General features: G+C 44.7%; 6 protein-coding genes across 7 annotated transcripts; 4 read left to right on the top strand and 2 right to left on the bottom strand.

The window, feature by feature from the left end:
• The first annotated feature begins 5,494 nt into the window (after window positions 1-5,494).
• LOC113407881 (olfactory receptor 5W2-like) lies at window positions 5,495-6,439 on the top strand. Its single transcript, XM_026658623.1, has one exon. The coding sequence runs from the start codon at window positions 5,501-5,503 to the stop codon at window positions 6,437-6,439; it is 939 nt and encodes a 312-aa protein (XP_026514408.1). The 5' UTR covers window positions 5,495-5,500.
• Window positions 6,440-14,030: 7,591 nt separating this feature from the next.
• LOC112125499 (olfactory receptor 8U9-like) lies at window positions 14,031-15,718 on the top strand. Its single transcript, XM_024223901.1, has 2 exons — window positions 14,031-14,046; window positions 14,775-15,718. The coding sequence occupies exons 1-2, from the start codon at window positions 14,031-14,033 to the stop codon at window positions 15,716-15,718; spliced, it is 960 nt and encodes a 319-aa protein (XP_024079669.1).
• A 10,215-nt stretch (window positions 15,719-25,933) lies between these two features.
• On the top strand, window positions 25,934-26,884 carry LOC112125503 (olfactory receptor 5W2-like). The gene has a single exon (XM_024223907.1). The coding sequence runs from the start codon at window positions 25,937-25,939 to the stop codon at window positions 26,882-26,884; it is 948 nt and encodes a 315-aa protein (XP_024079675.1). The 5' UTR covers window positions 25,934-25,936.
• A 6,411-nt stretch (window positions 26,885-33,295) lies between these two features.
• Window positions 33,296-38,897, top strand: LOC112125501 (olfactory receptor 1019-like). 2 transcript variants are annotated; one of them, XM_024223903.1, is made up of 2 exons: window positions 33,296-33,311; window positions 37,954-38,897. In XM_024223903.1, the coding sequence occupies exons 1-2, from the start codon at window positions 33,296-33,298 to the stop codon at window positions 38,895-38,897; spliced, it is 960 nt and encodes a 319-aa protein (XP_024079671.1). The 2 variants fall into 2 exon arrangements, with proteins under 2 accessions (XP_024079671.1, XP_024079672.1); XM_024223904.1 differs by lacking the exon at window positions 33,296-33,311 and adding an exon at window positions 37,215-37,230.
• Window positions 38,898-45,430: 6,533 nt separating this feature from the next.
• LOC112125498 (olfactory receptor 5F1-like) lies at window positions 45,431-46,405 on the bottom strand. The gene has a single exon (XM_024223900.1). It carries the CDS (start codon window positions 46,400-46,402, stop codon window positions 45,431-45,433), a length of 972 nt encoding a protein of 323 aa, XP_024079668.1. The 5' UTR covers window positions 46,403-46,405.
• Window positions 46,406-55,940: 9,535 nt separating this feature from the next.
• Window positions 55,941-56,879, bottom strand: LOC112123438 (olfactory receptor-like protein OLF1). Its single transcript, XM_024222055.2, has one exon. It carries the CDS (start codon window positions 56,877-56,879, stop codon window positions 55,941-55,943), a length of 939 nt encoding a protein of 312 aa, XP_024077823.2.
• Window positions 56,880-71,573: the final 14,694 nt, after the last annotated feature.

The following is a 71,573-nucleotide window of genomic DNA, read 5'->3' as shown; positions in this document are numbered from 1 at the left end:
GAAGCTCAGGCCCAAAACAAAAATCACCTTGGCAATAACACATATAAACCCCCAACTGAGAGAACCCCATTTATCTCACTATTTTGTCAGCTCGTCTATGCCAGCGGTGAAGTCCAGGATCTTCACTCGTTGGGTAATTGGAACCCGCAGAGGAGGAGCACTGGAGAGTCCCTTGATGTCTCAGGGTGGAAGAAGCGACCAAAACCCTCTGGTGATGTTGCACCCAGGAAGAGGAGCAGGTAAGATGGAACGTCTTCGTCCCTTGCTCTTCACGTCAGGAACGGTGGTGCCCTTCAACGATGCACTGGTGCTGCGAAGGCCTCAACTGCGCACGCACGGTCACTGGGATGGACTGCGAAACTTGTCAGTGAGTTCAGTCCCTTTATGCCTTTAGTGGTGGGAGAATATGGTACAGTCCCAGCAAAGGCGGGAAACAGTCTGAGGTAAAATTGCCCTTGGAGTTGCCAGTGGCGGGAAAAACCAGTTGGATTCAGTTATGACTGGGCCATGATAACATAACCTGGGGACCCAGCTGTGGAGGGGACCCAGCAGGAGTTAACATGGATTAGAATCTTGTTTACGTCTGGTCTGGTCTCTGTGAAGTTTGGATCTACCTCCACATCCCAGACAGTTCATGAAAAAGGCCTTCAAAGGGGACCTAGGACAGGGGACAAATTTAGCAGACCCAGTGCTCCTGACAAGTGATTTGTTTGGTGAGAGGCATTGGCAACCATTAAGGCCAGACCTTTGCTATCTGGTATAGTTTTGGCTCTTCAAAGTACTCCCATTGACTCATAAGTAGCAAGCAGCACTAGGTTTGGTGGAGGTGCTAGGTGTTTTGTAGGATAAAGACCTTATTTGCAAGCTCTTTGAAATAGGGATCTCTCTGCAAACTCCAAAGCCATGTGTTAATGTCCTGCAGGGCGTGTAAAAACGTAATGAGTCAGTCTACTCCGAATTTTTAACTTGGTGACACACACAATGAGAAACCAGGAGAACTTTGTCTGTTTCTACAGGGCTCTTTTGCGCTTGCACTGCGTGGGCCCTAAACACTCATTTAAAATACCCATCACCAACCACTTGATGTTTTATTTCCCTTTGAATTTTCAGTGTTGTCACTTGTTTCTGTGGCCAGGTCTACACTACCGCGGTAGTTCGACAGCTGGCAATCGAACTTCCGGGTTCGATTTATCACGTCTGGTCTGGACGCGATAAGTCGAACCAGGAAGTGCTCGCCGTCGACTGCGGTACTCCACCTCAGCGAGAGGAGTACCGCAGAGTCGACGGGGGAGCCTGCCTGCCGCGTGTGGACCGCGTCTGAACCGCGGTAAATTCGAACTAAGGTATGTCGACTTCAGCTACGTTATTCACGTAGCTGAAGTTGCGTACCTTAGATCGAATTGGGGTGTTAGTGTAGACCAGGCCTGTGTGGCTTTGTTTTGCTGTCTGTGACGCTTTATTACTTATTTTTACTGTTCTGTGTGTGTGAAGTATTAATCAAATTAAGAGTTGACATTCCTGAGAAATTGTATAATCCCGAGTGAATGCCTTTTACTCTCCTTTCCAGTATCAGAAACTATTGTATTAATATTTGTGGTGAGAGCATTTCTAGTTGACTCATAGATATATTTAGCATCTTAAAGCTGAGCTCTGTGTGCAGATAATATGCATGCACAGGGGATGGTTTTGTGAACGGCAGAAGTCCGTAGCATGCTAGTGTTTTGGCAGATGCTTCGTTTTTTTGAGAGCAGTTTCCCCTGAAGATATTGTGGTCTATGGTAGGAGTAGGTTTTTTAATTGGGCCTCTGGTGTATATTTGTATGCTTTCACTTAATGACCATAATGACTTTGATTTATTTATATACTTGTTTTCAGTACACCACATTTTGCTGTGTTTACTAGCTTGAGTTGTTAGAAAGGATGATAAAATACATGTACTCCAAGGGCAGTGTTAATTTTCTCTTTTTTTTTTATTTCATATTACATAAGCATCTTCAGAGGTGCACCTTGTTAATTATCGCTTGTTTTAATATTCTTTCTTCTTCTTCCATACTCATGAACTTTTAAAAATATATATGATATCTAGGTTTAGTATGCACAATAAATTACCTCGATATTGGTGCTGCACATAATAACATTCTGTCTGCACATGGATGAAAAAAATTAGAGGGAACATTGGTCATTTCTAGCTTTACAGAGAAACACCAAATTAACAATGGAGGGCACATGGCTGTGGTCTCCTCCTGAGCTCCTCTGATCATCATGTGGTCTCCATCAAGCACAATGCGTGAACCTATCCTTCCTACTTTGGGGAGTAACCTAGCAAGGGAAGGACATAGGATACCATAGTGATTGGCATCCGATAGACAGATAGATAGATAGATAGATAGATCGATAGATAGATGATCTGTAGTACTCTTACATGTCTTATAGCTTTTACATTTCACCTATTGGGGTCAGGTCAATGAGGTGATTCTGAAACAATTAGTACGTTTCAGCTGTATCTAACTTTCTGATTCCAGACTTGTTGATATGGCTGGTTGGAAATTTTTCTTGAGAAGTTTTTTTGATGGGAAATTGGATTTTCAATTCAACTATTTTTTCCCTGAAATTATCGTTTTCCTGGAAATTATAAGATTTCCGTCAAAAAGGCCAAACATCATGCCTCCCTAAACCATGGCTGTGGGACTCTGGTGACCATCATGCATCATGGGGGATGTATTCCAGCCTGGGAGCCTGGTCCATGGAAGAGATTGGTGGTGTGTGGTATCTGATGTACCCCCGTGGTATTTCCAAGCTGAAATGTTAAGTTTTCAGTCAAAAGCTTTCAGTCTCCACAAACAAATCCCCTTTGTGGATCATCTCTAAGCAGCACCAGGCTTGCTCTGAAAGCAGGAGAATGAAATCTTCCCCAACCTCATACTCTGTAAATTGCATCATTTAATAACACAGTAGAAAAGAGTGGGCCGAATTAATCCCCAGGGCATGAGTTACACCAACGGTGGCTTTTCTTCACTGAGCACATTAATTAGGTGTTGTGTCTCTCTGAGCTCAGGTATTCCCAGTTGCTTCAGGGATCATGTCCCATAAATCACAAATCTCACTGTCAAACTTCCTGAATGCTCCAAACTGGCAGACTCTGACGATGAGGAAACGCCAACACATCTCTCTCTCTCTCTCTTCTCAGCAGGTACATGCGATTGCCCAGTATCTGAGTCACACACACATACAGACATCATGGTGATCAGTGTCTGTTACAGCTGTCCCCCTGCTGCATTCGTTTTTCCCCTCTCCTTTCTGTTTGTGCTGAGTGGCCGCCCCCCCCGCCCCCCCGGCCATGGAACTGACCAAAGTCACAGCCTGGCCCTGCTCATGGACAAGGCTTGTGCAGACTGACTGGAGCCATTGCTCTGCTCAGGGAGGGGGGGGGCTTTTCGCTCCTTTGTCTAGCTTCTTTGTTCGGACCCGGCTCGGTGCAGGGTGCTCTGCCCAGGTATGCAAGACCTAAGGTGGCCACATAGCTGAGCATATGAGTCATACCTGTGACTCAGAACTTGCCCAGACATGTCCTGTGCCTACCTGCAGTTTTTCCCTGCCTTCTCTCCTCCCCTGAATTAAGGGGAACCAATCAGAGTTACTGGCGGGAAACTGCCTGAGTTTGCCCTTAAAACCAGACGTTTTCTGATCAGACCCCCGGAGAAGGTCCTTGCTTTGCCACCTGGTCTGATCAGCTAGGGGTCTTTGGGGGGGCCCTCTCCCTGCTCTCGTTTGTTTTTGAGCGTACCCCTGTTTTTAAACTCCCCTCCCATGAACAACGAATTTGTGCCTGGAGATCTCCTGATTTTTGTAAGCGAATCGAGTCCTCTCTGCGTCCTCTGATGCTGAAACTGCTGTTCCTGCTGCTGCTTTGGGGATTGGTAAGGAAAAACCTCTTGCACACACCCCTTGTTCTAGCTGCTGGCTTTCTTTCCCCAGCAGGCAGACCCAAGCTAACTCCTTGGTCTGTATCTGTAATCTGCTTCTAGCTCCGCAGCGCCTTTGCTACTAGAAATAAGCCTGCTTGTAGCCACCACTAGTTAAGCCCCCCCCCTTGGAGCTGTATCCTGGGCGCACACCACTCTGCCCTCTGGAACTACCCCTAGTATAAGGTGCACCCATTAGGTTAGGTTTAGCCTGTAGTCTAGATAAATTGTAATTTCATTTTGCATAGCTGTGGTTAAGTTAGATTTAGAAAATTGCTTACATTGTACTCTGTAAGTTAGGCTTAAAGAATTGTTGCATTGTGTTTTGTTACTTGCTAATTTGTGTAGTCTTGGTTAAGTTACATCATAGATAAGATTTTGCTGTGTTCTGTGTAATTGTCTCTCTGCTGTTTAAACTTGCAGCCTGTCTGCTCTCTGTGTGTGTCTCTCTCTTTCTCTTAATCCCTTCCCCCACGTGCTCACCCCGCTCCTACTGCTGCCAAACCTCAATTGTATTACTGAAGTCTAGCATAAACCCCCATTGGTTACCCTTTTTCTCTCTAACACCCCTCACATTTTACATTTACACCACTGTGACACATTTTTACCTAGAGTTGTTGGTTATTTAACACATTTTACCCATACTGTTAGTTGGTTATATGCTTCTGTGACACACCCTTTACATAGAAATTGTTAGCTACCTGTTACATTTCTACTTCAGTGTTAATTGGTTACCAACTGTATTGTACCCCACTGTATTGTACCCCACTATTGAAACCCCTTATCCTATTTACTAAAAGAAACCCCTCCCCAATTGTCTACCTTAACAAACCCCGTACCCCTCACTATTGAATTTTCCCTGTTTTTGCATTTCCTTAATAAAGTTTATTTTGCACCCCACCAGTGCAGTAGTTGTCCCCCAAGATCCCCTACCTGCTGGCAGGGTCAATCAGCAGGTATTGAATTCAAGACCTCCAGCACTAAAAGCCTCAGCCCCAACTCCTACCCCTTCAGCTAAAGGAGCGACCTCCTTGCTTGGAAAAAATAGGCAATTACATAGTCACTGAAGCCAGTGCTTTCCATTATGTCTCTGGGTTTTCATACAGGCTAAAGCAAATGCCAAAAAGCTTAATTAGCACAGTAAGCAACTTTACCCCAACCCGACACTCCTTTACTCTCACCCCTTCTTTAGCTAACAAATAATCTCTTCAGACTGAGATGGTTTTTACCCTGATTCTCTTACAGCAGAGTCACAAGTCACTTGCTGCTCAGATAAGTGAACAGGAGTGTTCCTCTGTGGGGCGTGATTAACCTGTGTGTCACTGTATTTATGCAGTGTGTATTTTATCGAACAACTGAAATGACCAGCTGTGAACATCTGGCTCTGTGGACTAAGCCCTTGCCTGAGCGGGTACTGATGTCCATTGAGAAACTGACCTCCATTTATCTTCACTTATTTAATTACAGAGAAGAGACAGGTTTTCCGCACCATCCACCTGCCCACATCTCTGTAGCTGCCTGATCGCTGTTCAGAGGAGATGGAAAAGGGAAATCACTCAGAGGCGACTGAGTTCATTCTCTCAGGACTGACAGATCGTGTGGAGCTGCAGGTCCCCCTGTTTCTGGTGTTCCTACTGATTTATGGTATCACCCTGGTGGGGAATGGGGGAATGATCTTGTTAATCACGATTGATCCCCGACTCCACACCCCCATGTACTTTTTCCTCAGTAATTTGTCTTTCTGTGACCTTTGCTATTCCTCGATAGTTTCCCCTAAGATGCTGCTGAATTTCTTAGCCGAGAGGAAAAGCATTTCTTACACTGCCTGTGCTGTGCAACTGTATCTCACTGTCGTTTTTGCAGATGTTGAGTGCTTCTTGCTGGCTGTGATGGCGTATGATCGTTATGTGGCCATCTGTAACCCGCTGCTCTATACAGTCACCATGTCCAGGCAGCTTTGTAAACAGCTGGTGGCTGGGGTGTACGCTGTGGGGGTGGTGGATTCAATGATATATACATGTTTTACATTTCGGCTGTCATTCTGCAGCTCCAACATCATCAATCATTTCTTCTGTGACATCCCCCCACTGTTGGCGCTCTCCTGCTCTGACACCCGCATCAATGAGATTGTGATGTTTACTTTAGTGTGCTGCATTATAATCAGCAGCCTTGTGACTGTCCTCCTCTCCTATGTCTATATCACCTCCACCATCCTGCAGATCCGCTCCGCCGAGGGGCGGCGCAAAGCCTTCTCCACCTGCACTTTCCACTTGACTTCAGTGGTCCTTCTTTTTGGCACCCTCCTCTTCATGTATTTACGTCCCACCTCCAGCTATTCCATGGACACGGACAAAGTGGCCTCAGTGTTTTACACGCTGGTGATCCCCATGTTGAACCCCCTCATCTACAGCCTGAGGAACACGGAGGTGAAAGATGCCCTGAGGAAAGCAATGAATAAACTCCTAACCAATTCTTGAATGTGTTCAACTCAGTACTGGTTTAGTGATGGGGAGTGGAAACAGGTGAATTCAATTCCCATCCCATTGCAATGTAATTTCTCAGAGCCCATGGTCGTATTGTTCATTATTGTATTGTTATTATTATTAATTTGTTTGTATTGTTACGAGGTCTGCAGGCCCCAACTGAGAGCAGTGGACAAATCATGGGAAGAATCGCAGGTCCAGAAAGAGAGAATGATTTTATAAGCTGGTGGCTAGGGGCATCCCCACCTAGAGGGTGAGATTCTCAACTTCACATCTCTGTTCCAATGGCTATTTAATTAGTTATCCACAGTAGAACAACTTTTAAAGGAGTGATTGAGAGAAATCCAGACTGGAATAGCACATCATTCAGGGGCATATCCCTGTGTGACAGGTTTGGTCTCAGAGACCCCTAATGGGACTGTCACCTGATGTGCTGAAATTACCTCTGATCCTGTTTTCCCTGCCAGCCTGGGCCTCCAGAACCCTGCCTTGTTGAGCCAGACATGCTAGCCTGCCGCAACACAATGAAAGGGTCTGGGCCACGGCCTGAAAGCTGCAGATCTAGACTGAAACCAGCTCACCAGGATACCTGTCTCCAGCACGCTGACACCCAGCTCCCAATGGGATCTATATCCCCAAATAAATCCATTTTACTCGGTATAAAGCTTATACAGGGTAAAATGATAAATGTAAAATGCCCTCTATATCACTGCAAGAGAGATATGCACAAATGTTTGCCCCCTCCTCCCCCCAGGGAACAATTACTTACACTGAGTGTATAAATAAACAAAAATGATTTTATTAAGTGTAAAAAGTCGGATTTAAGTGGTTTTAAGTAGTAACAGACACAACAAAGTAAGTCACAAAGCAAAATAAAACAAAACACCCTAGGCTAAGCTTAATACACTCAGAAATCAGTTACAAATGTTATCTTCTCAATTCAGTTGTTACTTCAGGTAAAATCCTTCTCAGGTCCGATGCCTTTTCTGACCTGGGTCCAGCCTGTTCTCACCCACCTCTTTGCTTACAGTCCTTCTGGAAAAGTACCAGCTTCAAGATGGATTTCAGTATCAGCTGACATTGTTACATGTCACCGAAAGACGCCAGTGTGACGTTGCACCCCATAAGTCTTTATGGAAATGTGCTTATGAATGTAAATATGACATGACTGGAATATGTTTTATGCTACTATGCCATGTAATGTATCTATGCAAAGGCTATGATCTACTGAATACATTCCTCCTATTTGTATGCATGTATCATTTTTGTATTCAAAGTTATGTATATTGGTTATGTACTTGTTTAATTTTAAATAGCCTCCGTGAAGCAGTTGGTAGCTACCTGAGAAAAGACTATTCTCAGTAAGTGGCCCGTCAAGAAACACTTAAGCCAACAATGAACTTGGAGACACCAATCCACATCTTAGCTTTCCCAGGAATGTGGCTTGGCTGGTGAGGAACTGAGTCACGCATGGCCATATGACTTGCCCATGTGACTCCAAAACTCCATCTTGGAGCTGGGATTCTACACAGGGGGAGAGAGGGGTGTCCACCCACAAGAGAAACTCTATTTAAACCCTTGGGAAACCCTCCATTTTGTCTTCAGCTGGTTCACGAGATATCCTTTGGGGGTGGAGCGGCTACCTGAAAGAAACTAGTAAAAAGGACAGTAACTACAGGGGGTGTGAGTGATTGCTGGATCCAGACGAGAAGGAGACTAGTCTGTAAAAGGGACAAAGCTATTAGGAGTATTTGTAACACTTTGTGAATAGTATCAGGTCAATCCAAACGGTATTGTTTTTGACAATAAATTATTAGTCCAGAAGAAATTCACCCATTCCTAGACACCTTTAAATAATTTCCCAGCATTGGAACACAAAGCGACATTTGGAGAGGTGACCAACAAATAAAGTGGAATACATTCACCTCAGTTTTGTATCATATTGAAAAGACATCACAGGAGAGACAGCGATACAGACCAGCTGATGCTCTGGCCCTCTGTGTTCCATTTCCATGAGGAAAGGCACGACAACAACATTAATTGCATGTCCTGTGCACACCTGTTGTCCTGGGAGCAAAAATGCTCCAGGGATCAAATCCCAAAGTCATCAAAGCCAAATTTAACCTCTGCTGCCCAAGGAAGCAGCTACAGAGTTTTTAAGGGTGACATTGGTGTGGTTAGCAAACAGGGAAAAATTCGTCTCTAAGTCTGATTTTAGGGTTCTGAGCAGGTACTGCTTCCGTCCTTCTCAACTCATCGTAAGTGAAGGGAGGAAAAACAAAGAGGGACCACCAAGTCATGGGCAAACAAGTCAGTTTCAGAGCACTTCAGCCTTTAATCGAAAAGACAGTGAGCCATTCATGGGAGGGGAAGGAAGGAATTATCCTGAGAGGAGAAATTTCAACTTTTCTGAACATGTTTACCTATCAAAAGAAGGAAAGAGCTTTACCAAGGGAGGGAGAAGAGTGACTGGAAAAGGAGAGAGAAATAGCTTTAATAGGAATGGGGAAAACTCTCCCATCGTTTCAGGGAATGTCTATACTAACGCCATTACATTGACTCAGCTATGGCGTGCAGCAGCACCATAGTGTAGATGCTTTCCACATTGATGGAAGGGTTTTCCCTTCGATGTAGTTAATCCAAGTCTCCGAGAGGCAGTAGCTCGGTCAATGGAAGAATTACACTGAGGGTCAGCACAAGCTAACTGTCTCGCACAGGGTGTGAAAAGTCCCCCCTCCCTCTGTTGATCTAATTTTTAAGCATAAACGAGGCCTCAGAGAAGTTGTCAACCAAAAAGGCCAGTTGGGAAATCCAGTCCTATCTCCCTGCCAGGGCAGCAGAATCCCCTTCGGTTCTTTTTGTTCAGGCTAGTTGGAAATATTCCAGCTGTCCCAGCTTCCCAGTAGAGATTATTCTGCATTCTGACTGAGCTCAGTGTCTGGCTGTGTCTGTGTAGTGGGCACTCTGTGTGTGTAGTGGGCACTGTGTGTGTGCGCGTTTGGTGTGCATTGTGCACTCTGTGTGTGCATGTGGTGGGGGGTACAGTGGAGCAGAATGTCAAGTCTAGGCAGGTGTGTGTCCCTTGCCTTCCCCAGTGCTCAGGCTGGTGTCCCCCCTCCTCCCAGTGCAGGGCTCCTTGTCAGGTCAAAGAATCATAGGACTGGAAGGGACCTCGAGAGCTCATCTAGTCCAGTCCCCTGCGCTCATGGCAGTTTGAAGTATTGTCTAGAACATCCCTGACAAGTGTTTGTCTAACCTGCTCTTAAAAGTCTCCAGTGGTGGAGATTCGACAACCTTCCTGGGCAAGTTATTCCAATACTTAGCCACCCTCACTGTTGGGATGTTTTTCCTAATACCTATATTATTATAGGTTTTTCCTATACCGCCCTTGCTGCAATTGAAGTCCATAGGTTCTTGCCCTATCTTCCCCTCCTCTCCCATTGTTTTGCAATTTTATTCCTAAACTCTGTGTGACAGGTTGGGTAACAGAAACCCCTTTGGGACTGCCACCGGACATGCCCTGACTACTTCTGAGAATGTTTTCCCTGCCAACTTGGGTCTTAAGTACCTTACCTTCTTTGAGCCAGACACGCTTGCCTGCTGCAAACACGGATCAAAGTCTGAAACACATCCCCCACAAGCTTCAGGCTTAACTGAAAACAGCTTAAGAAATATTCCTGTCTCTAACACTCAGATGCCCAGCTCCCAATGGGGTCCAAACCCCAAATAAATCTGTTTTACTCTGTATAAAGCTTATATAGGGTAAACTCATAAATTGGTCACCCGCTATAACACTGACAGAGAGATATGCACAACTGTATGCCTCCCCCCCCCCCAGGTATTAATACCTGGGTTAATTAATACTCTGGGTTAATTAATAAGTAAAAAGTGATTTTATTAAATACAAAAAGTAGGATTTAAGTGGCTCCAAGTAATAACAGACAGAACAAAGTGAATTACCAAACAACATAAAATAAAACACACAAGTCTAAGTCTAATACAGTAAAAACTATATGCAGGTAAATCTCACCCTCAGAGATGTTCCAATAAGCCTCTTTACAGACTAGACTTCCTCCTAGTCTGGGTCCAGCAATCACTCACACTCCTTTGTACCAGTTTCTTTCAGGCAGCTCCTTGGTGTGGAGAGGCTATCTTTTGTGCCAGCTGAAGGCAAAATGGAGGGTTTTCCACAGGGGCTTATATACTCTCTCTTGTGGGTCTTTCTCCTTCCCCTCTCCTATGCAGAATCCAGCTCCAAGATGGAGGTTTGGAGTCACATGGGCAAGTCACATGTCCATGCATAAATCAGTTCCTTGCAGGCCGACAAAACATTCCCTGGAAAGCTCAGATGTGGATTGGCGTCTCTCAAAGTTCATTGTTAGCTTAAGTGTTTCTTGATTGGGCACTTACTGAAAATAGTCTTTTCTCAAGAATCTGACTAACTGCTTCACTGAGGATACTTAAAATCAAACAAGTACCTAGCCAGTATTCATAACTTCAAATACAAAAATGATACATGAATGCAAATAGGAAGAATATATCCAGTAGATCATAACCTTTGCAGAGATATGTTACATGGGATATCGAGCATAAACCATATTCCAGTTATGTCATATTTACATTCATAAGCATATTTCTATAAAACATTATGGGTTGTAACGTCACACTCTGTTTCACGGACAATAAGTTATAGGAAATAAAGAAAATTAATAAAAGAATCGGGAGGGAGTTGGCATGCTCTGTGATATTTTGTAGCAGCATCTGCAGAGATGCTGCAGAGATCTTCAGTGTTAACCACCAGTTTGGGGAATATCCTCCTTTTTGCAGCCTGCCCTGACCTTGGCATTTTCAGTGAGGGCTGCCCCAGGCACTTCCGGGTCACAGAAGGCAGAGAAGCCAGGAGGAGGAGTTGTGAGCATGACTCCTGGAGGAAGTAGGGGCATAGTGTTTCCTGGGCACAGACCTGGAGTAACAGACTTGGGAGTTTCTGAATAAGGAGATTGCTGGCTGTTGGTTGTTTCTACTGGTGTTCAGGGAAGCAGGACTTTGCGTCCATTCTTTGTGACCCCTCCCCCACGGATTATACCAAAGAATAAGCTGACTTGTATCATCAATTTTTCCTCCTAATACAATCAATCCTGCCAGCCTCACAGATTGGCACCATTTAGGAGAAGGGGGCACCAACATGCCCCGGAGCACTGATAATACCAGCCAGGCCTGCACACCCATGGGGGATAATTTCGGCTACCATAGTGAACAAGGGAAGAGTCATCACTGGGCCTGCCATGGATCTCCTTCGGGGGAGGTGATGACCACAATGTCCTTGTGCATCTGCAGCCATGGATCAGTGCATGGGCTCATCCCTGTGGTGACGTCACCCTTTCATGTCAATCGAACACTACTGTCAGTCAACGTCACACCTTTAGTGTTCTTGGGTTATTTTCTAGGTTGGTGGCTGTGGCATACCAGGGTCCAACCCAGACTAATCAGCAGCTGTGTCACACCTGCCTGCAACCTGGCAATGCCTTGCTGAAGTGGCTTCCACCTGGGTCAGTCACAAACAACCGTCTAGCAGGCAAATCATACCCTGAGCATGTGTGTGTAACTGCAGCCTGGCCAAGAATAGTTGGGTTACACTCAGGCTCTCACCACCCTTGGTTATACTGCAGGGTGACCCCAAAACACTCCCCAGTCTGCGATTTCCCTCCAGAAATGTACGTCCTGTGCTGCCCAGTCCTCTCCTGGACAATACAAGTTACATTGTCCATTATTTCTTTAGTAGCACTAAAATGCATGCAATTTAGCTTCTCAAACACTTCTATTTAAATACACTGGATTAGATAAAACAATAAAACAAAGTTTATTGACTACCAAGATATTTTTTAAGTGAGTGCAAAAAAGGAGGCATAGAAGTCAAACATGGGTACAATAAAAATAAAGCTCCTTTGTCTTGACCCATAGATGAAGTAGCAAAAGACAAGATTAACAGCAAATCAATGGCGGATTTGCATAGAAGGCAGACATGGTTACAAGAAAAATAAAGCTAGAATGCAAATTGTGCCTAAATTAGCAAAAGTTTCCTCACCACATGCTTTCAGCAGTCTTATTGACGAAACTTCTTAGGTCAGCACCCCTCCTCCAGTCCAATGGCTGCTTCATTTATCCCTTCAGATGCAGTGAATCAATGGGGGGAGAGAGAGAGAGAGAGAGAGAGAGGTGCCTTGGGATGTCTGCCCCTTCTTTTTATAGTCCTAACCCCCCTTTGAGAAACATTTCCACCTGGTTACCGGAAGACAAAAGCTCTATGTAGAAGGATGTTCCCTGCTGCTTTTTCACCACCTTTTTTGGGCTTCCTTTGTTTCCCTTCCTGCTTGATGACTCTGGTTACTATTTAGATACAAAATTAAGCGGAGCACACATTTCTTTGTTTAAGACAGACCAGTTTGCCAGCCTCAGTTTGGAACATGTATTAATAACATGATACAGTGTAATCTTATATCTTCACACACATTATCGAAAAATATTGTATTAATATTTGCGATGAGAGCATGACTATTTCTAGTTGACTCATAGATCGATTTAGCATTCACAGCTGAGCTCTGTGTGCAAATAACATGCATGTAAGAGGGATAGTTTTGTGAACTACAGAAGTCCATAGCATACTGTGGTCTCCTCCTGAGCTCCTCTGGTCATCATGTGGTCTCTATCAAGCACAATGAGTGAACCTATCCTTCCTACGTTGGGGAGTGACCTAGCAAGGGAAGGACATAGAATACCATGGTGATTGGCATGCTATAAATAGCTAGATAATCTGGATTACTGTTACGTGTTTTACAGATTTTACATTCCACCTAATGGGGCCAGAACAAGGAGGTGATTCTGAAACCAGGAAAGACTGAGAAGATCTCTGCTAAATCTGCAAACAATGAGTATGTTTCCCCTGTATCTAACTTTCTGTTCCTTTGATTCCAAATTTGTTGCTAAAGCTGATTAGAAATTTTTCTTGTGAAGTTTTCTTGATGGGACATTGGATTTTCAATTCAACTAACTGTTTTCCCCTGGAAATTATAAGATTTCCATCAACATAACAAACTCCCCTCCTCCCTAAACCATTGCTGTGATGTTACAGGAAAATTCAGCAAGAGGAGAGACCATCATGCATCATCGGGGACGTAGTGCAGCCTGGGAGCCTTTACTATGTAAGAGATGGGTGGTGTGTGGTATCTGAGCCACACTTGTGGTATTTCCAATCTGAAATATTAAGTTTTTACCAAAAAGCTCTCAGTCTCCACAAACAAACCCCCTTTGTGGATCAGCTCTATTCAGTAACCAGCTTGCACTGATAACAGCAGAATGAAATATACCGCTAACCTCATACTCTGTAACTCTGGTAAAAATTGCATCATTTAGTAACACAGTAGGAAAGAGTGGGACTAATTAATCCCCAGGGCATGAATTACACCGAGGGTAGCTTTGGTTCACTGAATGCATTAATTTGGTGTTATGGCTCTCTGAGCTCAGGTATTCCCAGTTGCTTCAGGAATCATGCCCCACAGATCACACATCTCAGTATAAAACATCCCGAATGCTCCAAACTGGCAGTTTCGGTCAATGGAGAAAAACCACCACATCTCTCTCTCTCGTCTCAGCAGGTATGTGCTATTGTCCTGAATTACAGTCACACACATACGCGGACACCTTGGGGATCAGCAGGTATTGAATTCAAGACCTCCAGCACTAAAAGCCTCAGCCCCAACTCCTACCTCTTCAGCTACAGGAGCGACCTCCTTGGTTGGAAAAAATAGGCAATTACATAGTCACTGAAGCCAGTGCTTTCCAATATGTCTCTGGGTTTTCATACAGGCTAAAGTAAATGCCAAAAAGCTTAATTAGCACAGTAAGCAACTATACCCCAACCCGACATGCCAAGCCACAGAGCTCCCCTTGCCCAAAGAGGGTAGAAAGATTGAGACTCCCCTTTACTCTCACCCCTTCTTTAGCTAAGGAATAATCTCTTCAGACTGATTGTCTCACAGCAGAGCCACAAGTCACTGTTTTTTGTTTGGATTAGTGAACAGGAGTGTTTGTGTGTGGGGCATGATTAACCTGTGTGTCATTGTATTTGCACAGCATGTGCATTTTATCAAACACCCGGAGTGAGCAGCTGTGAACATCTGCCTCTGTTGACTAAGCCCTTCGCTGAGCGGGTACTGATGTCCAGTAAGAAATTGATCTCCGTTTATCTTCACTTACTTCATTACAGAGAAAGGACATGTTTTCCGCACCATCGATCTACCCACATCTCTGTAGCTGCCTGATCTCTGTTCAGAGGAGATGGAAAAGGGAAATCACTCGGAGGCGACTGAGTTCATTCTCTCAGGACTGACAGATCGTCCGGAGCTGCAGCTTCCCCTGTTTGTGCTGTTCCTACTGATTTATGGTATCACCCTGGTGGGGAATGGGGGGATGATCTTGTTAATAACGATTAATCCCCGACTCCACACCCCCATGTACTTTTTCCTCAGTAATTTGTCTTTCTGTGACCTCTGCTTTTCCTCGATAATTTCCCCTAAGATGCTGCTGAATTTCTTAGCTGAGAGGAAAAGCATTTCTTACACTGCCTGCACTGCACAAATGTCTCTATCTATCGCTTTTGCAGATGTTGAGTGCCTCTTGCTGGCTGTGATGGCGTATGACCGTTATGTGGCCATCTGCAACCCACTGCTCTATACGGTCACTATGTCCAGGGAACTTTGTAAAAAGCTGGTGGCTGGGGTGTACGCTGTGGGGGTGGTGGATTCAATGATAAACACTTGTTTTATACTACGGGTGTCATTCTGCAGCTCCAACATCATCAGTCATTTCTTCTGTGATATCCCCCCACTGTTGGCGCTCTCCTGTTCTGACACCCGCGTCAATGAGATAGTGATGTTTTCTTTTGCGTGCTGTGTTATACTGAGCAGCTTTGTGACTGTCCTCCTCTCCTATGTCTATATCACCTCCACCATCCTAAAGATCCGCTCTGCTGAAAGCCGGAGCAAAGCCTTTTCCACCTGCACTTTCCACTTGACTGCTGTGTTCCTGTTTTTTGGCACCCTCCTCTTCATGTATTTACGTCCCACCTCCAGCTATTCCATGGACACAGACAAAGTGGCCTCAGTGTTTTACACGCTGGTGATCCCCATGTTGAACCCCCTCATCTACAGCCTGAGGAACACGGAGGTGAAGGACGCCCTGAGGAAAGCAATGAATAAACTCCTAACCAATTTTTGAATCTGTTTAACTCAGTACTGGTTTAGTGGTGGGGAGTGGAAACAGGTGAATTCAATTCCCAGCCCATTACAAAATAATTTTGCAGAGTCCATGGGAGTATCGTTCATTATTATATTGTTATTATTAATTTGTTTGTATTTCAACAAGGTCTGCAGGCCCCAACTGAGATCAGTGGACAAAATACGGGAAACATCACAGGACCAGAAGAAATAATGATTTTGTAGACTGGTGGCTAGAGGCACCAACCTAGAGAGTGAGGTGCTCAACTTCACGTCTCTGTTCCAAGGGTTATTTAATTAGTTATCTGCAGTAGAACAACTTTGAAAGGAGAGATTGAGAGCAACCCAGACTGGAATAGCACAGCACTCAGGGGCTGGGATGCTTTCTGGAAATGCTGGAAACCCAAGTGCAGAGTGTGACAGGTTCGGTCACAGAGACCCCCATTGGGACTGTCAACTGATGTGCTGAAATAATCTCCTAGCCTGTTTTCCCTGCCAGCCTGGGCTTCCAGAACCCTGCCTTGCTGAGCCAGACATGCTAGCCAGCTGCAAAACACAGACCAAGGGTCTGGGCCACCTCCCCAAAACTGCAGATCTAGATTGAAACTAGCTCAGCAGGATACATGTCTCCATCACGCAGACACCAAGCTCCAAATGAGATCTAAACCCCAAACAAATCTGTTTTACTCTGTATAAAACTTATACTGGGTAAAATTATAAATGTTTGCCCTCTATATCACTGCAAGAGAGATATCCACAACTCTTCCCCCCCTTCCCCGCCGGTAACCATTACTTACACTGAGTTTATAAATAAACAAAAGTGATTTTATTAAGTATAAAAAGTAGGATTTAAATGGTTTTAAGTAGTAACAGACAGAACAAAGTAAATCACAAAGTAAAATAAAGCAAAACATGCAAGGCTAAGCTTAATACACCCGGAAATCAATTGCAAATATTAACTTCTCATCCCAGTTGTTACTTCACGTAAAATTCTTCTCAGGTCAGATACCTTTTTTGACCTGGGTCCAGCCTGTTCTCACCCACCCCTGTCGTTACAGTCCTTTTGATTCCAGGTACGTGCAGGTATCTCTGTGGGATGGGGAGGCCATCTCTTAAGCCAGCTGAAGACTGTCAGGGATGGTCTAGATAATACTTAGAACTGTCATGAGTGCAGGGGACTGGACTAGACGACCTCTCGAGGTCCCTTCCAGTCCTATGATTGTATGATCTCAAAAAGGGCCCTGCAATGCGGGAACTCCAGCCTGAGCACTGGGCAAGGCAAGAGAACACACCTGCCTACACTTGACATTCAGCTCCACTGTATCCCCCATCACACACACACACACACACACATACATAGTGCCCACTGCACACCAAACACACACACACACAAAGCATCCGCTATATACACACACACAGAAACCACTGTACACCAAACACACAAAGACTTCCCCACTTTATATAGAACATCCCTAAGTAGGAAAACCTTTTTTTTTGTACACACTTCAAGATGGATTTCAGTATACTGGTTTGTCCCACACATAGGCAGGAAGGCTTGCAGGTAAACAGAGCAATTTGCAGTTCATTGATTCTGAAGTACCCTTAATGGCCTCCTGTTAATATGTCTATATCAGTAATACAAGTTTATACCTTATTCTCCTAACTCCAGACAGAGACATAATCCATGTAAACAAATAGGATGAACACACTTAGTAGATTATAACCTTATAATGATATGTTACATGGGGCACTTAGCATAAAGCATGTTTCAGTTATGTCATATTCATAAGCATATTTTCATAAAACCTATGGAGTGCAATGTCACACATAGCTTTGCCCTGCACTGGACAGAATGGGGAATTGAATTTGGAGCTCCCACTTCACAGATGAACATCCCAACTACTGGGCTAAAATTACAAAGAGAAGGACCACCACTGCCTCCTACGTTGGCTGTGTTGCAACCGGCACTTAAATCCTCCCTCCCCGCCGCACACACACAATGTTTTGGGACAAAGCTATTAGGAGTATTTGTAACACATTTTTGAATAGTTTCAGTCAATCCAAATTAGTTTTTTTTTTTACAATAAATTATTAGTGCAGAAGAAATTCACCCATTTATAGACACCTTTGTGTCCCAACGCTGGTAAATACTTAAGGAGATATTTGGAGAGATGACCAACAAATAAAGTGGAATACATTCAGATCAGTTTTGTATCATATTAAGAAGACGTCACGGGAGAGCCAGAGATCCAGACCAGCTGATGTCCTGGCCCTCTGTGTTCCATTTCCACAAGGAAAGGCATGGCAACAACATTAATTGCTTGTGCTGTGCACACCTGTTGTCCTGGGAGCAAAGATGCTCCAGGGAGCAAATCTCAAAGTCATCAAAGCCAAATTTAACCTCCACCACCCAAGGAAGCAGCTAGAGAGGTATTAAGGGTGACGTTGGTGAGGTTAGCAAACAGGGAAAGATTAGACTCTTAGTCTGATTTTAGGGTTCTGAGCAGGTACTGCTTCCGACCTCAACTCATTTTAAGTGAAGGTAGGGAAAACAAAGAAATACCACCAAGTCATGGGCAAACAAGTCAGTTTCAGAGCATTTCGACCTTTAATTGAAATGACAGTGAGCCATTCATGGGAGGGGAAGGAAGGAATTATCCTGAGAGGAGAAATTTCAACTTTTCTGAACATATTTACCTATCAAAAGAGGGAAAGAGCTTTACCGAGGGAGGGAGAAGAGTGACTGGAAAAGGAGAGAAAATTAGCTTTAATATGAAGGGGGAAAACTCCCGCATCGTTTCAGGGAATGTCTATACTAAGGCCATTACAATGACTCAGCTATGGTGTGCAGCAGTGCCGTAGTGTAGATGCTTTCCACATTGATGGAAGGGTTTTTCCATTGATGTAGTGAATCCACATCTCTGAGAGGCAGTAGCTAGGTCAATGGAAGAATTACACTGAGGGTCAGTACAAGCTAACTGCCTCGCACATGGTATGAAAAGTTTCTCAGCCCTGTGCGACAGAGCTCGGTTGATTTAATTTTTAAGCATAAACCAGGCCTCAGAGAAAGTACCGATGGAAAATCCCAGTTGGGAAATCTAGTCCTATCTCCCTGCCAGGGCAGCAGAATCCCCTTTGGTTCTTTTTGTTCAGGCTAGTTGGAAATATTCCAGCTGTCCCAGCTTCCCAGTAGAGATTATTCTGCATTCTGATTGATCTCAGTGTCAGGCTGTGTGTGTGTAGTGGGCACTCTGTGTGTGTGTGTTTGGTGTACAGTGGTTTCTCTGTGTGTGTATATAGCGGATGCTTTGTGTGTGTGTGTGTTTGGTGTGCAGTGGGCACTATGTGTGTGTGTGATGGGGGATACAGTGGAGCTGAATGTCAAGTGTAGGCAGGTAGGTTCTCTTGCCCTACCCAGTGCTCAGGCTGGTGTTCCCCCATTGCAGGGCTCCTTGTGAGATCATACAATCATAGGACTGGAAGGGACCTCGAGAGGTCATCTAGTCCAGTCCCCTGCACTCATGGCAGTTCTAAGAATTATCTAGACCATCCCTGACAGGTGTTTGTCTAACCTTCTCTTAAAAACTTCCAATGGTGGAGATTCCACAACCTTCCTGGTTATTCCAGTGCTTAGCCACCCTCACTGTTGGGATGTTTTCCTAATGTCCAACCGAAACTGCCCTTGCTGCAATTGAAGCCCATAAGTTCTTGTCCTATCCTCCCCCCTCTCTGCCATTGTTTTGCAATTTTATTCCTAAACTCTGTTTCATGGACTATAAATTATTGGAAATAAATAAAATTAACAAAAGTATCGGGAGGGAGCTGGCATGCTTTAAACTAGATTCAACGGGGACAGGTGAGCAATGCCCACAGGTGAGTGGAGAACATGGAGACCTGGGAGATGGGTTGGAAATAGGAGGGAGCGTGGGCTACAATGGCAGAGAGAAAGGAGGGTCAGGGCAAAACTGGGAGGCAAGATCAAATCAGTATCTTAGATGCCTATATACAAAGGATGGATCTAGACTGTTCTCAGTGGTAGCAGACGACAGAACAAGGAGTAATGGTCTCAAGTTGCAGTGGGGGAGGTTTAGATTGGATATTAGGAAAAACTTTTTCACTAGGAAGGTGGTGAAGCACTGGAATGGGTTACCTAGGGAGGTGGTGGAATCTCCTTCCTTAGAGGTTTTTAAGGTCAAGCTTGACAAAGCCCTGGCTGGGATGATTTAGTTGGTGATGGTCCTGCTTTGAGCAGGGGGTTGGATTAGATGACCTCCTGAGGTCCCTTCCAACCCGGATATTCTATGATTCTATGAAATGCGAGAGGTATGGGTAATAAGCAGGAAGAACTGCAAGTGCTAATAAATAAATATAACTATGACATTGTTGGCATCACTGAAACTTGGTGGGATAATACACATGATTGGAATGTTGGTGTGGATGGATACAGCTTGCTCAGGAAGGATAGACAGGGGAAAAAGGGAGGAGGTGTTGCCTTATATATTAAAAATGTACACACTTGGACTGAGGTGGAGATAGACATAGGAGACGGAAGTGTTGAGAGTCTCTAGGTTAGGCTAAAAAGGGTAAAAAACAAGGGTGATGTCATGCTAGGAGTCTACTACAGGCCACCTAACCAGGTGGAAGAGGTGGATGAGGCTTTTTTTAAACAACTAAGAAAATCATCCAAAGCCCAAGATTTGGTGGTGATGGGGGACTTCAACTATCCAGATATATGTTGGGAAAATAACACAGCGGGGCACAGACTATCCAATAAGTTCTTGGACTGCATTGCAGGCAACTTTTTATTTCAGAAGGTTGAAAAAGCTACTGGGGGGAAGATGTTCTAGATTTGATTCTAACAAATAGGGTGGAACTCGTTGAGAATTTGAAAGTGGAAGGTAGCTTGGGTGAAAGTGATCATGAAATCACAGAGTTCACAATTCTAAGGAAGGGTAGAAGGGAGTACAGCAAAATAGAGACAATGGATTTCAGGAAGGCGGATTTTGGTAAGCTCAGAGAGCTGATAGGTAAGGTCCCATGGGAATCATGACTGAGGGGAAAAACAACTGAGGAGAGTTGGCAGTTTTTCAAAGGGACACTATTAAGGGCCCAAAAGCAAGCTATTCCGCTGGGAAGGAAAGATAGAAAATGTGGCAAAAGACCGCCTTGGCTTAACTACGAGATCTTGCATGATCTAAAAAATAAAAAGGAGTCAGATAAAAAAATGGAAACTAGGACAGATTACAAAGGATGCATATAGGCAAACAACACAGGAATGCAGGGGCAAGATTAGAAAGGGAAAGGCACAAAATGAGCTCAAACTAGCTACAGGAATAAAGGGAAACAAGAAGACTTTTTATCAATACATTAGAAGCAAGAGGAAGATCAAAGACAGGGTAGGCCCACTGCTCTGTGAAGAGGGAGAAACAGTAACAGGAAACTTGGAAATGGCAGAAATGCTTAATGACTTCTTTGTTTCAGTCTTCACCGAAAAGTCTGAAGGAATGCCTAACATAGTGAATGCTAATGGGAAGGGGGTAGGTTTAGCAGATAAAATAAAAAAAGAACAAGTTAAAAATCACTTAGAAAAGTTAGATGCCTGCAAGTCACCAGGGCCTGATGAAATGCATCCCAGAATACTCAAGGAGCTTACAGAGGAGGTATCTGAGCCTCTAGCTATTATCTTTGGAAAATCATGGAGACAGGAGAGATTCTATAAGATTGGAAAAGGGCAAATATAGTGCCCATCTATAAAAAGGGAAATAAAATCAACCCAGGAAACTACAGACCTGTTAGTTTAACTTCTGTGCCAGGGAAGATAATGAAGCAAGTAATTAAGGAAAACATCTGCAAACACTTGGAAGGTGGTAAGGTGATAGGGAATAGCCAGCATGGATTTGTAAAGTACAAATCATGTCAAACCAATCTGATAGCTTTCTTTGATAGGATAACGAGTCTTGTGGATAAGGAAGTGGTGGATGTGGTATACCTAGACTTTAGTAAGGCATTTGATACGGTCTCACATGATATTCTTATCAATAAACTAGGCAAATACAACTTAGATGGGGCTACTATAAGGTGGGTGCATAACTGGCTTGATAACCATACTCAGAGAGTTGTTATTAATGGTTCCCAATCCTGCTGGAAAGGTATAACAAGTGGGGTTCCACAGGGGTCTGTTTTGGGACTGGCTCTGTTCAATATCTTCATCAACGACTTAGATATTGGCATAGAAAGTACGCTTATTAAGTTTGCGGATGATACCTAACTGGGAGGGATTGCAACTGCTTTGGAGGATAGGGTCATAATTCAAAATAATCTGGACAAATTGGAGAAATGGTCTGAGGTAAACAGGATGAAGTTTAATAAAGACAAATGCAAAGTGCTCCACTTAGGAAGGAACAATCAGTTTCACACATACAGAATGGGAAGAGACTGTCTAGGAAGGAGTACGGCAGAAAGGGATCTAGGGGTTATAGTGGATCACAAGCTAAATATGAGTCAACAGTGTGATGCTGTTGCAAAAAAAAGCAAACATGATTCTGGAATGCATTAACAGGTGTGTTGTGAACAAGACACGAGAAGTCATTCTTCCGCTCTACTCTGCGCTGGTTAGGCCTCAACTGCAGTATTGTGTCCAGTTCTGGGCACCGCATTTCAAGAAAGATGTGGAGAAAGTGGAGAGGGTCCAGAGAAGAGCAACAAGAATGATTAAAGGTCTTGAGAACATGACCTATGAAGGGAGGCTGAAAGAATTGGGTTTGTTTAGTTTGGAAAAGAGAAGACTGAGAGGGGACATGATAGCAGTTTTCAGATATCTAAAAGGGTGTCATAAGGAGGAGGGAGAAAACTTGTTCATCTTAGCCTCTAAGGATAGAACAAGAAGCAATGGGCTTAAACTGCAGCAAGGGAGGTTTAGGTTGGACATTAGGAAAAAGTTCCTAACTGTTAGGGTGGTTAAACACTGGAATAAATTGCCTAGGGAGGTTGTGGAATCTCCATCTCCGGAGATATTTAAGAGTAGGTTAGATAAATGTCTATCAGGAATGGTCTAGACAGTATTTGGTCCTGCCATGAGGGCAGGGGACTGGACTTGATGACCTCTCGAGGTCCCTTCCAGTCCCAGTGTCTATGAATCTATGAACAGCGTCTGCAGAGATGCTGAAGAGATCTTTGGTGTTAACCACCAGTTTTGGGAATAGACTCCTTCTTGCAGCCTGCCCTGACCTTGGCATTTTCAGTGAGGACTGCCCCAAGCACATCCAGGTCAGAGGAGGCAGAGAAGCCAGGAGGACGAGTTATGAGCATGACTCCTAGAGGAAATAGGGGCATAGTGGTTCCTGGGTACAGACCTGGAGTGACAGACTTGGCAGTTTCTGAATACAGAGATTGCTGGCTGTTGGTTGTTTCTACTGGTGTTCAAGGAAACAGGATTTTGCGTACATTCTTTGTAACCCCTCCCCCATGGATTATACCAAAGAATAGAGCTGACTTGTATCATCAATTTTTCCTCCTAATACAATCAAACCTACAATGCCTCACAGCTTGGCACCACTTAGGAGAAGGGGGCACCGACATGCCCCAGAGCACACATAATACCAGCCAAACTGACTTGGGTCATCAATTTTTCCTCCTAATACAATCAACCCTATAATGCACAGATAATACCAGCCATGCCTGCACACCCGTGGGGGATAATTTCTGCTACCATAGTGAAGAAGGGAAGAGTCATCACTGGGCCTGCCATGGATCTCCTTGGGGGGAGGTGATGACCACAATGTCCTTGTGCATCTCCAGCCATGGATCAGTGCATGGGCCCATCCCTGTGGTGACCTCACCCTTTCATGTCAATCAAACACTACTGTCAGTCAGCACCACACCTTTAGTGTTACTGGGATATTTTCTAGGTTGGTGGCTGTGACATACCAGGGTCCAACTCAGACTAATCAGCAGCTGTGTCACACCTGCCTGCAACCTTGCAATGCCTTGCTGAAGTGGCTTCCACCTGGGTCACTCACAAACAAGCGTCTAGCAGGCAAATCACACCCTGAGCGTGTGTGTGTAACTGCAACCTGGCCAGGAATAGTTGGGATACACTCGGGCTCTCACCACCCTTAGTCACACTGCAGAGTGACCCCAACACATTCCCCAGTCTCCGAAATGTACGTCCTGTGCTGCCCAGTCCTCTCCTGGACAATGCAAGCTACATTGTCCATTATTTCTTTAACAGCACTAATATGCATGCAACTTAGTTTCTCAGACACTTCTATTTAAACACACTGGATTAGATAAAACAATAAAACAAAGTTTATTGACTACAAAGATAGATTTTAAGTGAGTGCAAATAAGGAGGCATAGAAGTCGGACATGGTTACAAGAAAACTAAAGCTACAATGCAACTTGTGCCTAAGTTAACAAATGATGTGAAATTCAAAGCAAAAATTTCCTCACCACATGCTTTCAGCCATCTTATTGATCAAACTTTTTAAGTCAGGACCCCTCTCCCAGTTCAATGGCTGCTTCCTTTATCCCTTCAGATGCATTGAATCAATGGGCAGAGAGAGAGAGAGAGAAAGAAAGAGAAAGAGAGAGAGAGAGAGAAGTGCGTTGGGATGTCTCCCCCTTCTTTTTAGAGTCCTATCCCCCCTTTGAGAGCCATGTCCGCCTTGTTACAAGAAGACAATATGTCTATGTAGAAGGATGTTCCCTGCTGCTTTTTCCTCACCTTTTTGGGCTTCTTTTGTTTCCATTCCTGCTTGATGCCTCTGGTTACTCTTTAGACACAAAATTAAGCAGAGTACACATCTCTTTGTTTAAGACAGAGCAGTATGCCAGCCTGAGTTTGTAACATGTATTAATAACTTGAAACATGTTATTTGTTTTTTGGTTGGGAAATTGGAGTTTCCATTCAACTATTTTTTCCATGAAATTATCTTTTCCCTGGAAATTATCAGCTTTCCATCAAAATACCAAACTCCCCTCCTCCCTAAACCATGGCTGTGGGACTCTGGTGATGTTCCAGAGCAGTTCAGCAAGAGGAGAGATCATCATGCATCATAGGGGATGAAGTCCAGCCTGGGAGCCTGCCCCATGGAACAGATTGATGGTGTGTTGTATCTGATGAAACCCCATGGTATTTCCAAGCTGAAATATTAACATTTTAGCAAAAACATTTCAGTCACCACAAACAAACCTCCTTTGTGGATCAGCTCTATGCAGTACCCGGCTTGCACTGAAAACAACAGGATAAAATACACCCCTAAGCTCATGCTCTGTAACTATGGTAGAAATTGCATCATTTAATAACACAGTAGAAAAGCATAGGTCCAATTAATCCCCAGGGCATGAATTAAACCGAAGGTGGCTTTGGTTCACTGAATGCATTAATTAGGTGTTATGGCTCTCTGAGCTCAGCTATTCCCAGTTGCTTAAGGAATCATGTCACAAATCTCACTATAAAACTTCCCAAATACTCCAAACTGGCAGTTTCTGTCGATGGGGAAACACCAACACATCGCTATCTCTCTTCTCAGTAGGTACGTGTTATTGTCCTGAATTACAATCACACACACACACGCAGACCCCATGGTGATAAGCAGGTATTGAATTCAAGACCTCCAGCACTAAAAGCCTCAGCCCCAACTCCTACCCCTTCAGCTAAAGGAGCAACCTCCTTGGTTGGAAAAAATAGCCAATTACATAGTCATCGAAGCCAGTGCTTTCCGTTATGTCTCTGGGTTTTCATACAGGCTAAAGCAAATGCCAAAAAGCTTAATTAGAACAGTAAGAAACTTTACCCCAAACCGACATACCAAGCCACAGAGCTCCCCTTGCCCAAAGAGGGTAGAAAGATTGAGACTCCTTTACTCTCACCCCTTCTTTAGCTAAGGAATAATCTCTTCAGACTGATTCTCTCACAGCAGAGTCACAAGTCACTGTTTTCTTTTCGGAGAAGTGAACAGGAGTGTATTGTATGTGGGGCATGATTAACCTGTGTGTCAGTGTATTTGCACAGTGTGTGCATTTTATCGAAAACCTGGAATGACCAGCTTTGAACATCGGGCTCTGTGGACTAAGCCCTTCCCTGAGCGGGTACTGATGTCCATTGAGAAACTGATCTCCATTTATCTTCACTTACTTCATTACAGAGAAGGGACAGGTTTTCCGCACCATCCACCTGCCCACATCTCTGTAGCTGCCTGATCGCTGTTCAGAGGAGATGGAAAAGGGAAATCACTCGGAGGTGACTGAGTTCATTCTCTCAGGACTGACAGATCGTCCGGAGCTGCAGGTCCCCCTATTTGGGGTGTTCCTACTGATTTATGGTATCACCCTGGTGGGGAATGGGGGGATGATCTTGTTAATCACGATTGACCCCCGACTCCACACCCCCATGTACTTTTTCCTCAGTAATTTGTCTTTCTGTGACCTCTGCTATTCCTCGATAATTTCCCCTAAGATGCTGCTGAATTTCTTAGCCGAGAGGAAAAGCATTTCTTACACTGCCTGTGCTGTGCAAATGTATCTCTCTGATGCTTTTATAGATGTTGGATGCCTCTTCCTGGCTGTGATGGCATATGACCGCTATGTGGCAATCTGTAACCCGCTGCTCTATACGGTCACCATGTCCAGGCAGCTTTGTAAAGTGCTGGTGGCTGGGGTGTATGCTGTGGGGTTGGTGGATTCAATGATAAACATGTTTTTTGCATTTCGGCTGTCATTCTGCAGCTCCAACATCATCAATCATTTCTTCTGTGACATCCCCCCACTCCTGGCGCTCTCCTGTTCTGACACCCGCATCAATGAAATTGTGATGTTTGCTTTCACGTCCTGCATTATTGTGAGCAGCCTTGTGATTGTCCTCTTCTCCTATGTCTATATCACCTCCACCATCCTGCAGATCCACTCCGCCGAGGGCCAGCGCAAAGCCTTCTCCACCTGCACTTTCCACTTGACCGCTGTGGCCCTGTATTTTGGCACCCTCCTCTTTGTGTATTTACGTCCCACCTCCAGCTATTCCATGGACACAGACAAAGTGGCCTCAGTGTTTTACACGCTGGTGATCCCCATGTTGAACCCCCTCATCTACAGTCTGAGGAACACGGAGGTGAAGGATGCCCTGAGGAAAGCAATGAATAAACTCCAGCCAATTCTTGAATCTGTTTAACTCAGTACTGGTTTAATGATGGGGAGTGGAAACAGGTGAATTGAATTCCCAGCCCATTACAAAATAATTTTGCAGACCCCGTGGGAATATTGTTCATTATTATATTGTTGTTATTATTAATTTGTTTGTATTGCAACGTCTGCAGGCCCCAGCTGAGATCAGTTGACAAAACAAGGGAAGCATCACAGGGCCATAAAGAGAGAATAATTCTATAGGCTGGTGGTTAGGGGCACCCACCTAGTGGGTGAGATGCTCAACTTCACATCTCTCTTCCAATGGTTATTGAATTAGTTATCCACAGTAGAACAACTTTGAAAGGAGAGACTCAGAGCAACCCAGACTGGAAGAGCACATCATTCAGGGGCTGGGATGCTTTCTGGAAATCCAGGAACAAATGTGACACATTTGGGCAAAGAGACCCTTATTGGGACTGGCACCTGATGTGCTGAAATTATCTCTGAGCCCATTTTCCCTGCCAGCCTGGACCTCCAGAACCCTGCCTTGTTGAGCCAGACACATTAGCCTGCTGCAACACAGACACAGGTCTGGGCCACACCCGCAAAACTGGAGATATAGACTGAAACCAGCTCAGCAGGATACCTGTCTCCATCACGCAGACACCCAGTTCCCAATGGGATCTAAACCCCAAATAAATCCCTTTTACTCTGTATAAAGTGTATACAGTGTAAAATGATAAATGTTCACCATCCATGTCACTGCAAGAGAGATATGCACAACTGTTTGCCCCCCAAGGTAACAATTACTTATACTAAGTTTATAAATAAACAAAAGTGATTTTATTAAGTATAAAAAGTAGGATTTAAGAGGTTTTAAGCAGTAACAGACAGAACAAAGTAAATCACAAAGCAAAATAAAACAAAACACGCAAGGCTAAGCTAAATGAACTCAGAAATGAGTTACAAATGTTAACTTCTCACCCCAGTTGTTACTTCAGGTAAAATCCTTCTCTCATCCGATGCCTTTTCTGACCTGGGTCCAGCCTGTTCTCACCCACCCAGGTGGTTACAGTCCTTTTGTTTCCAGGTGCTTGCAGGTATCTCTGTGGGATGGGGAGGCCATCTCTTAAGCCAGCTGAAGACACTAATTGTTTGCTTCTCCCACTTTATATAGAACTTCCATGAGGTGGAAAACCTTTGTTTGGAATTTCACACCCCTCTGGAAAAGTACAAGCTTCAAGATGGATTTCAGTATCAGGTGACATGGTTACATGTCACTGTAAGACCCCCGTCTCCATTCTTCCTGCTTTGTCCCACACTTAGACAGGAAGGCTTGCAGGTAAACAGAGCCATTCACAGTTCATTGATTTTGAAGCACCTTTAATATCCTCCACTTAATATGTCTGCATCAGTGATACAAGTTTATACCTTATTCTCCTAACTCCAGACATAGAAATAATCCATGTAAACAAATAGGATGAACACACTTATCATTAGAAAGGTTATAGTCTATTATGTTACATGGGGCATTTAGCATAAAGCATACTCCAGTAATGTCATATTCATAAACATTTTCATAAAGCATATGGAGTGCAATGTCACACATAGCTTTGCCCAGCACTGGACAGAAGGGGTAATTGAACCTGGATCTCCCACCTCACAGGTGAATACCCCAATTATTGGGCTAAAATTACAAAGGGAAAGCCCACCACTGTCTTCTATGGTGGCTGCGTTGCCACCGGCACCTAAATCCTCCCCCCGCACACACACATTGTTCTGGGACAAAGCTATTAGGATTATTTGTAACACATTTGTGAATAGTTTCAGGTCAATCCAAACGGTATTGTTTTTGACAATGAATTATTAGTCCAGAAGAAATTCACCCATTTATAGACACCTTTGTGTCCCAATGCTGGGAAATTACTTAAAGAGATATTTGGAGCAGTGACCAACAAATAAAGTGGAATACATTCAACTCAGTTTTGTATCATGTTAAAAAGACCTCATGGGTGAGACAGCGATCCAGACCAGCTCATGCTCTGGCCCTCTGTGTTCCATTTCCACAAGGAAAGACACAGCAACAACATTAATTGCATGTGCTGTGCACATCTGTTGTCCTAGGAGCAAAGATGCTCCAGGGAGCAAATCTCAAAGTCAAAGCCAAATTTAACCTCTGCCGCCAAAGGAAGCAGCTACAGAGATATTAAGGGTAACGTTGGTGTATTTAGGAAACAGAGTCGAATCTTTCCCTAAGTCTGATTTTAGGGTTCTGAGCAGGTACTGCTTCCGTCCTCAACTCATTGTAAGTGAAGGGAGGAAAAACAAAGAGGTGTCACCAAGTCATGGGCAAACAAGTCAGTTTCAGAGAATTTCGGCCTTTAATTGAAATGACAGTGAGCCATTCATGGGAAGGGAAGGAAGGAATTATCCTGAGAGGAGAAATTTCAACTTTTCTGAACATATTTACCTATCAAAAGAAGGAAAGAGCTTTACAAGGGAGGGAGAAGAGTGACTGGAAAAGGAGAGAAAAATAGGTTTAATAGGAAGGGGGGAAACTCTCCCATCGATTCAGGGAATGTCTATACTAAGGCCATTACATTGACTCAGCTATGGCGTGCAGCAGTGCCGTAGTGTAGATGCTTTCCACATTGATGGAAGGGTTTTTCCTTCGATGTAGTTAATCCATGTCTCCGAGAGGTAGTAGCTAGGTCAATGGAAGAATTACACTGAGAGTCAGTTCAAGCTAACTGCCTCGCACATGGTATGAAAAGTTTCCCTGCCCTGTGTGACAGAGCTCGGTTGATCTAATTTTAAAGCATAAACCAGGTCTCAGAGAAGCTACCAATGGAAAAGCCTAGTTGTGAAATCTAGTCCTATCTCCCTGCTAGGGCAGCAGAATCCCCTTCGGTTCTTTTTGTTCAGGCTAGTTGGAAATATTCCAGCGGTCCCAGCTTCCCAGTAGAGATTATTCTGCATTCTGATTGATCTCAGTGTCAGGCTGTGTGTGTGTGTGTGTGTGTGTTTGGTGTGCAGTGGGCACTGTGTGTGTGATGGGGGGTACAGTGGAGCTGAATGTCAAGTGTAGGCGGGTGTGTGTGTCCCTTGCCCTGCCCAGTGGTCAGGATGGCATCCCCCCCCCAGTGCAGGGCCCTTTGTGAGACCATAGAATCATAGGACTGGAGGGGACCTTGAGAGGTCATCTATTCCAGTCCTCTGCACTCATGGCAGGACTGAGCATTATCTAGACCATCCCTGACAGGTGTTTGTCTAACCTGCTCTGAGAAACCTCCATTGATGGAGATTCCACAACCTCCCTAGATAATTTATTTCAGTGCTTAGTCATCCTCACTGTTGGGATCAGGGCCGGCTCTAATGTTTTTGCCTCCCCAATCAAAAAAAAAAAAGAGCGCCGCCCCGCCCTAATACTCCCCCAAGCGCCGCTGAAACACGCCTCCCCTGAGCGCCGCGCCTCCGAAACACGCCTCCCCCGAGCGCCGCCGAAACAAAAACAACCCAGCCCCCCGAGTGCCGCCCGGCCGAAACAAAAACAAAACAAAAAAAAACCTCGAGTACTGCCCCGCCGAACCAAAAAAAATAAACAAACAAAAAAAAACCCTGAGCGACCTCCGTCACCCCAAGATTGGCCTGTAAGGTGTCGGACTAACCCCTGTGGTGCCTCCTGCTGGTCATCTCCGTGAATTAGCTCATTCCAGCATTGGAGCGCCCCCTGCAGGCCGGTGGTCCACCTGTCCTCCGGCTCCCATGTCCCTCCCGGACCCCGGTGCCCTTTTATCGGGGGTGCTGCCCCCTGGCAGTACACCCCTCAGTACTAGGGTCTCCCCTCCCCAGGGAACTCCCACCCATTATCCCTACCTCACGTCAGGATAAGGCCACTGCCAGTCTCCAGCTAGCCCCCACTCCCTGGGGCAGACTGCAGTATAGGCCACTCATCACAGGCAAGGTTGAGTTTGGACCTGCTGCCTTGGCCTAGCCCTGAGCTGCCCTCTGCAACCCCCAGTACCCCTTGGCCTTCTGCTAGGCCGCAGCCTGGAGCTCCCCAGCTCCTCTGCCTTTCCCCAGCCCTGCTCCACTTAGGTACCCTGTGTCTAGCTCCCTGCAGCCAGGCCCTTCTCCCTCTGAACACAGAGAGAGACTGTGTCTGAGCTCCTGGCTCCCTGCCTTTATAGGGCCCGCTGAGTCTGTTTGGGGCGTGGCCCCAGCTGCAGCCACTTCCCCCAATCAGCTCAGCCTTCAAGCTGCCTTCTCCCTGGGCTATCTCAGGCCTTTCCAGGCAGGAGCAGGTGTCCACCCTGCTACACCGCCCCTTACAATGTGCCGCCCCAAGCACGTGCTTGGTCGGCTGGTGCCTGGAGCCGGCCCTGGTTGAGATGCTTTTCCTAATGTCCAACCGAAACCGCCCTTGCTGTAATTGAAGCCCATTGCTTCCTCTCCTATTCCTAAACTCTGTTTCATGGATTAAAAAATATAGGAAATAAATAAAATTAGCAAAAGAATCAGGAGGGCGCTGGCATGCTTGGAGATATTTTGTAGCAGCATCTGCAGAGAACAATTACATTTTTCGCTTCAGCATCACATTGAAAGGGCCCTCAGTTATCAATTGTCTGGTCTTATTTAACACTTTATATTTTGATCTTCCACAAGCTGTAACTCCAGATACTTTGCAACATTAAATAATACAAGCCAGCAAAGGAGAGACATGAGAAATGACTGAAAGCAACGGTGGTAAGACTAAAGTCCCAGTGCAGAGGGACTGAGGGAAAGTTAAAAGGTATAAATAGAGTGGGATATATGGGACAATCCGCAGGAATGTAGGCATGATGAGCTCACTCCCGTAGCCCCGGTAGCAGCGATCCAACGCACAATGGTATGACTCCCATGGATAGTGGGGGTAGCACAACCGTTACCACAGTTCCAGTATCGGCCACTGATTTAAAGTGTCATACCCCAATGGACTCCTCCCTCCAGGGGTTCCCCTGGGGGAGGCAGGTCAGCATTGATATTGCTAACACTGTTGCAAGCATCACAGGGCATTTTAAAAAGGGTCAAAGGTATGTGAGTGTGGAATAAAAGATTCCTGTGCAGGTTGCAAGAGGCCAGAGGGGGAAGGAGGAAAAAAGCAAAAAACAGGTTAACTCGACACTCCAGCTCACTCAGTCAAGAAATAGGCACCAACTCCAGCCCAAGGCCGCAGCTCACAGCCGACGCTTGGCTGCCTGCCAAGAAAGATGCAGCTAAACAAATCTGCAGAGGCAGCCCATAACAAGCAAAATAAGCAAAGGCCTGCATGGAGGAAAACAAAACAAAAAAAAAGTCTAGCCGGTGTGTTTTGGGAAAGTTAAAAAAAACACACAAAAAGCCGGTTTAAATTAGTACAAAAAACACCAAAAGCAGAGGTCACGAAACAAACCACCCCCAAAGAAACCCTGGACTGAAAAACCCTCCCAAAATCCAAAGCAAGTCAGAGATCACAGCGGACCCTAAACAACCCATGCACGGGACAAAAACTCCCATCCACCCCACCCCCTCTTCTTACGTTACACCCCAGGCTTGGCCAGCCTCGGGTAGTGCGGGTATAAGTATGAAAGTGGATTAGAGCTTGGGGCACTAACACTTTCTTCCTTCCTCTGAGTGACGTAGGGAACCCCCAGCACTCTCCGCAGTTATTTTATTATTTTATTAATAAAGCTTTAAAATTTAAACACTTGGTGTGTTTCGTCATCTCCTCCCCAAACAATCCTGCTGCTTCAGCCTGATCACCTAACACCTCAGGCAAATTGGTAACATATATCTGTCACAGTTTTGGTGGAGAATTGCGAAGGGGGGGGCCCTGTGGAGCACACCAACTGTTTTGCCCTTGGTATTTCATGTTTGCTCTGTCCGGCACTGTTGGTATTACATGTTAAGAATTTTATAATTAAAGGTGTGCCCACTTTCAACCGTAGCAGGTCTAAAAACCAAAAAAAAAAAGGTTTAGCATTCCTTTCTCCACCCCGGTTCACGGGGGTAGGGTGCAGGTGGGTATACTCCCAGGTTGTAAAAATCCTGGGTAATGGGAGGAGGACTCAGGGAGTCTCGCTCCATGCATATAATCCTTGGTGCATATACCCTCAGCCATAGCATGCCTAAGTTAAAAAGAAAAACATAGGGTGTCTCGCTTTGCCTGGAAAGGGTTTTGGTGTATGGGCCCTCGGTAATATTGGACCGAGTAATACGAAGGGAGACTTAGCGTCTCTCCCTCCGGCCCACGGTGCCGGCATGGGCTACGTAAAATCTCAAGTAATTAAAAATCTTAAAAGTGGTACTCACGAATTGTGACAACATGTTCAGGAAACAGAAGGGTACAACTGCGGACTCGGGAGTCCCGCAGTCGTGGGCTATGGCATCAATGATGGATTCAAGGCTGGATGTACGGGCATTAGGGAGCACGGACACGATGGTCCAGCTGCTCAGTCAGCTGGTGTCACGGGAGGCAGGTGGACCTGATGCCCAAGCCACAGGGGAGGCAGCAAAGAGGGACAGGACCCTGCTGCCTGTTTCAAAGGGGGGTGAGGACCTCTCCCGGCTGAAGAGGGCTCTCACCAAGGTGGTATATAATCCCTGGGGTTCCGAAGCAAAGCTTCAGAAAAAAGTGCAGACTTGGCAAAATGTGTTACTCTCCTTGAGAGTACTATTACTAAAGAAAAAGGCAAATTGGGAGTGGGGGGAAGAGCAGGGTGCTGCTTTAAGACTCTTAAAGCAAAAGGCTTCACAGCTCCAGCACTGCATTTTCCCGATGAGTCACAGCCTTTTGTTATTCGATTGGCTGCCCACAATACAGCCTTGGCTGCTACACTGTTACAAAAGAATGAGGATGGAAGACTGGTTCCAGTAGCATATACATCCAGGAAGCTGCAAGGAGCTGAGATAAATTTTGATCCCTGTGAACGTGAACGCCTGGCTACCGTCTGGGCAGTGCAATCTATCGAGCCACTCACAGGAATAGCTCCAGTCACTATTCAAAGCACCCACACTCCACTAACATATATTTTGTCAGGAAAACTGATGGGGGGGGAAAGTCTCTAATACTCGAATGGCACAATGGACGCTGATTTTAATTAACAGAGGGGTAACCACGGAAACGGTGTCCAAACCAGGTAAGTTAACACATGCTTTAATTGAAAAAGGAAACCATCACGACTGTCTGGAGGTCACTCTGGAACAGAGAATTGCTCTAGTGGAGGCACCCCCACTAGAGGAATTGGATACTGTAGGACAAGAGAAGCATATCTGGTTCACTGATGGAAGTGCAATGGTAATAAATGGGAAACGGTGTGTAAAATATGCAGCAATCAATTTAGAGAAGGAGATGATTCAGGGCCATCTGGACCCTGAGTCAGCCCAACATGCTGAATTACATGCAATTGATCAGGTTCTGAAACAATATGAGGACTCCCCACGACCAGTGTATATTTACGCTGATAGTGATTTTTGCGTAAAGGGAATTCAGTTCTGGATGCAGGGCTGGAAAAGAAATGCGTGGAAGGCGGCGGATGGTAAAGATATGGCATACTTAGATGAGTGGAAATGGATTTACCAGTGGGTAACAGAGAATCCTAAGCAATTGAAAATCAGGCACGTGAAAGCCCACAACAAGGGAACAGGCAAGGAAGCCATTTGGAACAGTCGGGTGGATACAATAGCTGGACAACACACTATAGCGATTGTAACTAGAAGCCAAGCTAAAAGCGCCCCTCCTGATGCCCCTGAACTATTGGGTGCGGCTATAAATCACCGAATTCCAGGAAAAGTGGAAAGGCAAGAACTGATTAATGTAGCCCATCAGTTCATGCATGAGGGGGTAAAAGGAACCTTAAATAGGTTAAGACAAGTTGCAGAATGGAAAAACATGGAAGATGATGTTAGAACATGGGTAAGGAATTGCATTCGGTGTGCACAGGAAAGAGCAAGACTCCCTCACTGGCAACCCATGATACACCAACGGAGGCTTGGGCCCTGGCATAGGGTTCAGATTGATTTTATTGACAAGTTAGAAAGAAGTAAAGAAGGATTTCCAATACTTGTTAGTAATAATTAATTCCTTTTCAGGATGGGTGGAAGCATTTTCCACTAAAACTTATAGCATTCCGTGGGGGATAATTTCTGCTACCATAGTGAGGAAGAGAAGAGTTATCCCTGGGCCTGCCATGAATCTCCTTGGGGGAGGTGATGACCACAATGTCCTTGTGCATCTCCAGCCATGGATCAGTGCATGGGCCCATCCCTGTGGTGACCTCACCCTTTCATGTCAATCGGACACTACTGTCAGCCAGCACCACACCTTTGGTGTTATTGGGATAGTTTCTAAGTTGGTGGCTGTGACATACCAAGGTCCAAACTAGACTAATCAGCAGCTGTGTCACACCTGCCTGCAACCTGGCAATGCCTTGCTGAAGTGGCTTCCACCTGGGCCACTCACAAACAAGCGTCTAGCAGGCAAATCACACCCTGAGCATGTCTGTGTAACTGCAGCCTGGCCAGGAATAGCTGAGTTACACTCAGGCTCTCACCACCCTTGGTTATACTGCAGGGTGACCCCAACACACTCTCCAGTCTGCGATTTCCCTCCAGAAATGTAAGTCCTGTGCTGCCCAGTCCTCTCCTGGACAATACAAGTTACATTGTCCATTATTTCTTTAACAGCACTAATATGCATGCAACTTAGTTTCTCAGACACTTTTATTTAAACACAGTAGATTAGATACAACAATAAAACAAAGTGTATTGACTACAAAGATAGATTTTAAGTGAGTGCAAATAAGGAGGCATAGAAGTCAGACATGGTTACAAGAAAAATAAAGCTAGAATGCCACTTGTGCCTAAGTTAACAAATGATGTAAAATTTAAAGGAAAAGTTTCCTCACCACATGCTTTCAGCAGCCTTCCTGACCAAACTGCTTAGGTCAGGTCCCCTCCCCCAGTCCAATGGCTGCTTCCTTTATCCCTTCACATGCAGTGAATTGAGAGAGAGAGAGAGAGAGAGAGCTGTCTTGGGATGTCTGTCCCTTCTTTTTATAGTCCTATCCCCCCTTTGAGAAACATTTACACCTGGTTACCACAAGACAAAATGTCTATGTAGAAGGATGTTCCCTGCTGTTTTTTTCTCACCTTTTTGGGCTTCCTTTGTTTCCCTTCCTGCTTAAAGACTCTGGTTACTGTTTAGACACAAAATTAAGCAGAGCACACATCTCTTTGTTTAAGACAGACGATTTTACCAGCCTCAATTTGGAACATGTATTAAGAACATGATACAGTGCAATCTTATCACTTAACAAAATATTGTATTAATATTTGCAATGAGATCATGACTATTTCTAGTTGACTCATAGAGTTTTTAGCATCTTAAAGCTGAGCTCCTGTGTGCAGATAATATGCATGCAAGAGGGATAGTTTTGTGAACTGCAGAACTCCGTACCATGCTGTTGTCTCCTCCTGAGCTCCTCTGGTCATCATGTGGTCTCTATCAGGCAAAATGAGTGAATCTATCTTTCCTACTTTGGGGAGTAACCTAACAAGGGAAGGACATAGGATACCATGGTGATTGGCATGCTATAAATGGCTAGGTAATGTGGAATACTCTTACATGTGTTACAGGTTTTACATTCCACCTATTGGGGCCCGGACAATGAGGTGATTCTGAAACCAGGAATGACTGAGAAGATATCAGCTACAGCTGCAAACAATTAGTACGTTTCACCTGTATCTAACTTTCTGTTCCTTTGATTCCAAATTTCTTGCTAAGGCTGGTTGAAATTTTTTCTTGAGAAGGGTTTTTGATGGGAAATTGGAATTTCCATCTTTTCCCTGGAAATTACAAGATTCCATCAAGAGATCAAACTCCCCTCCTCCCCAAAGCATGGCTGTGGGACTCTGGTGATGTTCCAGGGCAGTTCAGCAAGAGGAGAAACCATAATGCATCATGAGGGATGTAGTCCAACCTCGGGCCTGGCCCATGGAAGAGATTGGTGGTGTGTGGTATCAGATGTACCCCCGTCGAAATAGCAAAAAGATTTTGGTCTCCACAAACAAACCCCCTTTGTGTATCAGCTCTACGCAGTACCCGGCTTGCACTGATAACAGTAGGATGAAATATACCCCTAACCTCATACTCTGTAATTCTGGTAGAAATTGCATCATGTAATAACACAGTAGGAAAGAGTGGGACTAATTAATCCCCAGGGCATGAATTACACCGAGGGTGGCTTTGTTTCACTGAATGCATTAATTAGGTGTTATGGCTCTTGGAGCTCAGGTATTCCCACTTGCTTCAGGGATCATGTCCCACAGATCAAACATCTCAGTATAAAATTTCCCGAATGCTCCAAACTGGCAGTTTCTGTCGATGGAGAAATGCCAACACATCTCTCTCTCTTCTCAGCAGGTACGTGCAATTGTCCTGAATTACAGTCACAAACACACGCAGACACCATGGTTATCAGCAGGTATTGAATTCAAGACCTCCAGCACTAGAAGCCTCAGCCCCAACTCCTACCTCTTCAGCTAAAGGAGCGACTTCCTGGGTTGGAAAAAATAGGCAATTACATAGTCACCAAAGCCAGTGATTTCCATTATGTCTCTGGGTTTTCATACAGGCTAAAGCAAATGCCAAAAAGCTTAATTAGCACAGTAAGGAAGTGTTACCCCAAACCCACATGCCAAGCCACAGAGCTCACCCTGCCCAAAGAGGGTAGAAAGATTGACACTCCTTTACTCTCACCCCTTCTTTAGCTAAGGAATAATCTCTTCAGACTGATTCTCTCACAGCAGAGTCACAAGTCACTGTTTTCTGTTTGGATTAGTGAACAGGAGCATTTCTGTGTGGGGCATGATTAACCTGCATGTCATTGTATTTACGCAGTGTGTATTTTATCGAACAACTGGAATGACCAGCTGTGAACATCTGGCTCTGTGGACGAAGCCCTTCCCTGAGCGGGTACTGATGTCCATTCAGAAACTGATCTCTGTTTATTTTCACTCACTTCATTACAGGGAAGGGATGGGTTGCCCAAGCCATCCACGTATTCACATCTCTGTAGCTGTCTGAGCTCTGTTCAGAGGAAATGGAAAAGGGAAATCACTCAGAGGCGACTGAGTTCATTCTCTCAGGACTGACAGATCGTCCGGAGCTGCAGGTCCCCCTGTTTGGGTTGTTCCTAGTGATTTATGGAATCACCCTGGTGGGGAATGGTGGGATGATCTTGTTAATCACAATTGATACCCGACTCCACAACCCCATGTATTTTTTCCTCAGTAATTTGTCTTTCTGTGACCTCTGCTTTTCCTTGATAATTTCCCCTAAGTTGCTGCTGAATTTCTTAGCCGAGACGAAAAGCATTTCTTACACTGCCTGTGCTGTGCAAATGTATCTCTCTATCGTTTTTACAGATGTTGAGTGCCTCTTGCTGGCTGTGATGGCATATGACCGTTATGTGGCCATCTGTAACCCACTGCTCTATAGGGTCACCATGTCCAGGCAGCTTTGTAAAGTGCTGGTGGCTGGGGTGTACGCTGCGGGGGTGGTGGATTCAATGATACACACGTGTTTTACATTTCAGCTGTCATTCTGCAGCTCCAACATCATCAATCATTTCTTCTGTGAGATCCCCGCACTGTTGGCGCTCTCCTGCTCTGACACCCGCATCAATGAGATTGTGATGTTTGCTTTCACCTGCTACATTATAGTGACCAGCCTTGTGATTGTCCTCCTCTCCTATGTCTATATCACCTCCACCATTCTGCAGATCCGCTCCCCCAATGGCCGGCACAGAGCCTTCTCCACCTGCACTTTCCACTTGACCTCTGTAGTCCTGTTTTTTGGCACCCTCCTCTTCATGTATTTACGTCCCACCTCCAGCTATTCCATGGACACGGACAAAGTGGCCTCAGTGTTTTACACGCTGGTGATCCCCATGTTGAACCCCCTCATCTACAGCCTGAGGAACACGGAGGTGAAGGACTCCCTGAGGAAAGCAATGAATAAACTCCTAACCAATTCTTGAATCTGTATAACTTAGTACTGGTTTTTTTGATGAGGAGTGGAAACAGGTGAATTCAACTCCCAGGCCATTGCAATGTAATTTCCCAGAGCCCATGGCAGTATTGTTTATTATTCTATTGTTATTATTATTAATTTGTTTGTATTCCAACAAGGTCTGCAGGCTCCAAATGAGATCAGTGGGCAAAACATGGGGAAGAATCACAGGTCCAGAAAGAGAGAATGATTATGTAGGCTGGTGGCTAGGCGCACCAACCTAGAGGGTGAGATGCTGAACTTCATGTCTCTGTTCCGAGGGTTCTTTAATTAGTTATCCACAGTAGAACAACTTTGAAAGGAGAGACTCAGAGCAACCCAGACTGGAAGAGCACATCACTCAGGGGCTAGCATACTTTCTGGAAATGCAGGAAACCCAAGTGCGTTGGGTCTGTCACCTGATGTGCTGAAATTACCTCTGAGCCCATTTTCCCTGCTAGCCTGGGTCTCCAGAACCCTGCCTTTTTGAGCCAGACATGCTAGCCTGCTGCAACACAGACCCAGGATCTGGGCCACGCCACGCAAAGCTGCAGATCTAGACTGAAACCAGCTCAGCAGGATACCGGTCTCCACCATGCAGACACCCAGCTCCCAATGGGATCTAAACCCCAAATAAATCCGTTTTACTCTGTATAAACCTTATACTAGGGAAAATGATAAATGTTCACCCTCTACATCACTGATAGAGAGAGATGCACAGCTGTTTGCCCCCCCAGGGAACAATTGTTTTCACTCAGTTTCTAAATAAACAAAAGTGATTTTATTAAGTATTAAAAGTGGTATTTAAGTGGTTTTAAGTAATAGAACAGAACAGAACAGACAGTAGCTAGGTAAGTGGAAAAATTACACTGAGGGTAAATACAACCTAACTGCCTCAAACATGCTATGAAAAGTTTCTCAGCCCTGTGCGACAGAGCTCAGTTGATCTAACATTTAAGCATTAACCAGGCCTCAGAGAAGCTGCCGATGGAAAAGAGCAGTTGGGAAATCCAGTCCTGTCTCCCTGCCAGGGCAGCAGAATCCCCTCCGGTTCTTTTTGTTCAGGCTAGTTGGAAATATTCCAGCTGTCCCAGCTTCCCAGTAGAGATTATTCTGCATTCTGATTGAGCTCAGTGTCAAGCTGTGTGTGCGCGTAGTGGGCACTCTCTGTGTGTGTGTATGTGTTTGGTGTGAAGTGGGCACTGTGTGTGTGTGCAGTGAGCACTGTGTGTGTGTGTGATGGGGGGGGTATAGTAGAGCTGAATGTCAAGCGTAGGCAAGTGTGTGTGTCCCTTGCCCTGCCTAGTGTTCAGGATGGCATCCCACACCGGTGTAGGGCCCTTTGTGAGATCATAGAATCGTAGGACAGGAGGGGACCTTGAGAGGTCATTTATTCCATTCCCCTGCACTCATGGCAGGACGGAGTATTAGCTAGACCATCCCTGACAAGTGTTTGTCTAACCTGCTCTTAGAAACCTCCAATGGTGGAGATTCCACAACCTCCCCAGGCAATTTATTCCAGTGCCTAACCACCCTGACATGGAGTTTTTCCTAATGTCCAACCTAAACCTCCCTTGCTGTAATTGAAGCCCATTGCTTCTTCTCCTGTTTCATGGACTATAAGATATAGGAGATAAATAAAATTAGCAAAAGAATCAGGAGGGCACTGGCATGCTTGGGGATATTTTGTAGCAGCATCTTCAGAGAACAATTACATTTTTCGCTTCAGCATCACATTGAAAGGGTCCTCAGTTATCAACTGTCTGGTCTTATTTAACACTTTATATATTCTGATCTTCCACAAGCTGTAACTCCAGATACTTTGCAACATTAAATAATACAAGCCAGTAAAGGAGAGACATGAGAAATGACTGAAAGCAATGGTGGTAAGACTGAAGTCCCAATGCAGAGGGACTGAAAGAAAGTTAAAAGGCATAAATACAATGGGAAAGGGTTCCATTTAAGAGCAGACTTGACGAAAAGGGGAGAACTGAGTGGTTCGGGGATACTTTTTGTTGGGCCAGATTTCTCACTGCCCATACAACTACACTACCCCAACACAAGTACACGGGCCTATTGTCAGAAGAACATCGGTCCTTTGTTTTTGATACTTAATCTATCAACAAGTATAAAACCTGAAATACACAAATAAAGGGGCAAAGGTTTTCAACCTACCTCTTTCCTTTTCACAAGCCACCCTCCCCCCGCCCCCGCCATCCCACTACAACCCAAACAGAAGTTCCTCCTTAGCTCAGGAGACAGCCCAATGAATTGCTGAATTGTTCATTTCTCCTTAAACCGTTGACTAAGACAGTGGTTGCCAAATTTTTGTATCAAAGAGGATGGGCAGCTCGAAAAGGCCTGTTGATGAATGAAGGAAACCCCTAAATGTCCCTTTAATCAGGCCTTGCCAACACCCAAAATCAAGCAGCTAATAAAGGGATGTTATGTGGGCCAAGTTGTGGGGATTGAAGAAACAAATGTACCATTGACACAACGGATGTTTGAGACAGAGGAACCAGGCCCCTTAAACATCAGGCTTTTTGTACACGAGAAGACAACCTGGAGTCCAGTGCTTCTTTAAAGGGTGTGTGGCTATGGGCAATCTGGTGCCTTAGATGGTGTAGGTCAGGGGTTCTCAACCTTTTTCTTTCTGAGCCCTCTTCCCCCAACATGATCCCTGGCCCACCTGTGCCACAACAACTGTTTTTCTGCATATAAAAGCCATAGCTGGCGTTAGTGGGTAGCAAGGCCCCACACCACAAGGGGACCTGTGAACCTAAGTTGCTCAGGCTTCAGCTTCAGCCCTGGGTGGAGGGCTTTGGGGTACTGGGCTTCAGCTCCATGTGGTGGGGGTTTCAGCTTTCTGCCCTGTGCCCCAGCAAGTCTAATGATCCCCTGAAACCTGTTTGCGGCACCCCCAGGGCGTCCTGGATGCCTGATTGAGAACCATGGCATTATCGCTGTGATGGCTGTGCTCAGATAGGCTTTGCACAATGGGCAGAATAACTGTGTGTTGATCTGATCATGTGACACAGGCCCTCTGACGGAGCGGACCACATAAAACTCATTCTTCACACTGCCGTCTTCGACTGACATGTTATTTACAACACACCCACACCCCCTTTTTATTTTATTTTGACCCTCACGGTTTTGTTCCCTCTGCACACTCTAGCTTTCAGGGTCTTTTTACAAACGGTTCTTTTTTCTAAACAGGGTTTTGAAATTTGCTGAAGGAAGAAGATGGTAAATATTTCCCAAACGGTCTGATTGTTTCATCTCACCCTCTGTCTTTGTCACTTTGTCCACCTACTCTGCCACTTGAGCTATTCTGAGTCCCCCTCCTTTGCTGCCTACTGCCTGTGTCCACCAAAGACTCTAGGGGTGGGAGGCTGAGGAGAATACATGGAATGTTGGTTCCACCCACTGAAATGGTTGTTAAAAAAAAAAGAAGATCTGTGACCTACAGCTGAAAACAACCGTTTCCCATTTCAAGACCCCATAATCTGTCTGGGCTCACAGACCTTGAGCCGGATTAGAGAATCCTGCTTTTCAAGGTCTGTCCTGCTTTGAAATCACCTCCTCCCTGGATTGGAACTGGTGATGCAAAGGGGAAAGACACCATGTCTCAGCCTCAAAACCTTGAGCCATTCCCTTTCTCCAAAACTGTCTTCCTTAAGAACCTTACTCTTTATTCCCCCACCCCCATTGCTCAGCAATTAGCTCACTGCTTCAATTCTGCGGAGCAGACCACAACACATCAGAGGGAGGAGAGAGACTTTTTTTTAACTTGATGTCACTCTAAAGGGGATACTGAGCTATGGGGCAATGTAAGTGATTTGTCCAGTTTGTGGCAGAGCAGAAGCATGAACCCAGCTCAGCTGAGTCCGAGTCCAGCAGACCATCTGCCCTCCATGGATCAAGGAGAGATGGATTAAATGATTCCTTTCCAACCCAAAAGAATCTGCGATCCCGTGACCCTAAATCTTTAAATAAATACACATCGGGTCAAATTTAATACCCAAACCAAAAAACCACATACATGTCCCATTATCCCTTACATCTGTTATGTACCCATGTCTGTTGCTATAGGACATTATATCTCATTCGCTTAGCCAGTCTCCTTCTTGTTCTGCACGTCCTCACTGGTGTCGTTTTACCAGGTTAATCAAGAGCTGCACTGAGCAAGGACCTCAGGACAGAGATGACAATGAAAATGTAGGAGATGAGGATAACAAGGACGGAGATGATTTCCGCGGAGCTGCCATAGATATTGAGCAGGAGTTCATTGAGGGAGGTGTTGGAGCACACGAACGTGAGGAGCAGAGGTGGGTCTTCCCACCCCCTTTCCTCCCTGTGACTGGAGGGGTGTTAACAGGCCACTTGCACCTTGAATGGTCTCTTGAAACATGTGTTAACTACTTACACTAAACAATCTGTTCCACCTTGTATTTACCTGTGATATTCTGAGTTAGTTTCCCAGACCTGAAGCAGAGCTCTGTGTCAGCTCAAAAGCTTGTCTCTGTCACCAACAGAAGTTGGTCCAAGAAAAGCTATTACCTCCTCCACCTTGTCTCTGTACAGTTCTGGTCAGTTATTGTACCAGCATCCCTTTGCTCTCAATGGCTAAGGTCATGTCCACACTAGAGCGCTTACAGCACAGAGGTATTAATGCAGCTGCGCTGCTGTATGATCGCTCATGTAGCCGCTCTGTGCTGGTGCAAGAGAGCTCTCCTGTTGGCCTAATAAAACCACCCCCATAAGTGGTGGTAGCTATATTGGCGGGAGAGCTTCTGCCATCAACATAGAATCAGAGAATATCAGGGTTGGAAGAGACCTCAGGAGGTCATCTAGTCCAACCCCCTGCTCAAAGCAGGACCATCACCAACTAAATCATCCCAGCCAGGGCTTTGTCAAGCCTGACCTTAAAAACGTCTAAGGAAGGAGATTCCACCACCTCCCTAGGGAACCCATTCCACTGCTTCACCACCCTCCTAGTGAAATAGTGTTTCCTAATATCCAACCTAGTTCTCCCCCACTGCAACTTGAGACCATTACTCCTTGTTCTGTCATCTGCCACCACTGAGAACAGCCGAGCTCCATCCTCTTAGAAACTCCCCTTCAGGTAGTTGAAGGCTGCTATCAAATCCCACCTCGCTCTTCTCTTCTGCATGCTAAATAACCACAGTTCCCTCAGCCTCTCCTCGTAAGTCATGTGCCCGAGCCCCTAATAATTTTTGTTGCCCTCCGCTGGACTCTCTCCAATTTGTCCACATCCCTTCTGAAGTGGGGGGACTAAAACTAGATGCAATACTCCAGATGTGGCCTCACCAGTGCCGAATAGAGGGGAATAATCACTTCCCTCAATCTGCTGGCAATGCTCCTACTAATGCTGTACACACCGGCGCTTCTGATGGTGTAACTTATGTCACTCAGGGAGGTGTTTTTCTCACACCCCTGAGCGACATAAGTTATATGGACAAAAGTGGTAGTTTAGACCTGGCCTAAGATGATTACATTCTAGCACTGTCTAATATAATAGACACCTGTAATAGATGAGGGTGTAAGTGGCGGATATAATTAATTTTCATGGTCTCACTAGAACTAGCCTCTTTGTATTTGGGTCATGTATTCGTTATGGGTCTCTGAATAGAGGCAAAGTTCTCTGATTTGAACTTTCATCCATGACCTTTCCATCAACAAGTGGCTCTCTCCTGAGGTTCAAAGGAGGCACTCATAGTAGTTATAGCCTGGGTTTAATGTAGCAATAACAATGCAACACTATAATAGCAATATATGTTTGCGGAAAGAGAGGTCAGGGACTGCTGATCGCAGAGTTTGTTGTGTGGTTGTTACATGAATGGTATACGTAGCTGTACATTGTGTTCCTTTTTTAAATTAAATTAATTTACTCTATGCCATCCTGCCGCATGGCTTGGCTGATACCAGAATGTAAAGTACAAATGTTTCTTCTCTCACACTTACAAAATGATCGTTCTGTGACATATACTTCTGAAACTGTCAAGTATCAAAGGGGTAGCCGTGTTAGTCTAGATCTGTAAAAGCAGCAAAGAGTCCTGTGGCACCTTATAGACTAACAGATGTATAGGAACATGAGCTTTCGTGGGTGAATACCCACTTCTTCAGATGCAACATGGCATCCGAAGAAGTGGGTATTCACCCACAAAAGCTCATGCTCCTATACATCTGTTAGACTATAAGGTGCCACAGGACTCTTTGATGCTTTTACTTCTGAAACTATCTGTCTGCTTCTCTGTCTACCAATCTACAGTCTTATACAAGGCACATCACTGTAGAATTGGAGAGCCTTACAGACTGTTAACGTGAGCAGATATGGGTCTCTAAAACGATTTTAAGGTCAGTGGTTTCATGACTAGCTTTAAGTGAGCATTTCTAGGAGATGTGGTTATTATTTACAACACCTATGGAAAGAGCACTTGAGACAGCAGACATCTCAGCCACATTCCCCGAAACAATAAAGAGAGGACATGAATAGGTTTGTTATTGGTTATTAAAATGACAAGAAAACACATTCATCTTGAAACCACTTCCCCTCCCCAGTGATCTCCCCAGAGCGTCCTTCACCTCCTTGTTCCTCAGGCTGTAGATCAGGGGGTTCAGCATGGGGATCACCACCGTATAGAACACAGAGGCCACCTGGTCTTGGCCCAGTGAGTAGCTGGAGTTGGGGCGTAAGTATGTAAAGATCAGAGACCCGTAAAACATGGTGACGGCCGTCAGGTGGGAGGCACAGGTGTTGAAGGCTTTGTGCCTGCCCTCGGCAGAATGGATTTTCAGGATGGCAGCCAAGATGTACAGGTAAGAGAAGAGGATTATCAGGAGGGAGCTGATACAGGTGAAACCAGCTAAAATAGAAATGGTATTTTCAGTGATGGAGCTATCAGAGGATGATAGGGCTAGCAGTGGAGGGGTGTCACAGAAAAAATGGCTGATGATATTGGAACCACAGTATGGTAACCTGGTAATAACACACACAGTAATCATGGCATTTGTGAAGCCAGTGATATAGGAGCCAGCCACCAACGTGACACAGACTTTATGGGACATAACTGATGAGTAGAGCAGGGGTTTACAGATGGCCACATAGCGGTCATACGCCATTGCAGCCAGGAGGAAGCACTCTGTACACACCCAAGCAACAAAAAAATACATTTGAGAAAAACACCCAGAGTAGGAAATGGCTTTGCTCTCTGCTAAGAAGTTCGCCAGCATCTTTGGGGTGACAACAGATGAATAGCAGATATCGACAACAGACAAGTTGCACAGGAAGAAGTACATGGGGGTGTGCAGTCGAGAACTGATTCTGATCAAAATGATCATCCCGAGATTCCCCACCAGGGTGAGAACATAGATCACCAGGAACAACACAAAGAAGATGACCTGCTGCTTTGGATCATCTGTGAATCCCATGAGAATGAACTGGGTTGCTACGGTACAATTTTTCTCTTCCATGATTCCCACTTCTGATACCTGCCGAAAAGATGAATCAAGAGAAGATGAACTAGTTCATGCTCAGTCATCATTCTGTGTACAAAGCATGCAAATGCATACATATTTTTGCATGCCTACTGCTTTGAGATTTGGGTCCCAGTGATATATATTCACAAACATTCAACCCTCTAATGTATAAAGAAGGCACCAAACTCTTCTCTGGGGTTTGCTTAACATGGCTTCTGTAGTGATAGGCAGTTAACAAAACAACCGAGTGCTTAATTCAGTCTTACGCATCCGATAATTTGGATGCTTTCCAAAATGTATCCCCCTGTATTTGGTATACTATGTAAATGGGTGACTGGGCGGATGTATTGGATGGTAGGTGAGTAAGTGCGTGGCTGCATGAATAAAGAGATGTAAATGAATAGGTGGTTGGTGGGGTGAATTGGTTTGTAGCTGGATGGGAGTGTCCATTGTGATGGACAATCTGATGTGTTAGCAAACTGGTGGACTGATAGATGGGTGAACATATTGTTGGAGTAAGAAGGAGCTGCGGGGTAGATAGTTGTGTAGGGAGTTGAGAAGGTAGATGGGTGAGTCAGTGGGCAGTCAAATGGATGAGTCATTGAGTAAGTAGACATGTGCTATTGGATTAGCGAGAAGGTGGCTGGGAGAATGCACTGGAAGGCAGGCAGTGTTGTTATAGCCGTGTTGATCTCAGGATATTACAGAGACAAGGTGGGTGAGGTAGTATCTTTTATTGGACCAGCTTCTGTTGGTGAAAGAAACAAGCCTTTGAGCTACACAGGGCTACACAAAGACCTGACTGTTGGTCCAGTAAAAGATATTACCAGGTAATCTCTCTGTAAAGCAGACAGACAGATGTGTGAAAGAGTTTGAGGATGGGTGGCTTGAGTGAGTGGTACTGTAGGTGTTCAGTAAGTTGAAAAAGTCCTTGGGTCTATTTCAGAGTGGAAAATGTTCTGTATGACAAATATCACCCACCAGAACTGGAACCCATTGCAGAAGCGAAGGAGTGGAAGCTCAGAGATTGAGCTCTTACCCTAGCAAGTCAGCCTTTTAGGGACAGTGTGGCAGGGAAACTTGCTTGGTTACTGGTGATGCTGTTCTGTGAATAAACATAGAACTTGAGGGACCCAGGACTGTCAAGAGCAGTATAGGTACTGTGTTTACTTACAGATGTATAACTTTAGCTCTTTCCCTCAGCGAAACACCAGACTTATCATTATGTTAAATGCTAACCCTGTACACTGGGTATTACTGTTAAGTTATTACTATATTGATACACAAAAATTGACATCAGTCTAATGAAAGAGGAAGGATAAGGCACTGGAGTGGGTCTCCGAAGATATGGATTCAATTCCCCCTCTACCAGAGATACCTTCTCTGATCCTTCATGAACACGACACAGAGGAAAATATTCAAAAATGTCTATGTAATTTAGGACCCTAAGTCCTATTTTCAAATGGGACCTTTGAAAATGGGACTCAAGCTCCTAAGTGATTTAGGCCTTTTTGAAAAATTCACCCTGTGCCTTAGTTCCCCACCTGTAAAATTAGGATAATAATACTTCTTGTCTCTCATCCTGTGTCTGTCCTGTCCCTTTTGATCGTAAGCTCGTTGGGGCATGGATTATCTCTTATTATGTGTTTGTACATTGCCTGGTTTTATGCGAACCTGATCTCAGTTGAGGCATTACTGTAATGCAAATAATTATTTCAAATCATTTCTTATCAGAAGAGTCAAAATCCAAGCATATTGCTTATTTTATTTAACCCAGTCACTCCCAAACAAATAGAAACTGAATCCAAGTTAGGAGTGAACAGTTTGGATTTTTAAAAATATTTTTTCTTTTGAACGTAAAAGTTCACATAATTTTCAACTCCCACATAGCCGAATACATTTTTTTTTTAAATTTCACTAATAGAGTCTCACTTACCAGGATCCAAATTGCGCTATGAACACTGCTCCCATGTGGTAAAGAACATCAGAACAGAAATTCAGTTCGTGCTGGCCTCTGAAAGAAAAGCCCTTTCTCAGCTTTAAATCAAAGCAAAGGGGTTGCCAGTGATTGTTGTTGTTACAGCTCTTCAGATCTACTCCAGAAGCTGGTAAAACCCGCAGCTTGAAAGACTAACTGGATCTTTTTAAGAGCAGATTCGACAAACACTTGTCAGGGATGGTCTAGATGGTGCTTGGTCCTGCCATGAGTGCAGGGAACTGGACTTGATGGCCTCTCGAGGTCCCTTCCAGTCCTATGATTCTATGAGCTGCAGAACGATTCATATTCTGATCGTGCAGTAATATTTACATTGTACTGGGAACTCTGGAACCACAAAGGAGATCTCCTCAAACCCCAAACCTCCTAATCTCCATTATGGGATGCACTAAGCAATTAAACAGTGCAGCCTTGGAACAGACTGGTTTAAATACATATTCAAATTTCAAAAGGAAACGCAGATGCTCAGAGTCGCGCACCCTGCAGGGCAGGACACTAAATGGAAAACACTAAAATCAAACCCAGCTATAGTTTTTGAGTGACTATTCTAGGAAAATAAACCATCCAAGAGGCTGAAGAGGGGAGGACAGAGTAACTCTTGGGAATGAGTTACACTCCTTTTCCACTCCTCAGGTTGAAAGCCCAGTTGATAGTGATCAGAAATTGTGATTTATCTTAAGTCTGATTGATGGCCTTTGTGAAATGAGTTGGGTCCCTCACTGTATCTTCTAGCATGACAGGTGGCCACATCTAGAGCTGATTGGGAATTTGTTTTTCTACTGAAAATTTCAAATTTTCATTGAAAAATCACAATTTATCATATTTTGGCTGTACACTGAAATATTTTGACTTGGAAATGCTGTTGTAGTGCCTCATGGGAGTTGTAGTTCAAGAGCCTCTTGCTCCCATATTTCTTTACAGGCTGCACTTCCTGGTTGGCCTACATGTTCCATGATGCATTATGGTCTCCCTTCTTGGTGAGGGGAGGAGGTCTATCATTACTGATCCATGGCCCCAGTGCATCATGGGAGATGAAGTCTGGCTGGGGAACAGGGCTCACCAAGGAGAACTGGAGCATGAGTTACTGGAGCTACAGCTCCATGAGGCACCTTGGCAGCATTTCAGAATTGAAGTATTTTAGTTTTCAAATTAAATCCAAAAATATTTGGGCTCTCAGGAATTCAAGTTTTGAATGACAAAAAAAATATCCATTTAGTTGAAAGCCTACAATTTCATGAAGAATAATTTTGATGGAAAATGTTTGACCAGCTCTGCCCACATCACAAATTCCACCATTGCAATTAGTGCTTATTGGTATCTCATTGGCAACTTCAGCAGAGAAAGCAAAGAGTGACTAGGCCGCAGAGACTGAAGACTATCAGCCCCTGGAGATGTTGCTTCTAGGTCAGCACTGAGGAACATTAGTTGGAACTGGCTTGTGTGTAAGTCTTTATTGCAGCTGCCCACAGTGTGTCTGATGTGGATGACTGAGAGCAGTCTTCAGTCTCCAGAGCTGTCAGTCAGACACCTATCACTCGCATCGTGTTCACTTTAACAGGTAGTGAGCTCTTTGAAAAGTCACTTGGTAAAAATGGCGTCATGGCTCTCAGTGTTTATTGTCTCTCACTAATATCTACACCAAGTATGCTCAGGTCATATCTCACTGCCATCCTGGGAGTTTTTTCTCTCTCTGCAAACTTCACCTGCTCTCTGGGAGTCAAATGGGGCATTGTCCACCTCATGCATCATCATCACTAGCCAAACTGGGCCCTCAGAGAGACCTAGCCAGTCACAGCACCTTCAGTAGGTTTGCCCAAATGTAATCGATTGGACCTGAAGAAACAATTTAACTGATGTTAAGATTGGAAAGTGTCTGTGGTGCAGGCAGGTGACATTTTTACACAGTCAGTTTTCAGAGATTGCCTGTGCTTGGCATGAGTGGGGAAAGGATACACACCAAAGAGTTTTATAGCCACACTGTTCCAGGCCTTGATAGGGATAGACAGGGTAAGAATGGCACAGCTGAGGAGGTTTCATGGGAGGGGGCAGAGCTAACAAGGAGGAGGCGGGGCAGTCTCTTGGCATACCTTTTTGCTACTTAGGCTTTAAAAATTAAAATATTCAAAATAAAAACCAAATCTGTTTTTCCAACCTTTTTCTGGGTTCCAGTAGCTCAAGGAAGAATAGACTGACACCTTGTAAACATGTAAATCTCTATTTTCATGCCCAGGATACATTTTTAAAAAGAACAAAGTGCAAATACAAGAAGTTACTAACATCCCTGTAACCACGGATGTGCGACACCTCACAGTGTTGCCAACTGCCATGATTTTATTGCCTGCCTCATGACATTTGGTGCTTTTCTTAAAGCTCCAGTGCCTGGAGTCAGGTGAATCTCAGCTTTCATTTAAAGACAATTAATTGTCTAGCGCTTGTGATTACAAAGAAAAACTTGAAAACATGACCTACGTGCCCCCCAAAGGCTCAAAAACCAGAAGGCCAACAAAAAGAACCCAACTATTTGTATTTTTTCCTTAATCTTATGAGTTTGGGGGACCTGTGTCATGATTTTTGAATGTTTGGGGTTGGCAATACTACAGTCGCCTGATATGGGACATACACAGAGATTGACTCGGGATCTACTGCATTAGGGACAGGGCCGGCGCAACCCATTAGGTGACCTAGGCGGTCGTCTAGGGCGCTAACATTTGGGGGGTGGTGATTGCAGCGGCCGGATCTTCCGCCGTCCCGGTCGTCGGTGGTATTTCGGGGGCGGGACCTTCCGCCGCCTAGGGCGGCAAAAAAGCTGGCGGCGCTCCTGATTAGGGATCAGATCCAGCACCCATTGAAGTTAGTGGTAAAGCTCCCATTTCTTTTGGCTGTGTAGGAGTAGGTCCTAAAAGCAGGAGCATCTACATTTGGGCCTGGTCTACACTAACACCCCAATTCGATCTAAGGTACGCAACTTCAGCTACGTGAATAACGTAGCTGAAGTCGACATACCTTAGTTCGAATTTACCGCGGTTCAGACGCGGTCCACACGCGGCAGGCAGGCTCCCCCGTCGACTCCGCGGTACTCCTCTCGCTGAGGTGGAGTACCGCAGTCGACGGCGAGCACTTCCTGGTTCGAATTATCGCGTCCAGACCAGATGCGATAAATCGAACCCGGAAGTTCGATTGCCAGCCGTCGAACTACCGCGGTAGTGTAGACCTGGCCTTGCTCAAATATTAAGCTCCTCTTTTTTGGCCTCTACCGTAGATTTGTTAATTTATTCTGTGGACTAACCACAAAGAGGGAGGGGGAGGCAGAGACCTACTATGTGGCTTGACAAAGGTTGGCTCATCACTCTGGTGTTTGCAGGAAGAATGTTTTGACGTGAGCAGAATTTGGTAGGACATTTTTCTTTCTTTCTGACTCATTTTTGGTGGGGAAATGTTTGCTATTAGAGGTGGCAGACATTTTTAAACACGAAAAGCTTTTTTAGTCAAAAATAGCCAATTTTATATTCCTAAACTGATAATTTTCACAACAAATGTGTCCACTTTCAAAATGTCCCATGATATCTTTTTTCAGTATTGCTTGCCAATATTTTTTGTTTAAGTGTTTTCCTGGTTTCTTCTTTTTTTCCCCTTCCCCTCACCCCCTTTGCCTTTCCTTTTTAATGTCAGAAGAGGGCTGAAGAAAAGAGGAAAGCAGGACAACTGAAAAAGCTAAAAGAAAAATACCTTGCTAAACATTTAAAACAATTGTGTATTGAAACCTACAAACCAAAACTTTGAAATTTTGAATCAAATTGTTTTACATTTCTGTTTTTACCAGCTATAGTTCCAACGTGCTTGATTCTGGGCCGCTGAGCTTGTGATTTCACTAACAACTGTGAAATATGAGCGACTGATTCAAACTCCGCTGAATTAAATAGGAATCTTTCCACTGACTTCAGTGGGCTTTGGATCAGGGCCTTATGATTCAAAGGTGTACAAGACTATACAAGCTGCAAGGCAATGGAAAATCAGTCACGTTGAGAGAGGGATGGGCGATGGGATGGATCACTTGATTATTACCCTGGAATGGGTTACCTAGGGAGGTGGTAGAATCTCCTTCCTTTGAGGTTTTTAAGGTCAGGCTTGACAAAGCCCTGGCTGGGATGATTTAGTTGGGGATTAGGTCCTGCTTTGAGCAGGAGGTTGGACTAGATACCTCCTGAGGTCCCTTCCAACCCTGAGATTCTATGATTCTATAATACCTGAGCTCAGAGAGCCATAACACCTAATTAATGCATTCAATGAATCAAAGCCACCCTCGGTGTAATTGGTGCCTTGGGGATTAATTTGACCTACTCTTTCTTACTGTGTTATTAAATGATGCAATTTCTACCACAGTTACAGAGTATGAGGTTAGGGGTATATTACATACTGCTGTTTTCACTGCAAGCTGGGTACTCTCCAGAGCTGGTCCACAAAGTTTTTTTTTTTTTTTTGTGGAGACCAAAATCTTTTTGCTAAAAAGTTAATATTTAAACACAGAAGTACCACAGGGGTGCATCTGATACCACACACCACCAATCTCTTCCATGGGCCAGGCTCCCAGGCTCCACTACATTCCCCCATGATGAATGATGGTCTCTGCTCTTGCTGAACTGCCCTGGAACATCACCAGAGTCCCACAGCCTTGGTTTAGGGAGCAGGGGAGTTTGGTATGTTGATTGAAATCATATAATTTCCAAGGAAAATATAATTTCATGGCAAAAATATTTTAATGGAAAATCAAAAAAACTTCCCAAGAAAAATTTTCACCCAGGCTCAGTAACAAATTTAGAATCAAAGAAAGAGAAAGTTAGATACAGGTGAAACATACTAATTGTTTGCAGCTGTAGCTGATGTCTTCTCAGTCATTCCTGGTTTCAGAATCACTTCATTGTCCTGGCCCTAATAGGTGGAATGTAAAACCTGTAAGACATGTAAGAGTACGCCAGATTATCCAGCTATTTATAGCATGCCAATCACCATGCTATGCTTTGCCGTTCCCTTGCAAAGTAGGAAAGCTAGGTTCACTCATTTTGCTTGATGGAGACCACATGATGACCAGAGGAGCTCAGGAGGAGACCACAGCATGCTCCGGACTTCTGCAGTTCACAAAACTATCTCTCTAGCATGCCTATTATCTGCACACAGAGCTCAGCTTTAAGATGCTAAATAAATCTATGAGTCAACTAGAAATAGTCATGCTCTCATCGCAAATATTAATATATATATATTTTTATAATGTATGTGAAGTTATAAGATGACACTGTATCATGTTATTAATACATGTTCCAAACTGAGGCTGGCAAACTGGTCTGTCTTAAACAAAGAAATGTGTGCTCTGCTTAATTTTTTATCTAAACAGTAACCAGACTCATCAAGCAGGAAGGGAAACAAAGGAAGCCCAAAAAGGTGAGGAAAACACAGCAGGGAACATTCTTCTACCTAGAGTTTTTGTCTTCCAGAAACCAGGTGGAAATGTTTCTCAAAGGGGGGATAGGATTATAAAAAGAAGGGGCAGACATCCCAAAGCACCACTCTCTCTCTTTCTCCCCATTGATTCACTGCATCTGGAGGGATAAAGGAAGCAGCCATTGGACTTCGGGAGGGGTCCTGACCTAAGAAGTTTGGTCAGGAAGACTGCTGAAAGCATGTGGTGAGAAATCTTTTGCTTTGAATTTCACATCATTTGTTAACTTAGGCACAAGTTGCATTGTAGCTTTATTTTTCTTGTAACCATGTCTGACTTCTGTGCCTCCTTATTTATACTCACTTAAAATCTATCTGTGTAGTCAATAAACTTTGTTTTATTGTTTTATCGAATCCAGTGTGTTTAAATAGAAGAGTCTGAAAAGCTAAGTTGCATGCATGTTAGTGCTGTTACAGAAATAATGGACAATGTAACTTGTATTGTCCAGGAGAGGACTGGGCAGCGCAGGATGTACATTTCGGGAGGAAATCAAAGACTGAGGAATGTGTTGGGGTCACCCTGCAGTATAACCAAGGGTGGGAGACCTCTCACCTGTTGTAGTCTGTACTCCACCTCCCTCAGACACTATGTTCCATCATGGATCTTTCTAAGGGCTGGGCTACACTAACGCTGTCGGCTGATCTATGTTACACTACTTCAGTTATGTAACTCTCTGGTGACATAGCACGGTGTGGACACCGCTGTAAATCAGACTAACTTAGTCAACTTGAAGTAGCATAACTTAGATCAATTGACAGCAGTAGCGTACACCAGTCCTGAGAACGATGCAGGACAGAACATAGCCCAGTCGTCAGGGTACTGTCCGGCAATGTGGGAGACCCACTTTCAAATGGCTTCTCCCCATCAGACAAAGGTGGGATTGACCTGAATCTCACACATCCCACAGGAGTGATCTAATCACTGGGTTAAAGTCTACAAGGGAAACAGCATCATTACCGGCTCTTCCATTCCCATCCATTTTGTCAGTGTGGCCCTACACTGTCTTTGTTTTTACATTGAAAAGTATCCAGGAAGGAAAGGAAAACTTCCATTTCTGTTCATGTAAAAATATTTCCTTCGACCCCACAGGACATTTTTGTCAATGTTTTCCAGTTTGCCAAACATTTAGGGAATTTTCAAATTTGGTTCAGATTGAACTGAATTTGTTTTTCAATTTTTTGTAACCACCCATGAACTCAAAAATCAGCTATTGACCCAGCTCTATCCATTTCTCACTCACCGTAACCCGAGCTGTACAATTCCCAGAATTCCTGTTCTTCAGAGTCCATAGTACTTTCCCACAGAATGAAGAGTAAGAACTCACAGCTAACCTGCTCATGTGGTATAAACATCTAGTGTCTGATACGACTTTTTCTTTCTGGTTCATTTATATGGTAGAGAAAACTCAAGCTTTTCATATTATTTTGTATTCAGTTCAGTGCAGATTCTCACAGAGGACGCACAGACACCATGCTCTCTTTTGGAAATCTTACTCTTGTTCTTACTTTATTTGTTGCTCCCTTAACTTAAAAGAAAGGCCATTGGGATGGAAATCACCTTTCTCCTCCATAAGCATGGATACAAACCAGGCAACAATTTCTTCAACAACCCCATAGGGAACATAAAGGGCTGCAGAGTATCAGGAGGGTGTGCAAAACTCCCTTTGGTTCAGCCATAGAAATCCCACACTTCATACTTGCAACTGCATAACGAAACCAAACCCACTACAAAGCAGAGGGAGATAGATTAGATGCCTCCCTCTTCTTTCCCAGTACAAATAGCTCTGTGATTTCGAAGCACATCACATATATTCACACATGTGAAACAGGTGCCTGCTGTAATTTTGCTGGGGTAATTGCCTAATAAAGCCCTGATTTTAGGTGGGGCCTGCAGGCCGTGTTGGAATACAAGCAGATTAATAATAATAACAATACAATAATGAACAATACTCCCAAGGGCTCTGTGAAATTACATTGCAATGGCATGGGAAATTAATTCACCTGTTTCCACTCCCCATCACTAAACCAGTACTGAGTTAAACAGAGTCAAATATTGGTTAGGAGTTTATTCATTGCTCTCCTCAGGGCGTCCTTCACCTCCGTGTTCCTCAGGCTGTAGATGAGGGGGTTCAACATGGGGATCACCAGCGTGTAAAACACTGAGGCCACTCTGTCTCTCTCTATGGAATAGCTGGAGGTGGGACATAAATATATGAAGAATTGGGTGCCATAAAACAGGACCACAACGGCCAAGTGGAAAGAGCAGGTGGAGAAGGCTTTGTGTCGGCCCTTGGCGGAGTGGATCTGCAGGATGGTGGAGATGATATAGACATAGGAGAGGATGACAGTCACAAAAGTGCCCACTGTAAAGCAGCATGTGAAAATAAACATCACAATCTCATTGATGCGGGTATCAGAACAGGAGAGCGCCAAGAGTGGGGGGATGTCGCAGAAGAAATGATTGATGATGTTGGAGCTGCAGAATGACAGCCGAAATATAAAACACGTGTATATCATTGAATCCACAATCCCCACAGCGAACGCCCCAGCCACCAGCTGTTTACAAAGCTGCCTGGACATGGTGACTGTATAGAGCAGCGGCTTACAGATGGCCACATAACGGTCATACGCCATCAGGGCCAGCAAGAGGCTCTCAGCATCTGCAAAAGCGATAGAGAGAGACATTTGCACAGCGCAGGCAGTTTTAGAAATGCTTTTCCTCTCGGCTAAGAAATTCAACAGCATCTTAGGGGAAATTGTAGAGGAAAAGAAAAGGTCACAGAAAGACAAAATACTGAGGAAAAAGTACATGGGGGTCTGGAGCTGTGGATCACTCATGATTAACAAGATGATCCCCCCATTCCCTACCAGGGTGATACCATAAATCAGTAGGAACACCCCAAACAGGGGAACCTGCAGCTCTGGACGATCTGTCAATCCTGAGAGAATGAACTCAGTCGCCTCCGAGTGATTTCCCCTTTCCATCTCCTCTGAACAGAGATCAGGCAGCTACAGAGATGTGGTCAGGTGGATGGTGCGAAAAACATGTCCCTTCTCCTTAATGAAGTGAGAGAAAATAAACGGAGATTAGTTTCTTAATGCACATCAGTACCCGCTCAGGGAAGGGCTTAGTTCACAGAGACAGATGTTCACAGCTGGTCATTCCAGGTGTTCGATAAGATGCACACACTGTGCAAATACAATAACCCGCAGATTAATCATGCCCCACACACAAACACTCCTGTTCACTAATCCAAACAGAAAACAGTGACTTGTTACTCTGCTGTGAGAGAATCAGTCTGTAGAGATTATTCCTTAGCTAAAGAAGGGGTGAGAGTAGAGTCTCAATCTTTCTACCCTCTTTGGGCAAGGGGAGCTCTGTGGCTTGGCATGTCAGTTTGGGGTAAAGCTCCCTTACTGTGCTAATTAAGCTGTTTGGCATTTGCTTTAGCCTGTATGAAAACCCAGAGACATAATGGAAATCACTGGTTTAGGTGACTATGTAATTGGCTATTTTTTACAACCAAGGAGGTTGCTCCTTTAGCTGAAGGGGTAGGAGTTGGGGCTGAGGCTTTAAGTGCTGGAGGTCTTGAATTTAATACCTGCTGATCCCCATAGTCTCCGCGTGTGTGTGACTGTAATTCAGGACAATACCACGTACCTGCTGAGAAGAAAGAGAGAGATGTGGTGGCATTTCTCCAATGACAGAAACTGCCAGTTTGGAGCATTCGGGAAATTTTATACTGAGATGTGTGATCTATGGGACATGATTCCTGAAGCAACTGGGAATACCTGAGCCCAGAGAGCCATAACACCTAATTAAGGCATTCTGTGAACCAAAGACACCCTCGGTGAATTTGGTGCCCTGGGGATTAATTTGACCTACTCTTTCTTACTGTGTTATTAAATGATGCAATTTCTATCAGAGTTACAGAGTATGAGGTTAGGGGTATATTTCATCCTGCTGTTTTCAGTACAAGTTGGGTAGAACTGATCCACAAAGGGTTTTTTTTTTTTGTGGAGACAGAATTCTTTTTCTAAGAACTTAATATTTTGACTCGGAAATACCATGGGGCGCCTCATATACCACACACCAGCAATCTCTTCTATGTTCCATGCTCCCGGGCTGGACTACATCCCCCCATGATGCATGATGGTCTCTCCTCTTTCTGAACTGCCCTGGAACTTCACCAGAGTCCCACAGCCATGGTTTAGGGAGGAGGGGAGTTTGGTTTTTTTGATAGAAAGCTGATAATTTCCAGGGAAAAAATAATTTTATGGAAAAAAGAGTTGAATTGAAAATCCAGTTTCCCATCAAAAAAATTTCCCTAGAAAAACGTTCAACCAGCCTTAGCAACAAATTTGGATTCAAAGGGAAAGAAAGTTAGATACAGGTGAAACGTACTAATTGTTTGCAGCTGTAGCTGATATCTTCTGAGTCATTCCTGGATTCAGAATCACGTCATTGTCCTGGCCCCAATAGGTGGAATGTAAAACCTATACGACATGTAAGAGTACTCTAGATTATCTAGCTATTTACAGCATGCCAATCGCCAAGGTATCCTTTTTTCCTTCCCTTACTAAGTTATCCCCCAAAGTAGCAAAGATAGGTTCACTCATTGTGCTTGATGGAGACCACATGATGAGCTGAGGAGCTCAGGAGAAGACCACAGCATGCTCCGGACTTCTGCAGTTTACAAAACTATCCCTCTTGCATGCTTATTATCTGCACACAGAGCTCTGCTTTAAGATGCTAAATAAATCTATGAGTCAACTAAATAAATCTCATCGCAAATATTAATACAAGTTTTTTGATAATGTATGTGATGTTATAAGATGACACTGTATCATGTTATTAATACATGTTCCAAACTGAGGCTGGCAAACTGGTCTGTCTTAACCAAATAAATGTGGTCTCTGCTTAATTTTGTATCTAAACAGTAACAAGACTCATCAAGCAGGAAGGGAAACAAAGGAAGCCCAAAATGGCAAGGAAAAAGCAGCAGGGAACATCCTTCTACATAGAGCTTTTGTCTTCCGGTAACCAGGTGGAAATGTTCCTCAAAGGGGGGATAGGACTATAAAAAGAAGGGGCAGACATCCTAAGGCACCGCTCTCTCTCTCTCTCTCTCCCCCCGCATTGATTCACTGCCTCTGAAGGGATAAATGAAGCAGCCATTGGACTGGGGGATGGATTCTGACCTAAGAAGTTTGGTCAGGAAGACTGCTGAAAGGATGTGGTGAGGAAACGTTTGCTTTGAATTTCACATCATTTGTTAACTTAGGCACAAGTTGCATTCTAGCTTTATTTTTCTTGTAACCATGTCTGACTTCTATGCCTCATTATTTCCACCCACTTAAAATCGAACTTTGTAGTCAGTAAACTTTGCTGTATCTAATCCAGTGTGTTTAAATAGAAGTGTCTGAGAAGCTAAGTTGCATACATATTAGTGCTGTTAAAGAAATAACGGACACTGTAACTTGTATTGTCCAGGAGAGGACTGGGCAGCACAGGACATACATTTCAGGAGGGAAATAGAAGACTGGGGAGTGTGTTGGGGTCACCCTGCAGTATAACCAAGGGTGGTGAGAGCCTGAGTGTAACCCAACTATTCCTGGCCAGGCTGCAGTTTCACACACATGCTCAGGGTTTGGTTTGCATGCTAGATGGTTGCTTGTGAGTGACCCAGGTGGAAGCCACTTCCGCAAGGCATTGCCAGGTTGCAGGCAGGTGTGACACAGCTGCTGATTAGTCTGGGTTGGACCCTGGTATGTCACAGCCACCAACCTAGAAACTATCCCAGTAACACCAAAGGTGTGGTGCTGACGGGCTGTAGTGTTCGATTGACATGAAAGTTTGAGGTCCCCTCAGGGATGGGCCCATGCACTGATCCATGGCTGCAGATGCACAAGGACATTGTGGTCATCACCTCCCCACAAGGAGATCCAAGGCAGGCCCAGTGATGACTTTTCCATTCTTCACTATGGTAGCAGAAATTATCCCCCACGGGTGTGCAGGTTCTGCTGGTATTATCAGTGCTCCGGGGCATGTCGGTGCCCCCTTCTCCTAAGTGGTGCCAACCTGTGAGGCATTGCCGGGTTGATTGTATTCGGAGGAAAAATTGATGATACAAGTCAGCTCTATTCTTTGCTATAATCCATGGGGAGGGGTTACAAAGAATAGACTCAAAGTCCTGCTTCCCTGAACACCCGTAGAAACAACCAACAGCCAGCAATCTCTGTATTCAGAAACTCCCAAGTCTGTCACTCCAGGTCTGTGCCCAGGAAACACTATGTCCCTACTTCCTCTAGGAGTCATGTTCGTAACAGCTCCTCCTGGCTTCTCTGCCCCCAGTGAGCTGGAGGTGCCTGGGGCAGTCCTCACTGAAAATGCCAAGGTTAGGGCAGGCTGCAAAAAGGAGGATATTCCCCAAACTGGTGGTTAATACTGAAGATTTCTGCAGCATCTCTGCAGATGCTTCTACAAAATAACTCCGAGCATGCCAGTTCCCTCCCAATTCTTTTGTTAATTTTATTTATTTCCTATAACTTATAGTCTGTGAATCAGAGTGTGACGTTGCACCCCATAATGCTTTATAGAAATATGCGTATGAGTGTAAATATGACATAACTGGAATATGGTTTATGCTAGATAGGCCATGTAACATATCTCTGCAAAGGTTATGATCAACTGGATATATTCATCCTTTTTGTATGCATGTATCATTTTTGTATTTGAAGTCATGAATATTCGCTGTGTACTTGTTTGATTTTAAGTAGCCTCAGCGAAGGATTTGGTCAGCTTCCAGCTAAAAGACTATTCTCAGTAAGTGCCAAATCAAGAAACACTTAAGCTAACAATGAACTTTGAGAGATGCCAATCCACATCTGAGTTTTCCTGGGAATGTAGCGTCGGCCTGTAAGGAACTGAGTCATGCGTGGTCATGTGACATGCCCATGTGACTCCAAACCTCCATCTTGGAGCTGGATTCTGCGTAGGAGAGGGGAAGGGATTTCCACCCACAAGAGAGAGACTATATAAGCCCCTGGGGAAACCCTCCATTTAGACTTCAGCTGGCACAAAAGATAGCCTCTCCACCCCAAGGAGATGCCTGAAAGAAACTGGAACAAAGGACAGTAACTTCCAGGATGTGACTGACTGATGGACCCAGACTAGGAGGAAGTCTAGTCTGTAAAAGAGGCTTATTGAATGTGAGATTTACCTGCCTTTAATAACCTGCCTTTAATTTTTACTCTATTAGGTTTAGACTTGCAAGTTTTATTTTATTTTGTTTTGTAATTCACTTATTACTTGGAACCACTTAAATCCTACTTTTTGTATTTAATAAAATCACTTTTTACTTATTAATTGACCCCTAGTATGTATTAATACTTGGGAGGAGGGCAAACAGCTGTGCATCTCTCTCTATCGGTGTTATAGAGGGCGAACAATTTATTGGTTTACCCTGTATAACCTTTATACAAGGTAAAAGGGATTTATTTGGGGTTTGGACTCCACTGGGAGCTGGGTATCTGAGTACTGGGGACAGGAGCACTTCTTAAGTTGTTTTCAGTTAAGCCTGCATCTTGTGGAGGATGTGGTTCAGAGTTGGATTTGTGTTTGCATCCGACAAATGTGTCTGGCTGAAACAAGGTAAGGTACTGAAGTCCCAAGCCAGGGAAAACAGGCTCAGAGGTAGCCTCAGCACATCAGGTGGCAACCCCAAAGAGGTTTCTGTTACCGAACCCATCACACAGAATTTAGGAATAAAATTGCAAAACAATTGGGGGGGGGGAAAGGATAGGAAAAGAACCAATGGACTTCAATTGCAGCAAGGTCGCTTTAGGTTGGACATTAGGAAAAACAGCCCAACAGTGAGGGTGGCTAAGCACTGGAATAACTTGCCCAGGAAGGTTGTGGAATCTCCAGCACTGGAGATTTTTAAGAGCAGGTTAGACAAACACCTGTCAGGGATGGTCTAGATAATACCTAGTCCTGCCATGAGCACAGGGGACTGCACTAGACGACCTCTCGAGGTCCCTTCTAGTCCTATGGTTCTATGATCTCACAAGGAGCCCTGCACTGGGAGGAGGGGGGACGCCAGCCTGAGCAGGGCAAGGGACACACACCTGCCTAGACTTGACATTCAGCTCCACTGTACCCCCCCAACACATGCACACACAGAGCGCCCAATGCACACCAAATGCACACACACACAGAAGCCGCAATACACACACACAGAGTCCCCACTACACACACAGACAGAGAGTGCCTACTATACACACCACACACATTGCCACTACACACACACAGTCTGACACTGAGCTCAATCAGAATGCAGAATAATCTCTACTGGGAAGCTGGGACAGCTGGAATATTTCCAACTAGCCTGAACAAAAAGAACCAAAGGGGATTCTGCTGCCCTGGCAGGGAGACAGGACTGGATTTCCCAACTGGTCTTTTCCATCCGCAGCTTCTTTGAGGCCTGGTTTATGCTTAAAAATTAGATCAACAGAGCTCCGTCGTACGGGAGTGGGGAGGGACTTTTCACACCCTGTGTGAGGGAGTTAGCTTGTACTGACCCTCAGTGTAATTCTTCCATTGATCTAGCTACTGCAATGAGGAAAGCAACTACACCACGACACTGCTGCACACCATAGCTGAGTCAATGTAATGGCCTTAGTATAGACATTCCCTGAATCGATGAGGGAGTTTCCCCCTTCCTATTAAAGCTATTTCTCTCTCCTTTTCCAATCACTCTTCTCCGTCCCTTGGTAAAGCTCTTTCCTTCTTTTGATAGGTAAATATGTTCAGAACAGTTGAAATTTCTCCTCTCAGGATAATTCCTTCCTTCCCCTCCCAGGAATGTCTCCCTGTCATTTCAATTCAAGGCTGAAATGCTCTGAAACTGACTTGTTTGCCCATGACTTGGTGACACCTCTTTGGTTTTCCTCCCTTCACTTACAGTGAGTTGAAGACGGAAGCTGTACCTGCTCAGAACCCTAAAATCAGAAGCATAAAATCAGCGTTGAATCTTTCCCTGTTTGCTAACCACACCAACATTACCCTTAATACGTCTGGAGCTGCTTCCTGGGATGACTTTGAGATTGATCCCTGGATCATCTTTGCTCCCAGGAGAACAGGTGTGCACAGCACATGCAATTAATGTTGTTGCCGTGTCTCTCCTTGTGGAACTGGAACACAGAGGGGCAGAGAATCAGCTTGTTTGGATCGCTGTCTCGCCCGTGAGGTCTTTTCAATATGATACGAAACTGAGGTGACTATTCCACTTCATATGTTGGTCACCGCTCCTAAAATATTTTAAAGTAATTTTCCAGGGTTGGGAAACAAAAGTGTCTAGAAATGGGTGAATTTCTTCTGGATTAATAATTTACTGTAAAAAACATTGCCATGGGGGTTGACCTGAAACTATTCACAAATGTGTTACAAAGTCTCCTAATAGCCTTGTCCCAAAACAATGTTTATGTGGGAGATGGATTTAGGTGCCGGTGGCAAAGCAGCCACCAGTAGGAGGTGGTGATTCTCCCTCTCTTTGTAATTTTTAGCTCAATAGTTAGGTGAAGTGGGAGACCCAGGTTCACTTCCCCCTTCTGTCCAGTGCTGGGCAAAGATGTGCACTTGTGTTTTCTGTATTTCCAGAAAGCATCCCAGCCACTGAGTGATTTGCTATTCCAGTCTGGGTTGCTCTCAGTCTCTCCTTTCAAAGTTGTCCTACGGTGGATAACAAATTAAATAACCCTTGGAACAGAGACATGAAGTTGAGCACGTTGGTGCCCCGAACCACTTGTCTATAAAGTCATTCTCTCTTTCTGGCCCTCTGATTCTTCCCGTGTTTTATCTACAATGCAACAGCTTCAACAGGAGAGAATGAGGCCATATCTACACTACTGGCTAAATCGGGACTACTGCGATAGATGAAATGGTGTTGATTGAGCAGGTCTGGGGAAGACATGCTAAATCGATGGGAGACCTCTCACCTGTTGAAGTCTGTACTCCACCTCCCCCAGAGATTATGTGCCATCGTGGATCTATCTCAGGGCCGGGCTACACTAACGCTTTTGGATGATCTATGTTACACTACTTCAGTTCCATAACTCTCCCGGTGACAGAGCACGGTGTGGACACCGCTGTAAGTCAGACCAGCTTAGTCAACTTGAAGTAGCATAACATAGATCAATTTACAGCAGTAGCGTAGATCAGTCCTGAGCACGATGCAGGACAGAACATAGCCCAGTCACCAGGGTACTGTCCGGCAATGTGGGAGACCCACCTTCAAATGGCTTCTCCCCATCAGACAGAAGTGAGATTGACCTGGATCTCCCACATCTCACGGGAGTGATCTAATCACTGGGTTAAAGTCTACAAGGGAAACAGCATCATTACCGCCTCTTCCATTCCTATCCATTTTGTCAGTGTGGCCCTACACTGTCTTTGTTTTTACATTGAAAAGTATCCAGGAAGGAAAGGAAATGTTCCATTTCTGGTCATGTAAAAATATTTCCTTCGACCCCACAGGACATTTTTGTCAATGTTTTCCAGTTTGCCAAACATTTAGGGAATTTTCAGTTTTGGTTCAGATTGAACTGAATTTGTTTTTCAATTTTTTGCAACGACCTATGAACTCAAAAATCAGCTATTGACCCAGCTCTATCCATTTCTCACTCACCGTAACCCGAGCTGTACAATTCCCAGAATTCCTGTTCTTCAGAGTCCATAGTACTTTCCCACAGAATGAAGAGTAAGAACTCACAGCTAACCTGCTCATGTGGTATAAACATCTAGTGTCTGATACGACTTTTTCTTTCTGGATCATTTATATGGCAGAGAAAACTCAGGCTTTCCATATTATTTTGTATTCAGTTCAGTGCAGATTCTCACAGAGGACTCTCTCTGTGTCCATTGATTCACTGCATCTGAAGGGATAAATGAAGCAGCCATTGGACTGGGGGATGGGTCCTGATCTAACACTTAAGCTTTCAGTCAGTAAGACTGCTGAAAGCATGTCAAGAGGAAACTTTTGCTTTGAATTTCACATCGTTTGTTAACTTAGGCACAAGTTGCATTGTAGCTTTATTTTTCTTGTAACCATGTCTGACTTCTATGCCTCATTATTTCCACCCACTTAAAATCTAACTTTGTAGTCAGTAAACTTTGCTGTATCTAATCCAGTGTGTTTAAATAGAAGTGTCTGAGAAACTAAGTTGCATACACATTAGTGCTGTTAAAGAAATAATGGACAACGTAGCTTGTATTGTCCAAGAGAGGAGTGGGCAGCACAGGACGTACATTTCAAAAACTGGGGAGTGTGTTGGGGTCACTCTGCAGTATAACCAAGGGTGGTGAGAGCCTGAGTGTAACCCAACCATTCCTGGCCGGGCTGCAGTTACACACACACGCTCAGGGTGTGATTTTCATGCTAGACAGTTGTTTGTGAGTGACCCAGGTGGAAGCCACTTCAGCAAGGCATTGCAGGTGGGACACAGCTGCTGATTAGTCTAGTTTGGACCCTGGTATGTCACAGCCACCAACCTAGAAACTATCCCAGTAACAGCAAAGGTGTGGTGCTGACTGATAGTAGTGTTCAATTGACATGAAAGGGTGAGGTCCCCTCAAGGATGGGCCCATGCACTGATCCATGGCTGCAGATGCACAAGGACATTGTGGTCATCACCTCCCGACAAGGAGATCCAAGGCAGGCCCAGTGATGACTCTTCCCTTCTTCACTATGGTAGCTGAAATTATCCCCCATGGGTGTGCAGGCCTGGCTGGTATTATCAGTGCTCCAGGGCATGTGGGTGCCCCCTTCTCCTCAGTGGTGCCAAGCTGTGAGGCATTGCCGGGTTGATTGTATTAGGAGGAAAAATTGATGATCCAAGTCGGCCCTATTCTTTGGTATAATCCGTGGGGGAGGGGTCACAAAGAATAAACGCAAAGTCCTGCTTCCCCGAACACCAGTAGAACAACCAACAGCCAGCAATCTCCTTATTCAGAAACTCCCATGTCTGTCACTCCAGGTCTGTGCCCAGGAAACACAATGCCCCTACTTCCTCTCGGAGTCATGCTCATAACTCGTCCTCCTGGCTTCTGTGCCTCCTGTGACCCGGAGGTGCCTGGTGCAGTCCTCAGTGAAAATGCCAAGGTCAGGGCAGGCTGCAAAAAGGAGGATATTAACACTGAAGATCTCTGCGATATCTCTGCAGATGCTGCTACAAAATAACTCCGAGCATGCCAGCTCCCTCCCGATTCTTTTGTTAATTTTACTTATTTCCTATAACTTATGGTCCGTGAAACAGAGTGCAATGTTGCACCCCATAATGCTTTATAGAAATATGCGTATGAGTGTAAATATGGCATAACTGGAATATGTTTTATGTCAGATAGGCCATGTAACATATCTCTGCAAAGGTTATGATCTACTGGATATATTCATCCTATTTGGTTGCATATATCATTTTTCTGTTCAAAGTTATGAATATTGGCTAGGTACTTGTTTGATTTTAAGTAGACTCAGTGAAGCAGTTAGTCAGATTCTTGAGAAAAGACTATTTTCAGTAACTGCCCAGTCAAGAAACACTTAAGCTAACAATGTACTTTGAGAGACGCCAATCCACATTTGAGCTTTCCTGGGAATATGGCATCGGCCTGTAAGGAACTGAGTCATGCATGGACATGTAACGTGCCTATGTGACTCCAAAACTCCATCTTGGAGCTGGATTCTGCATAGGAGATGGAAGGGGTTTCCATCCACAAGAGAGAGACTATATAAGCCCCGAGGAAATCCTTCTATTTTGTCTTCAGCTGGTACCCCAAGGAGATGCCTGAAAGAAACTTGAAAAAAAGACAGTAACTACAGGGATGTGAGTGATTGCTGGACCCAGACTAGGAGGAAATCTAGTCCATAAAAGAGGTTTATTGGAATATCTCTGAGGATGAGATTTACCTGCATTTAGTTTTTACTGTGTTAGGCTTAGACTTGTGTGTTTTATTTTATTTTGTTGGGTAATTTACTTTATTCTGTCTTTTATTACTTGGAACCACTTAAATCCTACTTTTTGTATTTAATAAAATCACTTTTTACTTATTAATTAAAGCAGAGTATGTATAATACCTGGGGGGGGGGGGCAAACAGCTGTGCATCTCTCTCTATCAGTGTTATAGAGGGCGAACAATTTATGAGTTTAAACTGTATAACCTTTATACAGAGTAAAACATATTTATTAGAGGTTTGGACCCCATTGGGAGCTGGGCATCTGAGTGCTGGAGACAGGAGCACTTCTTAAGCTGTTTTCAGTTAAGGCTGCAGCTTGTGAGGGACGTGGTTCAGACCTGGGTCTGTGTTTGTAGCAGGCAAGCGTGTCTGGCTCAAACAAGGGAAGGTACTGAAGTCCCAAGCTGGCAGGGAAAACAGGCTCGGAGGTAGTCTCAGCACATCGGGTGGCTGTCCCAAAGGGGTTTCTGTGACGCAAGCCATCACACAGAGTTTAGGAATATAACTGCAAAACAATGTGTGTTGGGAGGAGGCTAGGACAAGAACCAGTGGACTTCAATTGTAGCAAGGGCGGTTTAGGTTGGACATTAGGAAAAACTTCCTAACTGTCAGGGCAGTTAAGCACTGGAATAAATTGCAGAGGGAGGCTGTGGAATCTCCATCACTGGAGATTTTTAAGAGCAGGTTAGACAAACACCTGTCAGGGATGGTCTAGATAATACCTAGTCCTGCCATGAGTGCAGGGGACTGGACTACATGAGCTCTCGAGGTCCCTTCCAGTCCTCTGATTCTTTCACCTGACAAGGAGCCCTGCACTGGGAGGAGGGGGGACACCAGCCTGAGCACTGGGGAGGGCAATGGACACACACCTGCCTAGACTTGACATTCAGCTCCACTGTACCCCCCACCATATGCACACACAGAGTGCACAATGCACACCAAACGCACACACACACACAGAGTGCCCACTACACATACATGGCCAGATACTGAGATCAATCAGAATGCAGAATAATCTCTACTGGGAAGCTGGGACAGCTGGAATATTTCCAACTAGCCTGAACAAAAAGAAGCGAAGGGGATTCTGCTGCCCTGGCAGGGAGACAGGACTGGATTTCCCAACTGGTCTTTTCCATCCGCAGCTTCTCTGCAGCCTGGTTTATGCTTAAAAAATAGATCAACCGAGCTCTGTCGTACGGGGGGGGGGGGGCGCGAGGGGGGATTTTTCACCCCCTGTGCGAGGCAGTTAGCTTGTACTGACCCTCAGTGTAATTCTTCCATTGCCCTAGCTATTGCCTCTCGGAGACGTAGATTAACTACATCGAAGGAAAAACCCTTCCATTAATGTGGAAAGAATCTACACTACGTCGCTGCTGCACACCATAGCTGAGTCAATGTAATGGCCTTAGTATAGACATTCCCTGAATCGATGGGGGAGATTTCCCCTTCCTCTTAAAGCTTTTTGTCTCTCCTTTTCCATCACTCTTCTCCCTCCCTGGGTAAAGCTCTTTCCTTCTTTTGGTAGGTAAACATGTTCAGAAAAGTTGAAATTTCATCCACAAGAGAGAGACTATATAAGCCCCTAGGAAACCTCTCCATTTTGTCTTCAGCTGGCACCCCAAGGCGATGCCTGAAAGAAACATGAACAAAGGACAGTAACTACAGGGGAAGTGAAGGAAGTGAAGATAAATGGAGATCAGTTTCTCAATGGACATCAGTACGTGCTCAGGGAAGGGCTTAGTCCACAGAGCCAGATGTTCACAGCTGGTCATTCCAGCTGTGTGATAAAATAGACACTGCGTAAATACAATGACACACAGGTTAATCATGCCCCACAGACAAACACTCCTGTTCACTTATCTGAGCAGGAAGTAGTGACTTGTGACTCTGCTGTAAGAGAATCAGGGTGAAAATTGTTTCAGTCTGAAGAGATTATTTGTAAGCTCAAAAAGGGGTGAGACTAAAGGAGTCTCAATCTTTCTACCATCTTTGGGCAAGGGGATCTCTGTGCCTTGGCATGTCGGTTTGGGGTAAACTTGCTTACAGTGCAAATTAATCTTTTTGACATTTACTGTAGCCTGTATGAAAACCCAGAGACATAATGGAAAGCACTGGCTTCGGTGACAATGTAATTGCCTATTTTTTCCAACCAAGGAGGTCGCTCCTTTAGCTGAAGCGGTAGGAGTTGGGGCTGAGGCTCTCAGTGCTTGAGGTCTTGAATTCAATACCTGCTGATCACCATGGTGTCTGCGTGTGTGTGACTGTAATTCAGGACAATAACATGTACCTGCTGAGAAGAGAGAGAGAGAGATGTGGTGGCCTTTCCCCATCAATAGAAACTGCCAGTTTGGAGCATCCGGGAAATTTTATACTGAGATGTGTGATCTATGGGACATGATTCCTGAAGCAACTGGGAATACCTGAGCTCAGAGAGCCATAACACTTAATAAATGTGTTCAGTGAACCAAAGCCACCTTGGTGTAATTTGTGCCCTGGGGATTAATTTGACCTACTCTTTCTTACTGTGTTATTAAATGATGCAATTTCTACCAGAGTTACAGAGTATGAGGTTAGGGGTAGATTTCATCCTGCTGTTTTTAGTGCAAGTTGGGTCCTCGGTAGAGCTGATCCACAAAGGGTTATTTTTTTGTGGAGACCGAAATCTGTCACCCCAAATTTTTGCCCAGGAAACACTATGCCCCTACTTCCTCTAGGAGTCATGCTCATAAATCCTCCACCTGGTTTCTCTGCCTCCTGTGACCATGAGGTGCCTGGGGCAGAACTCACTGAAAATGCCAAGGTCAGGGCAGGCTGCAAAAAGGAGGATATTCCCCAAACTGGTGGTTAACAGAGTGTGACATTGCACCCATAATTCTTTATAGAAATATGCTCATGTCTGGAAATATGACATAACTGGAATATGGTTTATACTAGATAGGCCATGTAACAGATCTCTGCAAAGGTTATGATCTACTAGATATATTCATCCTATTTGCATGCATGTATCATTTTTTACTCAAAGTTATGAATATTGGCTAGGTACTTGTTTGATTTTAAGTAACCTCAGTGAAGCATTTGGTCAGCTTCCAGAGAAAAGACTTTTCTCAGTAAGTTCCCAATCAAGAAACACTTAAGCTAACAATTAACTTTGAGAGACGCCAATCCACATCTGAGCTTTCCTGGGAATGTGGATTGGCTGGTAAGGAACACAATCGTTCAGGGACATATGACTTGCCCATGTGACTCTAAAACTCCATTTTGTAACTGGATTCTGAACAGGGAGTGCGATGGGTGTTCACACAGAGGAGAAAGTCTTTAAAAATCCCTGGGAGACCCCTCCATTTTGTCTTCAACTGGCTCAAGAGATAGCCTCTCCACCCCCAAGGATACCTGAAAGAAACTAGAACAGATAACAGTAACTACAGGGGGTGTGAGTGATTGCTGGACCCAGACTAGGGGGAGCCTAGTCTGTAAAAGGAAGCTTAATGGAACACCAATGAGGGTGAGGTTTTTATCTGTGTTCAGTTTCATTACTGTATTAGAGATAGATCTGCGTGTTTTGTTTTATTTTATTTTACTTGCTAATTCACTTTCTTCTGTCTGTTATTACTTGGAACCACTTAAATCCTACTTTCTGTACTTAATAAAATCACTTTTTACTTATTAATTAACCCGGAGTATGTATTATACCTGGGGGGGGGAGGGGCAAACAGCTGTGCATATCTCTCTATCAGTGTTATAGAGGGCGAACAATCTATGAGTTTACCCTGTATAAGCTTTATACAGGGTAAAATGGATTTATTCAGGGTTTGGACCCCATTGGGAGTTGAGCATCTGAGTGTTAAAGACAGGAACATTTCTCAAGCTGCGCTTCCAGGTAAGCCTACAGCTGTTAGGGGACGTGGTTCAGACCTGGGTCTGGGTTTGCAGCAGGCTAGCAGGTCTGACTCAAACTAGGCAGGGCACTGAAGCAGCCAGGGCAGGAAAGCAGGGGCAGAAGTAGTCTCGGCACATCACTTGGCAGCTCCCAAGGGGGTTTCTGTGATCCAACCCGTCACAGGTGGGTGCTTGGTGCTCTCAGAAAGTCCAGTCCTTTTGCGGTGCTTCAAGCTAGGCACCCAAAATCACTATTCGCTTTTGAAAAGCTTGACTCCAGTGAGCAGCTTCACTCTTCTAGCCTTCGTCCCCCACCTCAGCCCCAAACCCATGAAGGGAGCGAGTGCTAATGGGAATCAAACTCATATTAGCATTCTTTAAACATCACTGTTTTCCCCCACTCAGCCGTGTGAAAGCCAGATCCCTAGCTGCTCTGCATCAGCATAACTCTGTTGATGCCAGTGGACCAGGTGTAAACAAGAAATGCTCTATTCAAGTTAATTGCCCGGATCTCCTGCTAATGTACATTGGCCATAAACACTGTGTCATTCAATGGTGCCAGATCCCCAGCTGGCATAAATCAGCTTAGATCCACTGAAGTCAGTGGGCCAGATCCTTAGGGGGTGTGAAGCAAAGAAGCCCCATTGACGTCTCTATACCAGATTCTTTGCTGGTGTAACTGACATCGCTCATTTGGAGCTTCTGGGTGGTGTAAATTGGAGTGGTCCCATTGAAGTCAACAGGCCAGAGCCACAGCGGGTGTGACTCATGTGCCGATTTGCACCCGCACAGG

Source organism: Terrapene carolina, unplaced genomic scaffold, assembly GCF_002925995.2.
Source record: "Terrapene carolina triunguis isolate 2854851 unplaced genomic scaffold, T_m_triunguis-2.0 Scaffold487, whole genome shotgun sequence".
In the NCBI taxonomy this organism is placed as follows: domain Eukaryota; kingdom Metazoa; phylum Chordata; order Testudines; family Emydidae; genus Terrapene; species Terrapene triunguis.
Note: the sequence above shows the minus strand (reverse complement) of the source record. Positions and strands in the feature narration are given on the sequence as shown.

Bases quoted from the DNA above. Each gene is read 5' to 3' on its own strand.
- LOC113407881 (XM_026658623.1), top strand. From the start codon at position 5,501: ATGGAAAAGGGAAATCACTCAGAGGCGACTGAGTTCATTCTCTCAGGA.
- LOC112125503 (XM_024223907.1), top strand. From the start codon at position 25,937: ATGGAAAAGGGAAATCACTCGGAGGTGACTGAGTTCATTCTCTCAGGA.
- LOC112125498 (XM_024223900.1), bottom strand. From the start codon at position 46,402: ATGGAAGAGAAAAATTGTACCGTAGCAACCCAGTTCATTCTCATGGGA.
- LOC112123438 (XM_024222055.2), bottom strand. From the start codon at position 56,879: ATGGAAAGGGGAAATCACTCGGAGGCGACTGAGTTCATTCTCTCAGGA.